This window comes from Beta vulgaris, chromosome 9 (genome assembly GCF_026745355.1).
Source record: "Beta vulgaris subsp. vulgaris cultivar EL10 chromosome 9, EL10.2, whole genome shotgun sequence".
Taxonomy (NCBI): Eukaryota; Viridiplantae; Streptophyta; class Magnoliopsida; order Caryophyllales; family Amaranthaceae; genus Beta; species Beta vulgaris.
In genome coordinates this window covers 38402331-38474419 of record NC_079210.1, presented here as the reverse complement: position 1 = coordinate 38474419, position 72089 = coordinate 38402331, and the positions used below count along the sequence as shown (strand labels likewise).

The window sequence follows — 72089 nt, the reverse complement described above, 5'->3', positions numbered from 1 at the left end:
TCACATGTTCAATTTTACACTTGATACAGAAAATTATGAATTTTATAAGCCAGTACAAGAATAAAAGTGCAATCTGGAAAATGAAATAAAGTGATCAACTCAAGTTTCATAAAATAATATTTTCTTTTGTTACGAAAATGTTAATGAAAAGTCATTAAATTTCAAGTTTCTCTTACAATGACTCATTTTGATTAAATAAATAAAAATTAATAAAAATCATCATAAAAAAATTAAATTAAAGAAGTTAATTAATATTTAACTTTCAGAAGTTTACAAATAAACATGAATTCCAAAGCCCATTCAAGGAGATAAAGATCAAGGAGTATCATGGTGAAGATCAAGATTTTTAAAGATCATAGAATTTATATATTTTATTGTAATAATAGTTTCGTTGTAAATAGTTATTACATCACTCAATTAATGAAAATTATGGAAATATTTATTCAAAATTTTCATAAATAATTCCACAATTCTTTTTGAATATCAACCAATGTTACAAATGTTGCATGTTGGGCCCAATATATCATAGTATATGAACCAAATGACCCAATCTCATTTAAGAAGGAAAAATTGCAAATCTAGCTAAGTTAAATTGTATGATAATCTATCTTATATTTTTAAAATTGTTCTCCATAATCTTCAAATGGATCATTTATATAATTTGATGTAATTAGAAAGGTAACTATGACATCCTAATTGATTTTTAGGTTGTTTCACGTGTCTCGCTTTAAATGGCCAAATTCTGATTAGCCAAACACAATCTCCAAATTCCATCTCAAAATAATCATTTCATTAAAAATGACTTCATAATATTCAATTAAGAATATTTCCAATCATCCAAAAACCTTCAATTAGGAAGCAAAATCTCTTCTTTTAGAAAACGCCTCTTGTGAAAAATCCTAAGTTTAGTCATTAATTAAGGTGATTATTTCAACTCACATTCAATCCCTAATTAAGGTGATTACTTTCATGATATTTAATTACTAATTAACGTGGTTATCTTAATTCTGGATTAATCACTAATTAGGGTGATTATCTTAACCTTTCATCATATTTAATCACTAATTAGGTTAATTATCTTAAACCTTGAATAATCACTAATTAGGGTGATTATTTCCTAACCTTCATTTTGATCACTAATTGAGGTGATTATCTTTCCTTCCTTTATTCACTAATTGAGGTGATTATCTTAATCCTTCATTTTAATCACTAATTAGGGTGATTATATAAATCTCATTTCAATCACTAATTGGAGTGATTACCTCATTTTCAATAGATTTGTTTAATTCTAGAGGTGAGTTATTATAATCTGTTTTCTTTCCTTCCCTAATGGAATTGGCCATTTAGGGTGAGACATAGATCAAACTACGATGGTTCTGATCCATGAGTGGATTCCAATACCGCAATGATTGGTATGTAGTGCAACTTTGGTGCTCAAACCTACCATGTACAAATGATATATTGGTCCTAAATAAAAATGGTTGATGTGTATATGTGTATGATAACATAATTTTCTTTCTTTTGAATAGTCATGATTACTTTAAATTGGAAAATAACACATTTAGTAAGAGCCCGTTCTTTAGAACGGAAGAGGGGACGAGTTCCAGACACTCACACCTCTTAACCTAAACCCCCAACCCTATCTCATGGTATGAAAGATCAATTTTCAAAAAGCCTTATCCATATGAAGTCATCATCATTTTAAATGATATTTCTTAAAATTGATTTTAAAATGATTTATTAAATAAATATGTCCCTATTAAGATATTAATAAGGTGTTGACTTTAAAGTTTTCTAAAACTCATAGTACAATGAGAGACTTTTTTAAGATTCAGACCGTTAATTAAGATAATAAAAAATCGGATACAACAGGCTGGTGACTCCACTGGGGATATGTACCTCCACTTGAGGTATAAGAGGTTTAAACCTGAGCAATGCGTTATTTTCCATTCCATAGGTATATATAATAAAGAAAAAGTTAATCATGTCTATTTGCAATTCAGTATTTGTATATAGCATGCTTATGTGAAAATTACGACTAGCTTGGTAGTTTATCGAAACATCCACTGGGAATATGTACCTTCACTTGAGGTATAAGAGGTTTAAACCTGAGCAATGCATTATTTTCCATTCCATAGGTATATATAAAAAAAAAAGTTAATCATAGCTATTTGCAATTCAATATTTGTATATAGCATGCTTATGTGAAAATTATGACAGCTTGGTAGTTTATTGATACATACACGTGCACTCTTTTTAAACATTTTCTTATTAGGTCTAATACCTCTGTCTATTGGCAAGGGTTAGAATTTTAGAATGACAAATTAATGAATTAAGGGAGTAAAACCTGCATTCGGGAGCTATTGCGACCTACTCTCTCAGGAGCGTCCACCCTCGATGGACACAATAGAAGTGACTCGAGGCCACTTTAACATAATATTTCCTTAAATAAATCACACTTTACTTGACTTCTAGGACACAAGGATCAATGCACAAATGACCTTTATTTATTTTAGTTATTGCATAATGTAATTTTTTTTCAAAAATTTCTCAGGTCATTTTTAGTCGGTCAATATTTCAGTAATCATTACCTGTAGCTAATTGTTGCGAAAATGATTATTGAAATACTAAGAGGATTCTTGTTTATTTATCATAAGTGTCTTGAAAAAAAAAAGTGTGCTCTCCCATTTTTTAAAAACTCGCATTTACTTCACAATTTTTTTTTCATTCAAAGGGGTATGCTATATACAACAAAAAAGGCTAAATACAGCAAAAACATAATAAAAGACTAACCTACCCTTTGGAGGATCATCTATGACAAATGACTCCCTTTTTGGGGGTGATCTATGACAAATGACCCCCTTATATGGGGGTCATCTATGACAAATGACCCCCTTATAGGGGGATCATCTATGATAAATGAACTCATTCCCCATTGTAGTACAATTAATCGTAACTCAAAAAATATAAAATATGACCTACCAATTTTGAATAATATGACAATAATTTTGAAATTTAAACAATTGAGTACTCACGGAACTGCTGTTATTATTATTTATTAAAGCGATCTCCATCGTTGAAGCCCAATTATAATAATAAAAAAATGGGTGCAGCGACGAGAGAGTACTAACGTGGTAAAGGGAAAAGTGTTTGTGATGAGTGAAATTATATTCTCAAATTTGCCTTGGAGTGAGTAATAGTTGTTAATTTATATTATGAAATTTAACATATAGTAACCAATATAAAGGATAAGTTTCTTTACAGATCTCTAATGTGCAGCTTACAATCTGAACAGATAATTTAGTGTTTGTTAAGTCGAAGTATCTTGATCTCAACTAAAAAGATAAGAAGGAAAAACAAAATAAATCAATAACTTTTTTTTTCTAACTAGTTGCTGCACCCATTTTAAAACATGCACAAGAAATACAGAGGTAGAGACCTCTTTATCTCTCATAATGATTTGTCACTTTCAAGTACCAACCTACAACAAATAATGTAGAAGATTTTATTTTTTTGGCTTGTGTACACAAGTACTTATGAGAATGTATTTTGGCATTGATGCACCCCCGTGTACAAGATTTTTTTTTAATTAAAAAAAATTAAAATTAACCATGGTTAAGTTAGGCATAATTTTAGATGTTGTATTTAGCCTTTTTCTTTTGCTGTATATACCACTTATGCATTCAAATTGGTTTTTCGAAAACAAAATTGATTTTAAAAAAATAATGTTTTGAAAGTGTAGTCCGAAAAAAAAAATGAAAAGAGTCATAATCAAGTTTAATACGTGTCATGTGTAGGAATTATAATGTAATAAAAATTGTATAGCTTAAAACAGGAGAAGTCTAGTCTAAGAAAAACACTGTTTCAAATCAAAACGGATAATTATTTCAAAAAAAAGGGGGATATTCTTCCATTTCCAGCTAAAAACATATAGAAAGAAAAGTCATTGACTAACATTGTTAGTGTACGCATTTCTGCTGGTACTTCAAATTAGTCTAAACCTAAGAGGTGGAACATACATATTCAAATAGGAGAATACATGGCCTGACGCCTAACCGACCGAATTCGGAATAGTTGAGAATGAAGAACCCGAGTACTTCACATTATTCTAGTACTAAGAGGTGGAACAGTCATATTCAAATAGGAGAATACATGGCCTAACGCCTAGCCGATCGAATTTCGAAAAAGGTTGAGAAGAACTCGAATACTTCACATTATTCTAATACTTAGAGGTGGAACAATCATATTGAAACAAGAGAATACATGGCTTGTCGTCCAGCAGACTGAATTCTGAAAAAGTTTGAGGAGTACCTGAACCAGTTAATTGCTTTTATATTGTATTTTGTAGGTAGAGCTACGTGCGGCTTGATCCCCAAAAAAAACAAAAAAAAATAAATCGAAGTTGTAATACACCTATTTTAGCTTTCTTTACTATGTAATGTGCTAAAAGGGGTACATAGGCAACTCATTTTCTGAGTGCAGCTACAAAAAAATATTTTATGTAAAATTTCATTTTCATTATATCATAACTACGTTGGGCCTCATTCTCCAAAAAAAAAAGAAATGGTCACAAGAAAGATTTCTTCCCTAAATCCAAATCTATCTATGGAGATACGTAAGCAACCTTCGGGTTCGGCCCTTTTTGCATGTGATATTTTTGCCTTTATGGTTTCAATGCTTAAAAGCGATCAATACATATGGATCACCACAAATAAAGAAGAAGAATATCCAGGGCATTATAATTTGCCAAAATGAGGACAAATACCTTATTATATCAATTTTGTCTTATTTATTTCTATAGCAGTAGGAAATGGAAAGATATCATCAAATTGATTTTGGAAAATGTGTATCTTATCCCAAAAAATACAACTCTGAAAAAAGCAATCTAGAATAAAAAGTCTATGTCTAAAAAAGAAGAAGTCAAAGAAAGTCAATGAAAAGTCTAAAACAAAATAATTGGAAATTCGGGTTAAAAATCTTCTAAAATATTTCTTTCATCCCCTGTGGAATAAAAAAAGAAAAAGAAAAAGGAAAGAAATAAAATCTCTGGATACATCATGATGCTAATTTTCATTTCATTTTACAAGAACTCTGCCTGAGCCTGCTCAGGATCTAGGTTGATTCATTGAAATTCTGAGCATAGTGAATGTTTTATGTCAGTGATATTATCATCCTTGTCTACACTAGCTGTATTCTCTGCTACCCGTCTCAGCACTATGTATGAAATTCCAAACAATGAGCACCGACATAACATTACCCCTCCACCTTATCCAATGGTTGAGCTTTGAGGACTTGTCCAGGCCATGCTCGACCGACAGGATAAAATTGAACAAATTGTGTTGGGAATAATGCGCCAAAGCACCCAGATGCCTTCTCCTCCTCCCCCGGAGTCAGAAGTAGCTTCACCTTTTCATCTTGAGCCCATGAACAATGAAAGAGAAAATCTCATTAAGCTTGAAGAAGAGATATTTAACCTCAAAGGAGTCTTGAAAGGTATGACTAAGGCTGAACCATGGATGGACATTCATGGACTAGAACTTTTCCCAAAGGCATGATTCCTCATGGTTTCAAGATGCCTAACCTGACAAAGTTTGATGGGACTAGTAGCGCCACCAATTTCCTGAAAATGTATGTGGGTGCAATGATTCCCTAGGGACAGGAAGAGTCTTTGATGGCCCAACTCTTTCAACAATATTTAGATGGTGCGGCAACATATTGGTTCCTCTATCTGGAGAACACAAAGAAATCCACTTTGGCTGATATAGTCAGAGAGTTCGCAAAACAGTCTTAAGTATAATGAAGAAATTGATGTTACTAGAAGGGATATGGAGACCACCTCCTAAAACCTTAATGAGACAGTTTCTTCATTCATCACTCGGTGGAGAAACAAAGCTTCCAAAATGATGAGTAGGCCTGGTGAATAGGAACAACTAACAATGGTTATGAAAGAATCTGCTTCCTCTATATCAGAAGCATATGGCATACCAATATTTCTCAACCTCCAAAGCTTTGATTGCTACGGGATCTCTAGTAAAAGATGTTATGAAAAGGGGAGACATCAAGAAGGATGAACCTACTGGTGGCGCTACTTATGATGCAAAGTTTGAAAATAACAAAAGAGCCCCAAACAATGATTCAACAGCTCCTAAATAACTAACGTGATCCATGTCATTGGCACATATTCTGCATTCCAGTAGCGACCCCAAAGGAACTTCACTCCTTTGAAAATGACTTAGTCCCCGGCTCTCTCCAAGCTAAAAAAGGCCAATCTCATTTAACCCTTGAATTCGCGCCCGCCTCCTAATAATCCTTACCCTGGTTATGACATAAACCAAAATTGTGAGCATCCCCAAAGCCCAAGTCATAACACTGAGAGTTGCACGGCTCTAAAGCATCAGATTCAAAATCTTGTGGATGATGGAAATCTCTCCTTAGGATCCACTTCCGCTAAACCAAACAATTCTCAACCCAACATCATAAAAACCCCCCTTCCTAATCATAAACTTTTATTTGCGATTAATGTCATCTCTTTTATGATAGATGGATGAGACCCAATCCAGCAAATCCGCAAGATAATCCCTTAGATGTATGAAATGCCAATAGCCGCAGGTTACCAGTGCATGATTTACGATTATTCCACTCAAGAAAAGGTCAAAATGATGCCATGCAAAGATTCATTCTCTAACATGTGTGTAACCTTCGATTGTGACGGTGCGTTCTTCATCTTGGACTCCGATGCCGATGAAGATGCCTATTAAGTCTTGACAATTGTAGAGAAAAACACTGGAGGACATTTCACTACTCCAAATACATATCGGCACCCTGTTTGCCTTGATGATCTTAATGATGAGTGTTAGTCTTGGACGAACACTTAAGCAACTACAAGAGGGGGGGTGAATTGTAGTTGGAGAGATTTTCAAACTTTTTGCGGAAATAAAAGAATGAATAAGTAATAAGAAATAAGAAAGAAAGTATTGCATGAATTAAGAAGAACTAGGAACACGGAGAAAACTTCCTAGACCCAATAGGAAGAAAAACCTTGACCACGAGTGATTTTGACTCAATTCTCTTTAATCACTTTTAGGCCAAAAGACTCTCTTTTGTACAACCTAAACTCGGACCAACTCTGTTCCTCTAGGAACTGGTTCCCAATCAGCCTGTTCCCCCTGAACAGTTGACTTCTCCCTTGACTTCACTCGAAGTCTTTTCTCTTTCTCTCTTCTCTTTCTCTTTCTCTTTTTCTCTCAAAATGATTACAGACTTAGATTCTCTCAACCAAATCTATAATACATCAATGTCTAAGAAGAAGAAAAACCGAGTAAACTTTCACTAAGAATATTACATAAAATACTGAAAGTCTTACTAAAAGATCCGTTACAAACAACTATTTGTAGAGACCTATCTACTCGAATTCTTCTCCACGATCTTCTCCAATATTTCTCCATGTTCTTCTCCATGAACACACGTAGCCTTAGCCACTTCTCCATTTTGTCCGTTGTAACTTTTCCGTTGGCAGTTGGTTTAGTTGGGCTTCCACGATCTTCTCCACGATCTCAACCACTTCTCCATGAACACACGCCTCACAAATAGCTAGGTTGTTGTGGTTCCTAAATTCTAGGAACTACCTCAACGTTCACTTTGTTGGCGCGCTTGCTTAGGTTAATGTTTGGCGGCTCCTTGTTTCTAGGAAGACAACAATGCTGCGCATACATTTAACTAAACAAAATATTATGGAATCTTCATATATTTCATTTGTTACAACCATAATATAAATCGGATAACACAAATAAATTATAAATAATTTTAAACTTGATTAAACACTTAATCAAATCTTCATAAAGTATTTACCATTTTCTTTGTGAAACCTAAAGATAATTAAACGAATTAAAACTAGACAAATAAAATAAACAAAAAACAAACTAGAAAAATAGAACTAAGACATAAACGAGTTACTTCTAACAAGGAAACTAAAAACCGAATTAAACTAATAATATGTAAACTTTAATTATATGTCATTATCAAAATAGTGAAATAACAATGAGGAATACATGGATATATCTCATTTAACTACAGCAGGTCGCCATTGTAAATTATCGTATTTGGAGGATGAAAATCCTTTGGAGGAATTGAGAAGAAAAGAAAAGGGCAAGGAGCCAATGACAGAGGATAGTAACAATGAAGATGATGCTATCAAGCGCATGAAAGAAGTAAATGCTAATGTTTCTATCTGGAAATTGTTAATGAATTCCCAGCTTCATAGGGCAACTGCGCTAAAGCATCTCAATGAAGCCTCGGTAAGCTCTTCCATAACACTTGATCAAATGGTGAGGCTCATTCACTGTGTAGATCGAACTCTCATGTTACCAGACCACGATCTCCATGACAATATCAACCACAACAATTCGTTGCACATCACTATATGCTGCAATGGATGGAGATACCTAAGGTATTGATCGACAACAATTCTGCAATCAATGTTTTCCCTCTGTGTGTGCTAACAAGACTCGGTTATTCAAAAGAAGATATGGTGCCATCCAACCAGGTGGTCAGAGCATATGATAATGCCAATAGAGAAGTAATAGGTTTAATTAGCCTCCTCATTCAATTTGGTCCCATGGCAAGGAAGGTGGAATTCATGATCATTGACATTCAAGCATGTTTCAACCTCTTATTAGGAAGGCCGTGACTGCAAGAAAATAGAGCAATAGCCTCTACTCTACGTCATCATAAGGTAAACCTTCTCACTAATTAGGGTGATGTGACTATTACTGGTGATCCAAAAATTGTGACCATCTCCAACACTGGGAAGTCTGTACTATATTTGAACGAAGTAAATGGCACTAGGTTGGATGGTTACACTATCCACTGTATTCTAGCAGGGACTGGAAATTCATGAGCAAGTGAGATCCCAGCAGCAACACTAGATATAAGTGCTGAAGGAACAGAGCCAGAGTATGGTGAGGATGACGAGGAAGAAATGGGAGCTCCAAGAATTGACACTCATGATATGTCAACTAAAGCACCGCAGGAATCCTGTGTCGGCAATCCTCAAGATGTCAAAGAAGAGATATAGGACTAATGATTTTAACCCGGACTTTAATGTAGTATGTCCTATTCGAGAAGTTCACACTGAATCATTGATTCTCTTTCCAGGATATCAACACGAGGATCATTATCATGAGTTACCACAATTTCGGAAATTTGACGGGAATGGTGATGCTTTTGTCCACATAGTTGAATTTGTGAATGCCTTGCACCCATGGGGCATACCCGAGGAAGATTACCCCATGCTATTTTACAAGAGTTTAGAAGGACCATCTTTAGACTGATACTACTCTTTGGATTATGTGGATAGAGTTAGTTGGGAAAATGCTAGCCAAGCCATTGTTAATTAGGCTCTCAAGCAAAAACAGACTGATGTCAAGAAGCTTAAGCTAGTCACTTTACGTCAGAGCGCCTTAAAAACTTTCTCGCACTTTTGTTCGAGATGCACTCATATTCGCACATAGCTTCGTTTTCCTACAACTGATTGAGAGTTCATGCTCATATTGATTCGGGAACCTGAACGATTTCTATTATCGTCACATGGTTACTATCAAGTACACCTCCCTCAGCCACATGGAACAACATGGCTTCGACATCGATGTTCTGAAATTGCAAGAAAAATGACCTCGAGAAGATCTTGAAACTCCAAACACAAATCCACGGGTATATGCTAAGATAGATGAACCATTGAGTATGGCATATGATCGTCTTTGAAACCAAGGTATAATTCAAGCCTTAGCGTATGTGCACTATTTACCCCTCCCTGGAACAGACATGAGCAACCTCTGCGCTTATTGTCGCCCATTTGGGCACGAAACTGACCGATGCCATGATCTTTACTACAAAATTCAAAACCTAGTTGATTGAGGCATCATTAGTCCAACCTATAAGGAAGTCCCCGCAAGGAAAATGTCAGCATACCCTCAACCGCAATCACAATTGGATATTTTCCGCATACTAGTCGAGCAAGGTCGGATTCGTCCACATCCTAGACGCCCAGGGGCAAGTTCTATAGGGTTAGATCTCCACAAGTAGTGCCATTATCATCAATTGCATGGGCACAACACAAACGAATGTCATGCTCTCAACTATTGCAACAAGCAGATCACCAACATAACTCTCGTATACCACAAAAATCCTTAATTGTCTCATGCCTATCAGATGACAGAAAGAAAAAAATTGGGTAAACGTCTTGTAGGGGTTAGCCCATAAAAAAAACAAAAAAATTCTTTCAATTATTAGTAGCAGAGAACTACGTGCAGCTTGAATCCCCATTATCACCTACACTTGCATTGTGAGATCACTCCATCTATGTAACACCTAGGTACGTAGGTAGCTCAATTGCAATATGAGTGCAGCTGCTTTATTAAATAAAAAAACTTTAAATCTGGTGAACTACGCTGAGTTTGATTCCCTATAATTGCACCTAGAGCCATAGGGATATGTAGGTAACCTTCAGGTTCGACTCAAATGAACTAACCATTGTATTTCAAGCAATGTGATCCCAATTCAAGGTGCCAGTCATCATAGAAACAATTTCAAAATACTGAATTTAGATATCAATAGGGATACATGCCCTAATTTCTATATTCTTCGTCTTTGTTCAGATACTAAAGCAGGCAATGGAAGAATGATAAAAACATGCATTGTGTTATTAACCCTAATGTCAGTAAAATCATTTTAGAGAGTAAAAACATAAAACACTATTAGAATAAATGCTTATTGCTGCGGTCAAAAAGTGGCCTATTGCGGCGGTTTTGGGCGCGCAGCAATTAAGGCAGCAGCAATAAGTATTAATTATATTGCTGCGGTTTTAAACCGCAACAATATTTGAACATATTGCTGCGGTTTCTAGGGTAGAAACCGCAGTAATATATTTATTTTATATCAGATTTACAAAGCATATTGCTGTGGTTTCTATGGAAAACCGCAGCAATATATTGTATTTAATAATAAAAAATAGACATATTGCTGCAGTTTTGGTCAAAAACCGCAGCACTAGGTCATAGTACAGCTAAAAGATTTTTTTTTGTATTTCGTAATCAAATTTGAAATATTAAAACTAAGCCATTAATCCATCCACTATCTACCCAATTCACAGACAAAAAGAAAGATGAAATGAGTCGATAACTTATAATCCATAAAAATAACTTAAAGATGAAAAAACAGACTATGATATTATATAAACTAACAAAAAAATTCTAAATCTGGTAAAAACAGACTATGAAAATTACATAGCAAGTCGTCCATACAGGTAACAATAGAAAAGACTATGAAATTACATAGCGATTCCATAACAACAAAATTACATAGCAATAACAGAAATAAGAGAGGAATTAAAAAATATACAGAAGTATATGAAAAACGAAATTACACAAAAATAAAATCGAACTATCTCTCTGTCTTCCAATTAGTATTTCACTTCTTGCAATTTCCTACCTATACAAAACAAAGATATACATAAAGTTAATCATCCATTACTTTAAGCAAACAATCGAGGAAAAAAATCGTTAAAAAGCAAGACTTAGGCTCAGTAGTATCTTGAAGCTCAAGCCAATGAAAATCTTTAGAAATTTGGTAACTTAGAAAGGTAAAAGAACAAAAGAAACTCACCAAACAGAAAACTCAAACCACGTGTTCGACGTTTTGCCTCAATGGAAAAATTCGAAAAAATTAAAATTTGAGTTCGACCCAGGTGAGTTCAGAGCAGATCAAAAGACACAAAATCCCAAAAAAAAGCAAGATTTATCAACTCAATTTCAGAAAAGGGGGACTCTTTACTCTCTAGGGTTTATTAGATAATCTCTATTCTATTAGGCAACACATGGGGGACACCAAAAAATAGAAAAAGGAAAAACAGAAAAAAAAAAAATAACTAATTGTTTCATTTGAATGAAAAAAAGGTGGGAAAGTAGGACATTTAAAATATCAATTTTTTGATAAAATAAAATGTAAAGACAATTATTCTACCCAATTAAATTTATTTTCTACTCCATTTGTTATCACAGGTTATTGCACGCATTGCGTGCATGTAAGACTAGTAGTTAATAAAGGGATCGTTTACCAAAGAAAAGAAGTCGTCGGAGGTGGCGAATGGGCGTCGCTTGCGGTTGAGAGCATCTTTATCGCGTCGGCTTTGTCGCGTCGCTACGTTCGAAAGTTTACGCGGGTCGACGGGAGGCAAAGGTTGACGATGAAGAGATGAAGAGAGGCGAAGCTAAGTTGACGACGAAGAGAGACGAAGAGAGACGGGTTGAGAGGCTGAGAGAGAGAAGTGCGTGAGGTTAGAAAAGAGAGGGTTGAGACTTAAGAGGCTGCTGTGAGGTTGAGACTTGAGAGGGGGAATGTGAGGAAAAAACCCTAATTTTTGTTTTTTATAATTTTTTTACTTATATTGTTGCGGTTTCTGACAAAAACCGCAACAATATATTAAAATATAATTTTTCAATATTATTTTAACATATTGTTGTGGTTTTTGACAAAAACCGCAACAATATTTCTGGTCAAATATTCAATTTTTTTGAATTTTTCTTTTGGTGATACCATATTGCTGCGATTTTATGTAGAAACCGCAGCAATATCTTTATTTTATATTTTATGTTTTTTTTACGTGATATATTGTTGCGTATGGGTAAAACCGCAACAATATCAGCGCAGCAAATAGCATTTATTCTACTAGTGAAAAAAACAAAAAAAAGCTGTAAAGGTGGACCATTCCAGTCAAAGTATGGCAAAATCGTCCTCAAAACTTTCTTTATTCTGCAATACGTTTTACAATATGTGGCTTTATTTTCTTTTATTTTAATAAGTCGACCAAGAAGAAGAATTTTTTCCCTTCTCTAAAGATGACCAATTGCCATAAAAAAAAAAAGCCTCAGCCATATCCACAAATGCGGTCAAAGAGCCTGTAGAATTTTCCATGCAACCTTTGTCCAAAGGACTTCAAATCATGATGAAGATGGGTTATACTCAAGGAACTGGATTAGGGCGTGATAGTAGGGGATAAAGCAACCGATCCCAATAATAGACAAGCAAAACCGATATGGATTAGGATATGAAATGGGCAGAACTTTTTACAACATCAGAGAGTCTTCTCTTACCCTCAACGACTAGTTCATCCTGCAAGGGGATACCGAGCTGTACTACGAATTTCCAGAACCTTGGCTTCGCAGGAGGGAACAAAAAAATTTATCGGGATTGAAGATTTTCTTCAATGAAGCTAGGAATCTGGACATAATCAAAAATCTGGGTTGTCTGGGATAAGGAATGAAAAGGAGAATGACTAGGTGGATAATCTGGAACCTGGGGTCTTTATAAAATAATTCACTTTCGAGTTTTGAAGAAGGGGATTTTGATATAGTATCTTTGATGATAGCTTATGACGAAAGCGTTGAACATAAGTGGAGTATTAAGTGTCAGGCAAAAGATGGGCCTTTAGAATGTAAAATGTTTTTAGGAAACCACCTTCCACAACCATCTCATGAAACTACCTTTTCACCCCTTTCAAATGGTTATCATACCGATAACTCATCTTCTAGCCAATCTACCCTGCATACGCAGTCAAAAGATTCTGATACTGAGAAAATTGAATGCGAACCTTTACCTAAGTACATTTGCACACAATACACTATGTCTATCTTACCTTCACTCTTCTTGATATAACTTATGTTTGTTTATTCATGCATGATCCACGGGAACCTCATTACAATGCATTGAAACGCATCCTGCCATACATTCAGGGCACCACTGACCATGGATTACAGTTATATCCTACTTCTCACTTGCGTTTGATCACTTACTAATGCATATTGGGGTGGTTGTCCAGATATTTGTCGTTCTACTTCAGGTTATTATTGTTTTCTTGGTGACAATTTAATTTCCTGACAGTCTAGTGATAACCCACCTTAATTATCTAGATCTAGTGCAGAGGCAGAGTATTGAGGCGTCGCCAATGTTGTTGCTGAAGCCTCTTGGTTGCCTAATCTTCTTTTAGAGTTACATTGTCCCCTTCGACACACAAACATTGTTTATTGTGATAATGTAAGTGCTATTTATCTTTCTCGTAATTCCTTACAACACCGACACACCAAACATGTTGAGATGGATATTCATTTTGTTCTGAAAAAGTTTGTCATTGGTCAAGTACGCATTTTACATGTCCCTACTTGGTATAAGTTTGCTGACATATTCACAAAAGCTATCACGACAATTATTTTTGGAATTCAAGTCTAGTCTTAGCGTTCGCCCTCCACAGATGGAATATGGTGTGTCTTCTTCTGTCTATGTGATCCAATCTCATCATCACTGCCAAATAAGAGGGAAACCTACCATATTGACAAGCTTTAGCGTTGAAGATAAATCTTAAAATCTGTCAGATATATTAAGGTCTTTTAATATCTAATCTTATATATATTACCGTTTAGGATTTTATAAGTCAATAGTCATTACGGATCTTCTAATTATCACATTAAGAACTCATCAGACAAGTTGGAGTCTATTGACCATACTTGTTACATTTGTAAAATCTCACAAGTCATCAAGGTTAGGATTTTTCAGAATACAAGAGAGTGTGGTGGAAGGAGGAGGTAAGAGATGTGGAAAAATAATAAAAAGAAGATTAGATATTGCAATAGTTAAAGATGTTAATGTATATATAAAATTAGGAAGTCTTGTGTAAATCAGCTTTACAGTAACATTGTATGACCAACAAAGGGTGGTCTTATATGTGAGAAAGGTAACTTTTATTTAAGGGTTCACCTTCTATCTTAAAAGGGTCACGTACGTAGTAAACCTATTCAGGTAAAATGTGACTCTGGTCTTCTCATGGTAAAATAGTTCTACATAAGAGTTTGTAATATAAGAGTGATGAGTAATGGGATTATGACAAGTGTTCTCATCGATTTGTTGTAAATATCGACACTGATATTTATTTTAGTAAGATTGTTATAAATCTACCTTAGAGGGACCATGATATTAAGTTGCAATTAAAGTCTACCTTATACTCAATTTCTCAAGTATCAGCTATGAAAAAACAAACGAAGGGTTGTATGTAGAAAATAATAATAAAACAAGGTTTACTTTTTTTTCGCAGATAATTATTTACACATATTGCAAATAAGTAAACAAAAAAACTTTCTTAAGGGAGGAAATATATTTACGCAATTATTTGTTTTCATTCAATCTAAAGGTATTTTTAGTATGATACATGCATGTCAGCATGTAATATCAAGAGTAACATAAAGAAGCTGAAATATTTCTAACCGTAGATGATATGCCAACTTATACTTACGGAAAAAAATATGAAAGAACTACTCTAGTTAATCTTATACGTAAGAGAAAAAATTCAACATCACTCTGGTAAATATTTTTTACCCTTATATTTGTATGAATTATACTTTATAGAGTAGACATATACTTAAAATTTTTCGAGTTTCCAAAGAGTAGATACCCAACAAAATTAATGTTAAAATTTTCCGAATAAGTAGGAGTGTGGTGGAGTGAAATTGGTCATTATGATGTATGGTGTTGAAAGACGTTAATGTACTTATAAAATTAGGGCATCTTATGTAAGTCCGCTTTATATTAGTGTAAGACCACGTCACTGTTTAAAAAGGATGGCTTTATATGTTATAAACGTCACTTTTCGAGTTAAAGGGATCACCTTAATTTGAGGGTTCACCTTTTAGCTTAGAGTGCGTCTTGGGTGTAGCATTTACACCTTAACTTATTGTGTAATAAAGTCTCATACGTACATAATAACACATAATGGCATAAACTCCAACACAAAGGACATGGATTATACAAAACAAGAAAATAAACTAAAAACTGAAAATAAAAGGAGAAAAATGGATTAGCATGGATAAAATCATCCATGACAACCCCTAACCGATGAAGAAGGGGTAGAGGAGGCTAGGGTTTTTCACTTTCTAGGATGCCAACTTGTAGTTCATGTTTTTTGTTATCATCGATGGAAGCATTCTTTTTTATCAACAAACTAGAAATTTCCAATGCTCCGAATTAGTTATGACTTTTTTTTTTTTACCGGATAAGTAAGCTAGTTTATTCATCTAAACTCAAATATGAGATTACAAGGTTTTAAGCATCTAAAGGCATTTCCTCTACACACTCTCATCTCAAGAAAATTGCGACTTAAATGGGCAAGTTTATGAGCTACCTTGTTCTTATTTCTTCCAATATAATAAAAAGAAATAAAAGTACAATTTCTAGCTAACATCAATATATCCGCAACAATATTTCTGAAGCTGGAACTCTCAATTGATCTCTTCTTCAAGTGGTTTATCAACTTGATACAATCGCTCCCCAAAACTACACCTTACAAACCTGCTTTTAAGCCAATTGAGAGGGAAGGTCGTGCGGCTACAGCCTCCGCAATGTCTATTTCGTAGCCACCATCAATCAGCAAACAGGTAGCACCCATAACATCTCCATAGGAATCACACATTACACCACCATAACCCACCTTCCCATCCTCAAAGACAGCAGCGTCGGAGTTTACCTTGTATATACCCATTTCATGTGGCATCCATCACACCTTATCTTTACTTCCTTCTTTGCGTTGTGTCAATTACACTCTTGAACTCGCACAAAGACCTAATTGCTCTTGTTACCATCTCGTCCAGTATGACTCGCTTTTGGTTGAAGACCCATGCATTACGCCTCAACCAAACGCCCGAAAGTATGCTCCAGAATATAGCCCAACAATGCTCCTCTAATATTATGTTTAGAAATATTTGCGCACCAATCCTTAAAGGAGGCCCCATAACCATCCTCGATGTTCACCCGCAAAGGTAATTGACGCCACATTCTCTTCGCATATGTCATATTTTTGGCATATGACATTTGCGAGTTCTACCAACACGTGTTAGCACAGAAAGAGGCCTAGTTTCCCCTTACAAAAACTTTCATGCATCAGCTCATTCAAATGAAAAACAAACTCCGTGTTCTTAGATACCGAAAGTTTGGTAGCGAAGGTACCCAACGATATCCTCCCATATGTCAATAGTATTACTCGCACCAACTACTTTCTTTAAACCCCTTTGAAGCAGCCCCCGAGCTGACAATATTGATCTCACTAGTAGAATAAATTCTTATTGTTGCGGTCAAAAAGTGGCATATTGCTGCGGTTTTGGGCGCGCGGCAATTAAGGGGGCAGCAATAGGTAATAATTATATTGCTGCGGTTTTAAATTGCAGCAATATCTGCATATGTTGCTGCGGTTTTTAGGCCAAACTGTAGCAATATAATTATTTGTTATCAATTTAAAAGAGAATATTGCTGCGGTTTTGGCTAGAAACCGCAACAACATCTTGACCTATTGCTGCGGTTGTTGCCCAAAACCGCAGCAATAGGTCCTGATATAGGGATTTTTTTTTTTTGCATTTCGAAATTAATTTTGAAAGATTAAAACCATGCAATTAACCCATACACTATCCACCAAATTTACAGACAAACTGAAGATAAAATGACATAGATCTCATTAATATATACCCCTCAAAAAAAAAAAAATCTCATTAATATATAAAAAACAACTATTACAACTTATTAATTACAAAAATTATAATAAAAACAAAAAAATAAGCAACTGAAATTCAGAATTCTAAATCTAAAAATAAAATAAAACGACACATATTAAAATGTCAGTTAAACTTTAAACGCATAATACCACCTTTTTGAGAAACAGTAAAACTAAAAATCAAATACTAGATCTAAAAAAAAAAAAAAATCAACAATCCTAATATTGCTTATTGTCGTTGGTGTATGTGGTTGATGATAATTTGATGTGTGCGAGATCTGGTAAACGGCCGCTGTCAGCTCTAATGCGAACCACGTCGACGGCCGACGGAGAATTTTGGTAAACGACTGACGAAGAAACGACGACGAATTGAGAACAGTGAACGTGAGGGTGAAGGTGAACTGAGAGAGAACGCAGCAAAATCATCCGCCAAATGAAAATAGATCAGAATAAATTGCAAAATAAATTGAAAGAAATAAGTTGACCTTGATTTCGAATTTCTCAAGATTGAAGGTGAAAGCAAGAATGAAGAAACCACGTCGACCTTGAAATTGTCGAGGAGTCGTTAGTTGTCTTATGACGACACAAGAACGAAGGTGAAAGCAAGAACGAATGTGAGAGGGGGAAAGATGGTGAGAGGAAACGGTGGTGGATCTGAAGTGAGAGGAAGGAGAGGGTGAGAAATGAAACGCCAGAGGAAGTGAGAGGAAGGAGAGAGTGAGAAATGAAACGGTCGAGGAAGTGAGAGGAAGTGAAAGTGAAGTGAGAGGGTGAGAAATGAGAAACGCGTTTTATTAAACCCTAATTACCATAGTGATGCGGTTTTTAGAAGGAACCGCAACAATATATTAAAATAATAATTTTTGAAATTATTTTAATACATTGTTGCGGTCCTACGTGGAAACCGCAACAATATTTGCCGTTCAGGGCCCTACATTATTTTTAAAAAGTGTCCGTTAGACAATATTGCTGCAGTTTTGGGCGGGAACCGCAGCAATATTGTCAATTTCTATTTTTTCTTTTCTTTTTGCGTGTTATATTGCTGTGTATAGGTAAAACCGCAGCAATATCACCGCAGCAAATAACATTTATTCTACTAGTGTCTCCACGTAAAACTGGCCATGGAGCTCACATTTACATCCAAAAAGGAGGAGTGTAGGAAATACTTATTTTTCAATGTCTTGGCCATCAAAGAATCAAGATATTTGATGACCCGCCACGCTTGTTTAGCAAGGAGTGCCTTATTAACAGTAGGGAGGTTTCTCATGCCCAAGCCACCATTCTTTTTTTGACTCATACAACTTGTGCCATGCTATCTACACCATCTTCCTTTCTTCCTTCTTTTGTCCCCAAAAAAAGTTCCTGTACATGCTCTCCCCTTCATTCAATATTCTCATAGGTATCAAGAAATATTGCATTACATAAGTAGGGATAGCTTGTGCAATTGCTTTAATCAACACCTCTCTTCCAACATGAGATAAAAAGCCTTCATTACACCCTTTAAGCTTCTTTAGAAGTCGATCCTGAATATGTTTGAAAACTATTTTCTTGGATCCACTCACACCTGTTGGTAGGCCAAGATATTTACCATGTTTCTCAACTGCCTTAAAAGTTAACTTCCTCTGAAGCAATTCTTGGTTTTCTTGTTCGATATTTCGGCTAAAGGAAATCTCAAATTTCTCCATATTCAGTTTTTGCCCTGAAGCAACTTCATATATTGAAAGACTCTCCATTACCTTCTCTACTTCCTCATTAGTTGCCCTTGTAAATAATAAACTGTCATCTGCAAAGAACAAATGCGATATCGCATCTACCTTCTTACCAATTTTTAAGCCATGAATTTTCTTTCTTTGCTTCCGCATCTCTCAGCAAAGTACAAAGCCCTTATGCACATCATATGATAAACAGAAATGGAGAGAGAGGGTCTCCTTGTATGATCCCTCGAGAAGGAGTGAAAGATTTTGTTGGTTGCCTATTGAGTAAATTAGTTATGACTTGTTAGTTATGGTTTTTATATAGAAATTCTGAAATTGATGTCAAGTTCATAATAAGTTTCTTCCTATTTCTGTTTGTGATCTAAATATGCACTACGATGATATGAGTTAAAGGCTTTTGCAGGAGGAGTGCCACAAGACGGATGTGCTTACCATGTCACAGCCTCATAGATGTATGGTATCATGTCACAGCTTGAAGAGGGGCAACATGTGGTGAATTACATGCATTGCCCACGTAATTTTTTTTATAACAATAGTACATATATATAATGTATTACTCATCGTTCCTTTTCCTATGAATGTTTTCTTATCTATTATTGTCAAAATTTCTATTTGTCACAGTAACTGTTGTTGGGTCATATAGGTTGTTAGCATAGAAAAAGGTCTAGTTTTCCCTTACAAAAACTCTCCTGCACCAGCTCATTCAAATGGAAAACAAACTCCGTGTTCTTATGAAAGAATGATTTCAGATAACATAAGTACGAATTTCACTAAGAAATCGATCCAGACAAACGTTGCAGAAAAATCATTAGGAAAATTCACATGTAAATCTTTTGAGCCATTTAGCCTTTCACAACTGAAAAGGCCTATAATAAACAAAGATCAAGCAGAACTCAGAGTTCCAATGTTTATGCATCCGCATTTGATTTTAGATTCTAGTAATAACCACTCTAGTTCAACTAAAGACAGATTATTGGTTGGTGCAAGTTGCACATGTGTATTACAAACAACAACTAGTGCAAAGGAAGTAAAAAAAAGTCATGTCTACTGATCTAGAATTAGAGCTCAATGTTAGAGGTTTCAACAGCGATAGACTAGAGGTGCATTAAGCAGTTCAAGTACATGATAAAAAGCTAATTAGTATTCCTGAAGGTAGTCAAGGACATGACAGAAACTCAACTAGAGATGAACAGTCTGAATCGTCAGATATTGTGGTAAATGAAACCGACATCAACAGAGTTCGAGGCCATATGGATATGTCGAGGCAAGTAAAGAAAGTAAACGAAGGTGTTGATCATACGAAAGATGTTCATCAAAGAACTATTGATGATGGAAATCAGCTTGAAGAGAGTCGATTTTGTACGAGTCTGGTGAATCTTGAAGATAGGAATGAAGATCGCTCACACACCTCTGTAAGGATTGTGCATCGGGTGCTGTCATGTCATGGGATGCTATTGTTAAGATGATTGGTCAGAAATATTTTTGGCTAGCAAGGAAAATAATCATTCACTAAGTTTACATTCCTAACATTCTATAAAGATGCATCGATTAAATGTTATATATAATTGTTTCGATATGGAATAAGTGGTAGGGTCTGAACCGATATCCTCTGCGTATGTAAGCCGGTTTAATGTCCTGCAAAATAGAACATGTAAACTAACCTCGGGGGTTGATCCGAGGAACGCCCCTCCAATGCCTAAGTGAGTAAAGGGTAAACCGGAAGCTCTGAAGTGGAGTATAATAATGATTGTGAACGTACCTTATGACTCAAATCAACGTGGTATTTATAGGGGTCGGTAGGAGTCCTTGTTAGAAAGGGACTCTACTCCTATTGGTTGGATACAATTCTATCCTCTTCTAATACTTATCTTTAGGCCCATAGGCGCATTAGACAGTAACTGGATCAAGCCCAGGCCCATATGAGAATGGCCTAGGGAGAAGTACCGTTAAGGTATCTTGATAAAATCGGTATGATAAAGTCAACAGTGCTTTAATTAATGCATTGACCATGACGATTCTTATCGGTCTATGAGGACTGGTATGGAACTTAGTCAGCCCCCAAGCCGATATGTCTGGTAAAGATGTACCCTGCTTATCGATGCTAAGCCATCAATGATATATATAATATGAATTCGCACGGGAATATTAATCGTCACCTTAGAATGCCAATTATTGCATCAATGCGCGTGAATGGTTCAAAGCCATTATGAGCAACTGCTTCACAGCTGTTTCCGTGTTTCATAACACGTGGCGTGATCAAGGTTGGGAAGACGAAGAGTCGCCTAATCCAAGCCGTGAGTTTTCCTATAAATAGTTGTGGGGTGACTTCCGCTCCTCATTTCACATTGCTCTTCATTTGCTCTCAATCTCATAACGAGCTTTCTCTCTCTAGACTGATCTTCCTTTTCTTGACAAACTTGATTGCATCTTCCTTTCCGGCTTTCGCGTACAATCGAAACTCAGCTTATATTTTCTTCAACATCTTGCTTCCAGGTATTTCTTCAAAATATCTTGCAATCTTTCATACCGTCTTGAATTATAATCATGTCTCCAAATTATGATTCACAAAATATCTCTGGAAGCCCTTCCTCCATGACATATAGTGACTTTAATTCTGATAGTACTTCATCTAGTCATGTAACCTCTCTAAATTCACCGATAGTAGATATCATTAGTGAGCGTAGGACCAAGAATCGTCATGAATGTAGTACATCTGGTAGAATTAACGAGGAGCCGGCATTGCGCACCTCTCCTCTTGGCTCAGTAGTGGCGCATGGAAACTCCGTAAGGGTGCCAATCTACAGCCAATATGGAACTATGGTGGGATTTGCCGAGCACTCACCACTGCTGTCCCCCCCAACCGATCCCTCGTCTTCTAGGTCAGTAGGGACAGTAGAGGAAGGTGAGGCTACAATAGAGCCGTCAAGGGTAGAAGAGAAGATACCGTCCATAGATTTGGACGAGGTAGAGAGTGTAGTGCGGGCCCTCATGTCTGATGGGGAGTCGACTACTATAGAGGTATATCCTACTTCTCACTTGCGTTTGATCACTTACTGATGCATATTGGGGTGGTTGTCCATGTAATTGTCATTCTACTTTGGGTTATTATTGTTTTCTTGGCGACAGTTTAATTTCCTGATAGTCTAGGCGACAATCCACCTTAATTATCTAGATCTAGTTCAGAGGTAGAGTATCGAGGCGTCGCCAATGTTGTTGCCTAAGCCTCTTGGTTGCGTATACTTCTTTTGGAGTTACATTGTCACCTTCGACACGCAACCCTTATTTATTGTGATAATGTCAGTACTATTTATCGTTCTCGTAATTTCGTACAACACCGACACACCAAACATGTGGAGTTGGATTTCATTCTGTTCAGAAAAGGTTGGCATTGGTCAAGTACGCATTTTATATGTCCCTACTTGGTATAAGTTTGCTGACATATTCACAAAAGGGCTACCACGACAATTATTTTGGAATTCAAGTTCAGTCTTAGCGTTCGGGGATGGCAATTGGGCGGGGCGGGTGCGGAGATGTTACCTCCACACCCGCACGCGCATAAAATTCCAATCCTCATCCCCGCCCCACCACCCATTGCGGGGGAAAATTTCAGACCCATCCCCGCCCCACCACGCGCATAGGTACCCGCACCCGCTTCATACCCGTGTCGAAACCACTTCATCCCTACCCCCACCACCCGCATGGGTATCCGCACCCGGTTCGTACCTATGTCATACCCATATATTTATATTTTGCAAGATAAAATTATTAATAATATAAGTATATAAATAGAATTTTAATCATATATGTAGGGCGGGCGGGGTTGTGGTGGACATACCATAAAATCCATACCCGCTTCACCACCCATTGCGGGTAGGATTTTAATCCCCATCCCCGCCCCAGGCCATTGCCGCCAAACCTAGACCCATCCTCGCCTCACTTGGGCGGGGATGGGGCGGGTCTCCTACTTGACCCACCCCACTATCATCCCTAGTGTTCGCCCTCCTGCCACTACATGCGATTAAAACAACCCTAAGGGCTGCGTTTTTAGTGAAGGGCTGCGTTTTTAAACCGCAGCCCTTCACAACGAAGGGCTGCGGCTGAGGCCCAAAAACTGCGGTTTTGGGCCTTAAATGCAACCCTTCTTTGTACAAAGGGCTGCAGTTTTGGGCCTCAAACACAACCTTTCTTTGTACAAAGGGCTACGATTTTGACCATAACCGCAGCCCTTTTGACCCTAAAACAATAAAAAAAAAAAAAATTTGCCTGCTAAAAATTACGAGTTTTAGAGTTTCGTGATACAATAATATCTGCTAATCTTGCACAAACAAAGATTACAGCTGGAAGAATAATGAAAATTAATCTGAATCCAAGCTCATATATACATGGGACAATTGACGAACGGAAAAAGTGCTGAAATAAAAAAATAAAAAAAACGAACGGAAATAGAAAAAAAAGGGAACAACGATAAAAAAAAATGAACAAAAATGAAAAAAAAATGAAAAAAATGAACAAAAATTGAAAAAAATAAACGAAAATAAACAAAAAAAAAAGCGAAAATAAAAAAGAGAAAAATTATAGATCTGAAGTTACTGTCAACGAACGAACGACGGAGTTCGACCAACGAACAAAAGACAATCATGCTTGTTGTTGCTGTCGTTGCTTAAGCGGAGTTCGACTAACAGAGAAGGAACGACGGACGAGGAAGGACACAGCAAGGCGGCACAGGTCAACGAAATTCCGACGTCGGAGGGTGAAACTTTGATAACGACGAACGACGAACGGAGAAGGAACGAACGACGAACGGAGGTTTTTGTTTGTTTAAGAGAGAGATAAAAGACGAATTGAAAAGAACTAAAATCTCCACCAAAGAGCGTTGAAGCTAGATTGGAAAGACGAATTGAATTAAGATTGAGCCGTGAAGATTCGTGAAGATTGAGCCGTGAAGATCCGTGAGGTATTTTTAGGTTAGAATTTGAAGAGAAGAGGAGAGAGAGAGAGAGAAAAAATGGGCCAGCAGAGGAGTAAAGGAGGGTGAGAGAGAAGAGAGAAGGAAGGAAGTGATAGAGGGAGAGGAGAATGAGCCCGCTTAATATGGTAAGCCCGCGCTTAATTCTTTTCAAAATTGCTTTTAAAAAAAGCTAATAAGGGTTGCGTTTTTTAAAACACCGCAGCCCTTCACTAAAAGGGCTGTGGTTTTCTTTAAAAACGTAGCCCTTCCAGCGCAACCCTTCCTTTTTTTTTCCTAGTGCTTAGTTCTCAGCATAGTACGTGTCCAGTAGTTTTAGTGGTTTATAACTTGCCTCCTTGGTTGTGCATGAAACGCAAGTACATCATGTTATTGCTTCTTATATCGGAGCCGACACAACCTGAAAATGACATAGGTCTATATCTCCAACCGCTTGTTGAAGATTTACAGAAGACGTGGAACGAAAGAGTGTTAGTATTTGATGTGTATGCTAATGAGATGTTCACTCTGCATGCCATGCTTTTGTGTACTATGAACGATTATCTAGCTTATGGGAACTTATATGGGTATAAGACTAGAAGAAAACAACCGTGCCCAATTTGTGTAGATGACATGAAGTCTACACACCTTAAGTGCTGCAAACAAGTCTATATGCGTACACAAAGGCTCCTCAGACGCGATCATCCCTATCAGTTTAAGAAGAAGGCATTCGATGGGACGATTGAAGAGGAAGTTGCTGGTAGACCATTAACTGGTACTGAAGTTCATAATCTGGTTAACGGCATTGAAATAATCTTTGGTAAACATGCGAGTGAGGTCGATGGACCTACAAGATTATGGAAAAAGGAGTCGATTTTTTAAAAACTCCCATATTGGAAAGCTCTACAGGTCAGATATTGTTTGGATATTATGCACATAGAAAAGAACGTTTGTCAATCTATTCTTGTGACATTTATGAATATTCCGGACAAGACAAAAGATATTAAGGCGTCACGACTTTACTTGGAAAAACACGGGCTTCGACCAGATTTGTGGGCTCAGAAAAGGGACGGAAGGAAGAAGACAGTAGTGGAGGAAATGGTTGATCAGGAAACTCTGGAAAAAAACATAAGGTGGAGGATTCGGAGAAGAATTATTTGCCACCGGCTTGCTACACGATGTTGAGAAAAGAGAAACGGATTTTTTGTAAGTCGTTTTATGGAATTAAGGCTCCAACTGGCTACTCATCGACTATGAAGCAATTTGTTACCTTAAATGGTGAGTTAAAGTTATCGAGTATGAAATCTCACAATTGTCATGTCATGATGCAAGTATTTTTACCGATTGCAATTCGTGGGATACTTCCAAAGCATGTGAGGCACATAATCACAGAACTTTGTTCATTTTTCCATACAATATGCAGCGAAATCCTAGATTCGTCGACTTTCGATTCCTTGCAGGCCGAAATCTATGCAAATTTGAGATGTTTTTTTCCCCGCATTCTTCGACATTATGGTCCATCTGATTGTCCATTTAGTTCGAGAAATTAAGTTGTGTGGTACAGTGTTTTTGCGGTGGTGCTATATGGGTACGTACTTTGAAGGATAAAGTTCGAAAATCGTATGCAACTAGATGGTAGTATAATTCAAGTGGGTGAAGAAGTCAACAATTTTTGGCTGAGTATTTTGCTAGTGTTAATCCTGTTGGGAAACCGACATCTCGCCATGAGGGTAACCTTGAGGGTAAGAGTACAATTGGTTCTAAATTGATCTCACCTTCTATACAGAAGCGTACAAACACTCACTTATTTGCATCACATATCAACTATCTATCCTTATTTAGATGAACATATGAACACTAGTAGAATAAATGCTATTTGCTGCGGTTAAAAAGTGGCATATTGCGGCGGATTTGGGCGCGCAGCAATTAAGGGGGCAGCAATAGGTAATAATTATATTGCTGCGGTTTTAAACCGCAGCAATAGGTCAAGTTATTGCTGCGGTTTCTACCCGAAACCGCAACGATATGTATTTTTTTAATATTAAAAATATTGGTCTATTGTTGCGGTTTCTTCACAAAACCGCAGCAATAGACCCAAGGTAGGTAAAATAATTTTTTTTTTTTTTCATTCTGGACGTAAATTTATTATAGTTATAAGACAATTATAATATAAATATAGTTACAACAATCCACTATTACAAATCTGAGAAAAATAAAGTAAAAAAATGAAAAAACTGAAATGAAAAGACAAAAAGACAAATTAAAACTAAAAGATCAGAAACTAAAAAAATTAATAAACTGAAATGTAAGCTGAAAATAAAATGCACAAATTAAAAAATAACAAAAACTTAGAAACGCTAACATTGTATTTTCTCTGAATATGTATGTTTTTGTTGCAGAGTTGCAAAACGCTGGTGAAAGCTTATGAAATGAATCCATTGTTGCATTTCCCAGTTTATACCTTCTTACTCAACTGCTGCTGGCATATGTTGTCTATAGAACCAGCAGACGCTAGCTTTATCAACAAGCCGTGGAGATTCTCCATGGTTGATAAAAATTCAAAAGAACTAGCATTTAGCAGACAAGAAGTTTCCAGGACCAGCCTCGAGGTGCTTGTGTATTGATTCTTAACAAATAAATATAAAAAAATTCAAAAAAAAACTAAAATATCAACCATCCAAGTCGTCAAAAATTTAACTATAAAATTTAACTACAAAAAAAATAAAAAATAAAGAAAACAAAATAAATCTAAATCGCCGGCCACCATCCGCATATCGTCGTTGTCGTCGGCCACCATTCGCACATCATGATTGCCGGCCACCATCCGCACAACGTCGTTGTCGCCGGCCACCAACAGAAACTTTGTCGCACGTGCAGTTCGAATAAATCGTTGCGTGCGAACACAATAAATCGCTGCGAAGAGTTGTGAACTGCAGTTCGAAGAAAAGTGTTAGCAACCCTGGAAAAGGAATAAAGACATTGACTCAAATGCGTAATAGGACGTTCATTGATTAGTTTCATAAACGAGTAGTGAATGATTTGAATGAAAGTATTTCTGAAACTGTCAAGTGATTAGCACTTCACTACTAGAAAAAGGACGATTTGCGTCCCCCCATTTGCGTCGCACAGGCACGGACACGACGCACAGTTCGGATTTGCGCCGAATTTGGGGAGCTGTGCGACGCAAATCACAACAATATCTCCAGCAGGTGCGCGTTATGTGCGTCGCACCCTCCTCTCATGTGACGCACATTGCTAATTTGCGTCGCATGAGAGGAGGGTGCGACGCACAACATGGGTACAATGTGCGTCGGATTATCGTGTGTGTGCGACGCATATTGGAATTTAATAAATTTGGGCTATGATTTGCGTCGTATGGGCCATACCACACGACGCAAATCATGGGTTACCCATATTTAAAAGAGGCGCATTTTAGGGTTTAGCTTACAACCCATTTCAGCCGTTTTCCGAACCCTCTCTCCTTCATCTCTCTCACTCTCATTCAAACCTCCTTCGCATCTCTCCTTCTGCTATCTCTCCTTCTGCTATCTCTCATTTTCTCACCTTCATCTGTCATCTCTCTTTCGCATCTCTCTCGTTGGCGAATTCAGCGGCTTCGCATCTCTCTCGTTGGCGAATTCGGCGGCTTCGCATCTCTCTCGTTGGAGAATTCGGCGGCTCTGGGATCTCTTTCGCTTCTCTCATTGGCGAATTCGGCTGTTTTGCGGCGAACCTCCGTCGAGTGCGACGATCGATACTCGACCTCCGGCGAGTGCAACGAAATCTGATGTTTGCGGTTTACAAATCTCCAGTGGTAAGTTACCATTGGTTACTAATTTTGAATTTTTGATTCAATTTCTATCAATTTTAGAGTTTAATTCATTTGAGTCGAACTTGCAGTTGATTCTCAGGTTATCAAAAGGATTGAAGATGAAGATCTGAACTTTATTTTGTTTTTTTTTTCAATTCTGTAATTTTATTTTTTGAAGTTATGTAATTTCTGTAATCGTTCATTCATTATTTTTTTTGAAGATCTTAATTTCTTGTACTCATAATGAGAAATGTATTATAAAAAGATCTGAATTTTCTTTTACTCATAATGAGAAATGTATCTCTTTGGATATGGTAATAAGAATTTGTCTTGTTTTGTTTTGTTCGTCGCTCATTTCAGTTTTTTTAATTGTTGACCTGCCTTTTGTGTGCGTCGCACTTTGTGTCTTTGCACTTTCTGTTCTTGCCTGATTTGCGTCGCACATAGCTGATGGTGCGACGCAGATGCCTGATTTGCATCGCACCCTGTGCTATGTGCGACGCAAATTCCCTTCTATCTAGGTCTGGGAAAGCCATTTGCGTCGCACCATATATAACGTGCGACGCAAATAGTTAAAGATCTGCGTCGTTTCTGTATACGACGCAGATCAGTGATAGGTCATTTGCGTCGAAACCTGTGCCGTCGGACCCAAGTCCGATGCAAATAGGGGTCTCAGGTCCGACGCAAATCGACATTTCTCTACTAGTGCTTGGTCCTCGTATCCGCACCCGGTTCGTACCTATGTCATACCCATATATTTATATTTTGCAAGATAAAATTATTAATAATATAAGTATATAAATAGAATTTTAATCATATATGTAGGGCGGGCGGGGTTGTGGTGGACATACCATAAAATCCATACCCGCTCCACCACCCATTGCGGGTAGGATTTTAATCCCCATCCCCGCCCCAGGCCATTCCCGCCAAACCTAGACCCATCCTCGCCTCACTTGGGCGGGGATGGGGCGGGTCTCCTACTTGACCCACCCCACTATCATCCCTAGTGTTCGCCCTCCTGCCACTATATGCGATTAAAACAACCCTAAGGACTGCGTTTTTAGTGAAGGGCTGCGTTTTTAAACTGCAGCCCTTCACAACGAAGGGCTGCGGCTGAGGCCCAAAAACTGCGGTTTTGGGCCTTAAATGCAACCCTTCTTTGTACAAAGGGCTACAGTTTTGGGCCTCAAACACAACCTTTCTTTGTACAAAGGGCTGCGATTTTGACCATAACCGCAGCCCTTTTGACCCTAAAACAATAAAAAAAAAAATTTTCTGCCTGCTAAAAATTATGAGTTTTAGAGTTTCGTGATACAATAATATCTGCTAATCTTGCACAAACAAAGATTACAGCTGGAAGAATAATGAAAACTATTCTGAATCCAAGCTCATATATACATGGGACAATTGACGAACGGAAAAAGTGCTGAAATGAAAAAAAAAAACGAACGGAAATAGAAAAAAAAGGGAACGACGATAAAAAAAAATGAACAAAAATGAAAAAAAAATGAAAAAAAATGAACAAAAAATGAAAAAAAATAAACGAAAATGAACAAAAAAAAAAGCGAAAATAAAAAAGAGAAAAATTATTGATCTGAAGTTACTCTCAACGAACGAACGACGGAGTTCGACCAACGAACAAAAGACAATCATGCTTGTTGTTGCTGTCGTTGCTTAAGCGGAGTTCGACTAACAGAGAAGGAACGACGGACGAGGAACGGCACGGCAAGGCAGCACAGGTCAACGAAATTACGACGTCGGAGGGTGAAACTTTGATAACGACGAATGACGAACGGAGAAGGAACGAACGACGAACGGAGGTTTTTGTTTGTTTAAGAGAGAGATAAAAGACGAATTGAAAAGAACTAAAATCTCCACCGAAGAGCGTTGAAGCTAGATTGAAAAGACGAATTGAATTAAGATTGAGCCGTGAAGATCCGTGAGGTATTTTTAGGTTAGAATTTGAAGAGAAGAGGAGAGAGAGAGAGAGAAAAAAAATGGGCCAGCAGAGGAGTGAAGGAGGGTGAGAGAGAAGAGAGAAGGAAGGAAGTGATAGAGGGAGAGGAGAATGAGCCCGCTTAATATGGTAAGCCCGCGCTTAATTCTTTTCAAAATTGTTTTTAAAAAAAGCTAATAAGGGTTGCGTTTTTTAAAACACCGCAGCCCTTCACTAAAAGGGCTGTGGTTTTCTTTAAAAACGCAGCCCTTCCAGCGCAACCCTTCCAGCGCAACCCTTCCTTTTTTTTCCCTAGTGCTTAGTTCTCAGCATAGTACGTGTCCAGTAGTTTTAGTGGTTTATAACTTGCCTCCTTGGTTGTGCATGAAACGCAAGTACATCATGTTATTGCTTCTTATATCGGGCCACACAACCTGAAAGACATAGGTTATATCTCAACCGCTTGTTGAAGATTTACAGAAGAGTGGAACGAAGGAGTGTTAGTATTTGATGGTATGCTAATGAGATGTTCACTCTGCGTCCATGCTTTTTGTACTATGAACGATTATCCAGCTTATGGGAACTTATATGGGTATAAGACTAAAGGAAAACAACCTGCCCATTTGTTAGATGACATGAAATCTACACACCTTAAGGCTGCAAACATGTTATATGCGCACACAAGGCTCCTCAGACGCGACATCCCTATCGGTTTAAGAAGAAGGCATTCGATGGGACGGTTGAAGAAGAAGTTGCTGTAGACCATTAACTGGTACTGAAGTTTATAATCTGGTAAGGCATTGAAAATATCTTTGGTAAACATGCAGTGAGGTTGATGACCTACAAGATTATGGAAAAAGGAGTCCATTTTTTAAAAACTCCCATATTGGAAAGCTCTAAGGTCAGAATTGTTTGGATATCATGCACATAGAAAGAAGTTTGTCAATCTATTCTTGTGACACTTATGAATATTCCGGACAAGACAAAAGATTTAAGGCGTCACGACTTTACTTGGAAAAACAGGGACTTCGACCAGATTTGTGGGCTCAGAAAAGGGACGGAAGGAAGAAGACAGTAGTGGAGGAAATGGTTGATCAGGAAACTCTGGAAAAAAAAATAAGGTGGAGGATTCGGAGAAGAATTATTTGCCACCGCTTGCTACACGATGTTGAGAAAAGAGAACGGATTTTTTGTAAGTCGATTTATGGAATTAAGGTCCAACTGGCTACTCATCGACTATGAAGGCATTTGTTACCTTAAATGGTGAGTTGAAGTTATCGAGTATGAAATCTCACATTGTCATGTCATGATGCAAGTATTTTACCGATTGCAATTCGTGGGATACTTCCAAAGCATGTGAGGCACATAATCACAGAACTTGTTCATTTTTCCATACAATATGCAGCGAAATCCTAGATTCGTCGACTTTCGATTCCTTGCAGGCCGAAATCTATGCAAATTTGAGATGTTTTTTTCCCCGCATTCTTCGACATTATGGTCCATCTGATTGTCCATTTAGTTCGAGAAATTAAGTTGTGTGGTACAGTGTTTTTGCGGTGGTGTTATATGGGTACGTACTTTGAAGGATAAAGTTCGAAAATCGTATGCAACTAGATGGTAGTATAATTCAAGTGGGTGAAGAAGTCAACAATTTTTTGGCTGAGTATTTTGCTAGTGTTAATCCTGTTGGGAAACCGACATCTCGCCATGAGGGTAACCTTGAGGGTAAGAGTACAATTGGTTCTAAATTGATCTCACCTTCTATACAGAAGCGTACAAACACTCACTTATTTGCATCACATATCAACTATCTATCCTTATTTAGATGAACATATGAACACTAGTAGAATAAATGCTATTTGCTGCGGTTATAAAGTGGCATATTGTGGCGGATTTGGGCGCGCAGCAATTAAGGGGGCAGCAATAGGTAATAATTATATTGCTGCGGTTTTAAACCGCAGCAATAGGTCAAGTTATTGCTGCGGTTTCTACCCGAAACCGCAGCGATATATATTTTTTTAATATTAAAAATATTGGTCTATTGTTGCGGTTTCTTCACAAAACCGCAGCAATAGACCCAAGGTAGGTAAAATAATTTTTTTTTTTTCATTTCTCTGGACGTAAATTTTTTATAGTTATAAGACAACTATAATATAAATATAGTTACAACAATCCACTATTACAAATCTGAGAAAAATAAAGTAAAAAAATGAAAAAACTGAAATGAAAAGACAAAAAGACAAATTAAAACTAAAAGATCAGAAACTAAAAAAATTAATAAACTGAAATGTAAGCTGAAAATAAAATACACAAATTAAAAAATAACAAAAACTTAGAAATGCTAACATTGTATTTTCTCTGAATATGTTTGTTTTTGTTGCAGAGTTGCAAAACGCTGGTGAAAGCTTATGAAATGAATCCATTGTTGCATTTCCCAGTTTATACTCTTTCAATACCACTGCTGCTGGCATATGTTGTCTATAGAACCAGCAGACGCTAGCTTTATCAACAAGCCGTGGAGATTCTCCATGGTTGATAAAAATTCAAAAGAACTAGCATTTAGCAGACAAGAAGTTTTCCAGGACCAGCCTCGAGGTGCTTGTGTATTGATTCTTAACAAATAAATATAAAAAAATTCAAAAAAAAACTAAAATATCAACCATCCAAGTCGTCAAAAATTTAACTATAAAATTTAACTACAAAAAAAATAAAAAATAAAGAAAACAAAATAAATCTAAATCGCCGGCCACCATCCGCATATCGTCGTTGTCGCCGGCCACCATTCGCACATCATGATTGCCGGCCACCATCCGCACAACGTCGTTGTCGGCGGCTTCGCATCTCTCTCGTTGGAGAATTCGGCGGCTCTGGGATCTCTTTCGCTTCTCTCATTGGCGAATTCGGTTGTTTTGCGGCGAACCTCCGTCGAGTGCGACGATCGATACTAGACCTCCGGCGAGTGCAACGAAATCTGATGTTTGCGGTTTACAAATCTCTAGTGGTAAGTTACCATTGGTTACTAATTTTGAATTTTTGATTCAATTTCTATCAATTTTAGAGTTTAATTCATTTGAGTCGAACTTGCAGTTGATTCTCAGGTTATCAAAAGGATTGAATATGAAGATCTGAACTTTATTTTGTTTTTTTTTTTCAATTCTGTAATTTTATTTTTTGAAGTTCTGTAATTTCTGTAATCGTTCATTCTTTATTTTTTTTGAAGATCTTAATTTCTTGTACTCATAATGAGAAATGTATTATAAAAAGATCTGAATGTTCTTTTACTCATAATGAGAAATGTATCTCTTTGGATATGGTAATAAGAATTTGTCTTGTTTTGTTTTGTTCGTCGCTCATTTCAGTTTTTTTAATTGTTGACCTGCCTTTTGTGTGCGTCGCACTTTGTGTCTTTGCACTTTCTGTTCTTGCCTGATTTGCGTCGCACATGGCTGATGGTGCGACGCAGATGCCTGATTTGCGTCGCACCCTGTGCTATGTGCGACGCAAATTCCCCTTCTATCTAGGTCTGGGAAAGCCATTTGCGTCGCACCATATATAACGTGCGACGCAAATAGTTAAAGATCTGCGTCGTTTCTGTATACGACGCAGATCAGTGATAGGTCATTTGCGTCGAGACCTGTGCCGTCGGACCCAAGTCCGACGCAAATAGGGGTCTCAGGTCCGACGCAAATCGACATTTCTCTACTAATGCTTGGTCCTCGTAAAGTTGTAGGCTCTTATGAGGGTTATAATATTAATGGGTATACGTTTTGGACTGAACGTCAAGATTTGAAGTCGACATCGCAATAAAATAGTGGTGTTTCACTTGTGGCGTCATCTACATAATATGCAAGCTTGAAGGATATAGTTGCATGTACTTGCTAACAACAATTATTATGGGCGAATTGAAGAAATATGGGAGTTGGACTACTGTATTTTTCATATTTTCCTTTTTGTGTTGCAAGTGGTTTGATGATAATCGATGTTGCGTAAAAAAAGATAATCCTTGCGGATTCACTCTTGTGGACCTTGGTCGTCTACGTGAAACACATGAGCCATTTGTACTTGCATCACAAGTTAAGCAAGTATTTTATGTAATTGATCCTCCTAATATAAGTGGTCAACTGTTGTACCTGGCAAAAGGAGTATCATCGGCATTGGTGATGTTGATGATGAGGAATAGTATGATGCATTGAGGACATCCCAACTTTTACCTATCTTGAAAAAATAGAATGGAAGATGATGTGAATATGTCGGAGAACTATATGCGTGTAGATTACACAGAAGGGATATATGTTGTTGAAGATCCTAAGAAACGGCGGAAGGTCAATAAATCATGAGACATATACTCAGGTATGTCTAATTTGTCCACTTCGTAACTAATATGATGATTTTTTCTGCTTATTTCTCTTATCTAATTTGAATTTCGGGAACGAAAAGGTCATTTTAGGCCTAAATGGCAAGGGGGGAGTGTAGTTGGGGTGGTGGTGGTTGTGGAACTATTGTTAATGTGGAGAGTGAGGTCACATGGAATTGGAATGTCCATCTGGTGCTCTCCACATTTATAACAGTTTCCATGACTACCACCTAATGGGCATTCCCTTGCCATGTGACTTGACTCTCCACATTGGCCTCAGTTCCCACCACCTCTGCCATTACTACCATATGGGCATTCTCTTGCCATGTGACCTCACTCTCCACATTTGTAACTAGTGTGTAGATTTTTAGGCTTCCATTTGTTGTTGGTCGAATTTCGAGAACGAAAAGGTTATTTTGCACCTATTTTCGCACTTTCGCGTCCAATACGTACTTCTCGAGAAATTTAATCCCATATTCTTTTTGAACAAGATAATATGAGGTATAATATAACTAGTGTGTATATTTTTAGGATTAATTTTGTTGTTGGTTGATTTCGAGAACAAAAAGGTCATTGTAGGCCTACATGGCAAGGGGGAAGTGTAGTGGGGTGGCGGTGGTTGTAGAAGTGTTTCAAATGTCGAGAGTGAGGTCACATGGAATTGGAATGCCCATCTAGTGCTCTCCGCATTTATAACAGTTTGCACGACCACCGCCGCTACCATCTAAAGGGCATCCCCTTACCATGTGACCTAACTCTCCACATTGACCTCAGTTCTAACCACCTCCGCCGCAACCACCAGATGGACTTTGCCTTGCCAATGACCTCACTCTCCACATTTGTAACCAGTGTGTAGATTTTTAAGCTTCTATTTGTTGTTGTCGAATTTTGAGAACGTAGATGTGATTTTAGGCCTATTTTGGTCGATTTGCGTCAAATTTGTACTTCTCGCGTCATTTAACCCCAAATTATTTTTGACCATGATAATATGAGGTATAGGTTAACTATTTGTAGATTTTTAGGTTTACATTAGTTGTTGGTCGAATTTCGAGAGCATAAATGTGATTTTGGTCCTATTTTGGTGGATTCGCGTCCAATTTATACTTCTCGTGTCATTTAACCGCAAATTATTTCGGAACATGATAATATGAGTATAATGTAACTAATGTATAGATTTTTAGTTTTGCATTAGTTGTTGGTCGAATTTCAGGAACATACCGATTCGCGTCCAATTTTGTACTTCTCGAGTTATTTAACACCAAATTCTTTTTGAAAATGATAATATGAGGTATAATATAACAAGTGTACTGTGTAGATATTTAGGCTTGCATTTGTTGTTGGTCGAAATTTCGGGAACGTAAATGTGATTTTAGGCCTATTTTGGTCAATTCACGTCCAATTTGTACTTCTCAAGTCATTTAGTCCCAAATTCTTTTTGAACATGATAATATAAGTAGAATATAACTAGTGAGTAAATTTTTAGGCTTGTGTTTGTTGTTGGTCGAATTTCGAGAACGTAAATGTGATTTTAGGCCTATTTTTACCATTTTGCGTCATTTTTTAATATTGTGTATTTGTGCATAAATTTTCATGTAAGTGAAATCAGGAAATATAAAGGCTGAAAAAAAGAGGGAAAAAGAGGGGGACGGGTGTGTAGGGAGGGGGGAGGGGTGGGAAGTGGAGGGTGGAGGGTGGAGGGGAGCGGGGAGGGTGGGTTTGTGCACGCAGAGGCGGATCTAGTAAAGGGCCTGGGTGGCCCACCTCCCCCCCCCCCCAAAAAAAAAGAGTTTATGTTTTGGGCTTTTCCGCCCAGTTTTGTTTAACAATTAAAATTTAATGCCCGCATAAATAATACTCCCTCTGTTTTTTATCTTTCTCACTTTTATGTACGCATCTATCAATGCACATCTTTGAACTTAAATATATTTCATTATATATGAGTTAAAATTATAAAGATTGAATATTAATAGTGTCAAGATTCTAAATAAGAATGATAAAAAAACACAAGGAGTACATACTTAAGGAAGTGGCTTCATGGTAGTGGAAAGTGCTAGTCTTTATTCCACGACAAGTACTCTATGACCTGAGTTCAAATCTGCCTTCTTGTCTTTTTTTTTTTTTTTTAATGGGTTCATTAATTACCTTGTTATTTCTTTTCTCATTTTTACATTTATTTCTTCTTCCAGTTTTTTTTTTTCTTGTTTTTAAAATTATCCATCTATCTTCTTATGTCTTTTGGTCAACTTAGAAAATATCGTTTTGATTTCTTAGGTTTATCTTTAGAGTATAAGGAATCACTTAAATATTTTTATATAAAGAAGATCCAACTTTAATCATTATTTAGTTTCAAAATCCATTCTTAAGTCCTCATAATTATAAAAATTCAATATTTTGGAAACTTCTTCTGTTTTATAATACTGTTATAAGTCTCCCACTTTCTCTTTCTATCTTCTTGAAAGCTCCTCACTTTATCTATATGTAGCAAGTATTATGAAACGGAGAAAATAGTAGTGTAGCGTTATTAATATTGAGCTTCATGATGTCAAATATAGAATGTTATCGCCAATATTTGCGATAAATGATTGATGATTCAGTGTGGTAGACGTATTGCAGACTACTTATTAGTTTATGTGAGTTAGTAATTGATCTGTTATACTGGTGAAACCCCCCAAACCAAAAAGTCCGGATCCGCCTCTACACTCGAGCAACGTTTTGTATGGAAAACAATTAGCAAATGCTAGTAGATTGAGTATTAATAGTTTCCTCGTTTTTTTCAAATTGCAAAAAACTAGGTTCACACACTGATTAAAAGACGAGAGAGGTGCGAAGAGAAAAATAGTTAATTGGCACACAACTAAATTTTCATTATTTTATACGCGGTTTGCGTGCAATTATAACGTCAATTTCACTTAAAAGAAGTGTTGCAAGTATATGTTATCTAACCGACAAGCCATCATATCAATGACGTTTATTTAATCCGATCAAAAAACATATTAATGAACTTATCACAAGCTTTCACATTACAAAATAAAAGATAATTTAAGAGATAATCTAAAAAATAACATGATAATTTCTTTTTGCAATACACCCATAGATCGCAACTTGTCCCCCTATCTTTCTCAAAATGCATACTGTTGTGCATGTACATGTTATGTTTTGATGATGAAAATTAATATAATATGTTATAGTATGAAAGTGTGTAACAGTTGCAACAGATGCATGAAAAAAGGAATTAATAAATGAAGACTTTGAGGAAAAGAAGAATCAAGAATGAAGTCCAAGTTTATATGTTCCTTAGTATAGTTACTTTGTGTACAAATGTAATATGCTTGAACTAGGTGACATGCTATGTGCTAAATATAGAAATATAAAATTAGTGTAATTATTATTTTCTTAGAGTTAAGGAAATAAATAATTATATTAATATTATATGTCTATGTAAAAAGGAAATTAGTTTTCGAAATAAAACAAAAGGGTTAAATAAAAAAACGTGTATTATAAAAGATTTTCATAAAAATGTATTTTATAGTAAAAGATTTTCATAAAACCGAGTTTTACTAAAACGTCTTTTACAAAAATTCAGATTTTATAAAATAGATTTTGGAAAATACTTTTTGATAAAAACATAATTTGAGATGAAAATAAAATCTACTATGGAAAACTTATCTTTTTGAGATTAAAGATAAAGATGAAAAAAGATAAAGTTTGTTTTTCTAAAAAGAGAGTTTTATCCCTTAAACTAAGGATTAAAAGATGAAGATATCTTTGATGGATGGTCGTCCAAACCATGTACTATAAAAGGGTTTTATAATTCGCTTTTGAATCTCAGGTTTTCAGAGAAAAAAATCGGAGATATTAAGAGCTGAAAACAGTTTCCTACGGCACTGAGTATAGCACTATTTGAGTCAGTTTCAAGTAACTATTATACGATTGTAATTGTCCTCGAAATTGCTTGACTAAGAAGCACACATAATTGAGGATTGTTTTCTTTATGTAATTTCACCATTATAAAGAGTGTCAACACTTAGAGTTAAGTGTTGGGGATCGCTACTAGGGTTAGTAATGAGAGAATTCTTATTGTATCAAGAGGTTGATATTTTAGGAGTTAAAGAAATAAAAGAGTTTTGTTTCCTGTGGACGTAGATCTCAGAGGTGAGATTGAACCACGTTATATCTTGAGTTTGAGTATTGATTTAATATAGTTTTTAGTTTAATGTTCGCAAAAACTCAAATCAGCGATTTACGAGTGTTTGGCATAGTGCCAGGCACAGTGCTATAACAGAGATTTTGCGAAAATCGATTAGATTTCGTCACTCAATTCAACACCCCCCCTTTCTTGAGTGTCACCTTGTGTTCCAACACATACTATATATGGTGTCATGTAAGTTTTTAGTGATATAACAATTATATATGACTCTTCTGTTACTCATATAATTAAGAATATGTTTTGTCATCATTTTGTGATCTGACATTGCTTTGAAAAAAATTCTATTACCAGTAAAATTGAGAATATTTTTTTTAAAGAGGTTTTAATCTTTTAACTAATTCCCAATATACAAGTCATTATCAAATCACCATGTTAAGCTACAACTTTTATTTGGAACAAAAAAAATGAAAAATTGACAGAAATAATCCCAACTATGACCGGTTCGCTCAAAATAATCCGAACTTTGGGTTATTCTAGAATAATCCAAACTATTTGGGGTACCTTCCCAAAATAATCCAAACTTTATTTTTCTTGCCTTAAATGATCCCTTTTGGGTTTATTATATATAGGATAATTAAAAGTTTGGATTATTTTGAGAACATACTCCCATTAGTTTGGATTATTCTAGAATAACCCATAGTTGTTATTTTGAACAAAACGGTGATAGTTTGGATTATTCTTGTCAATTTTTCCCAAAAAAAATCAATTGTCAACCACAAAAAATATGCAGTATATCTTTTCCTTGCATTGTCAAATAAGCTGGCTCATCGCCGCCAAATAAGTACTTCCTCTGTTTCTTTTTAATGGTTGCACTTTTTGACACGATTCACAACTTTTTGTTTGACTATCATTTATAGTTAATGTGTAAGGAAAAATATAGTCATGTTAGATGTTGTTCTCGATATGTACTTTAAGAATATCAAATATTTGTAATCTTTATAAATGCAAATTTAAGGATATTAGTGTACGTTGGCAAGCGTGAAAAGATAAAGTTTAAATATGCTATGAAACAAGGGAAACACTTCTTCCATTTCAATATATTTGAAACATTTTGACCGTTATACTATTCATACAATATTCTATTTGTCGGTATTTTGTTAGTTCTAGATAAGAAAAAAATATAATCATATAAGATCTTGCTGACATCTAGTTTCAAACTATCAAATTTAATAATTTTTACTTATTGGAAATTACGCATTAAGAAGCATCCTCAAATAAATGTTTCAAGTAATATAAAACAAAGAAAGTATATATGACAACCATTAGTTTATAAGTAATCATTTATTCACTCACAATTTCAGTGCACACACTTCTCAAAACAAAACCAGTTTACAAAACAGGACTCACGATCGATGAGCAAATTACACAGCCAAACTTCAAGCATCAAAAGAGAAAATTACTCAAGGACACAGTGGATTTCGACCAGGGCCACCAAACAAGAAACACTGTCCCAGGTTAGGGTCTAACTCTGGTATGAGTTGTACATTGTAACACAAAGGCTTAGTTGCTAATACACCTAGAATTGACAGGCCTGGAATCTGGAGCGTGTTCGAATCATCCACGTACTGAAGCGAACATACTACGCTAGCTTTGTTCGTCCTTACATCAGGAAACAATCCGTTACCCATATCAGTTTGTGTGTGTGCACCCTCGCCGACTGAATCATAGACTGTACCACCCCATTGTAACATTTCAGCTCCTTCTGGTAAGCCAGGGAATAGGGAGGCAGGCCAGTATCCTATTGGATTGTCCTCAAAACTTACCCACCAATTTCTAGTTTTTCGATCCTGGATTATCATAAGTATTATTAGCAAATAAAATATAATATGAGATGATGGAACTATGGAAGTATTAACAACATAGTACTATAGTATATAAGTGCAATACCTGATGAATAGTTGTCTTTATTGCATAATAAGTGTGATCACCTAAGGTTGAAACTCCGTTTATCAAGCTACCGAGGGCATATATGTTGTTGACTTGCACAAATCCGTTACAATCTAAGTCCCAGCAGCTCGTATTGTCAGTCTGTTCAGTTTTGGTAAATTATTCAGTGTTACTTCTCAAGGGAAACTAAGATAAAGTGCATTATCATGAGCTTAAATCTCGTGTTTCGCGATTTGAATGTGAAAGATATCGTATGAATATACAGGAGTTTTATAAAGAGAATTAATTTGTAATACCGTGAAGTATATGAAGAGCCTTGGTCTGAGGTCATTATATCGCTCGGGAAAGACCTGCACATATATTTATATATTCAGGATATGTATAATCGCATATAGTAAATAATGGTTAATATTATTAAAATATTATAATTGACACGAATAATTTCAACTTTCTAAAATCTTCGAAACTTTCAACTTTAACAAAGCGTTTTCTGTAGCACAGGCCACACGGAAAGAATACCGTGTGGCTGCGCGCGTCACAACTCACAAGCCATCCCCATCCTCCATCCTCCTTCCTCCCTCATCCCTCCTCTTTCCTCAAATCTTCGATTTCTTCAGCATCATCATCATCATCGCAAAACTCAACATCAACAACGACGTCATCCATGACGGTACATACTCCCCGACAACCCTTTTTTCCGAGAAGTATATATTAGCCCATTTTCTCTCTCCTCGGATACCACCATTAACATCCAAGAAGGAGATTGCGTCGAATTTAACATCAAATTATGGGGTCAAATTCCCCACATTCTCGAAGCCATTGATGTCGAACATTCCCCACATTCTTTCGAAGTCATCCATGGCGGTACATACTCCCCGACAACCCTTTTTCCCAGAAGTATATAGTAGCCCATTTTCTCTCTCCTCGGATACCACCATTAACATCCAAGAGGGAGATTGCGTCGAATTTAACATCAAATTATGGGGGTCAAATTCCCCACATTCTTTCGAAGCCATTGATGTCGAACATTACCCACATTCTTTTGAAGCCATTCTTTCGACTTCAGAAAGTACAGAGGAGGAAGAGGGGGAGAGAGAGGGGGAAAAGAGAATAGAAAGAGGGGGGAAAGTAACCTCTTATAGTGACAAAATACAACCCTTAGTTTTAGTAAAATTAACTTCTTATAATTATAAAAAGTAACCCCTATTCACTGTAGAAGTAACCCTTTATGATTACAAAAGTAACCTCTTATAATTACAAAAAGTAACCTCTATTTATTGTAGAAGTAACCCCTTATAATTAAAAAGTAACCCCTAATTTCAATAAAAGTAGCCCATTATATTACAAAAAAGTAACCTACACTTCCAGTAAAAGTAACCCCTAGTTATAGTAAAAGTAACCCCCTTACAGTTACAAAAAGTAACCTATACTTTCAGTAAAAGTAACCCCTAGTTATAGCAAAAGTAACCCCCTTACAATTACAAAAGTAACATATATTTTCAGTAAAAGTAACCCCTAGTTATAACAAAAGTAACCTATACTATTAGTAAAAGTAACCCCTATTTATCAATGTGTTAATGGTAAAATTCTAGAAGAAATAAGAGGAGAGAGAAAATAGGGGAAATAAGAGGCGAGAGAAAATGAGGCAAAAAAATATGAGAGAGACATCAAAGAGAAAAAAAAGAAAGAGTAAGAAAAAAAATGAGAGAAGGGGGGGGGGCGTGAAAGAAGGGGAGGAGGGTAGTGAAAGGAAGGGGGGTGGCCATAACATTAGTTGAAGGTGTGGCCCGCCTCATATAAAAGTTTGTGCAACTTTAAATAACCACTACAAAAAAAAAGCTCATATAGCGACGGAATTTTGGCGACTGATATATTTCCGTTTCTAATTTAGAGACGGAATATGGACAATCCGTCTCTAAATTTATTTAGAGACGGATTTTTAAGTCCATCTCTGAATTCGAGACGGATTTTTAAATCCGTTTCTAAATTTAGGGACGGATTATCAATATCCGTCCCTAAATTAGAGACGAATTTTAAAAATCCGTCTCTAATTTAGGGACGGATATTTTAAATCCGTGTCTAAATTTAAATATGAATATTTTATTGCACTTATTTAATTTAGAGAAGGATTTTGAAAATCCGTCTCTAATTTAGGGACGGATTTTTAAAATCTGTCTCTAAATTTAGGGACGGGTTCTAAAAATCCGTCTCTAAATTAAAATATGAATATTTTATTGCGCTTCATTAATTTAGGGACGGATTTTAAAAATACGTCTCTAAGTTAGAGACAGATTATAAAAATCCATCTCTAAGTTAGAGACGGATTTAAAAATCCGTCTCTAAATTTAAATATAAATATTTCATTGCACTTTTTTAATTTAGAGACTAGATTTTTAAAATACGTCTCTAATTTAGGTACGGATTTTAAAAATCCGTCTCTAAATTTAAATATGATTATTTTATTGCACATCTTTAATTTAGGGACTGATTTTGAAAATCCGTCTCTACATTAAGGACGGATTTAAAAATCCGTCTCTAAATTAGGGACGGATTTAAAAATCCGTCTTTAAATTAGGGACGGATTTAAAAATCCGTCTCTAAATTAGGGATGGATTTTTGAATCCGGCTCAAATATTTGTTCTACATATTACGTAGAGAAGTATACAAGTTGTATTTGGTGTAGTTGGTTGGTGCTTCTTCTTGTTTCTTTGAGGTCACAAGTTCGATTCCTACGAACAGCGATTCTTGCAACTGTGGATTATTCTTATCCTTTCCCTTGTAGAGCTGAACAGGGTTTACTTGAGGGATATTCCAAAATGGTAATGAGATCAACTTGAACTAGGTAGGTAATAATAGGTGATTAAATATAATCATGATAATATTAGGAATTATCTTGCTGTTAATTTCGTTTATATATTTTTTAAATTTTCAGCGAATTTAGAGATGGATTTTAAGCTTAGAGACGGAGTTTGGAAATCCGTCTCTAAGATTTTGCAAATCCGCCTCTAAACTTTAGAGACGGATTTTCAAAATCCGTCGCTAACTCGAATTAGCAACGAGGCGGGTTTTAGAGAGGGACAATATCCGTCTCTAAATCCGTCTCTAAGCCCATATAGCGACGGATTTGACCTATTTAGGGACGAATTTTGTCCGTCTCTAAATGAACTTTTTTTTGAAGTGAACTATCTTCAAAGACTCCCAATTAGTTTTGGGTCCTTTTCGAAGTTATTCGAACTATTATATTCCTTGCCTTTTGTAACATAAGTACAATTTAAGCCTGTATAAAAGAAATTTGACCGATTAAATATTTTAGGACCTCCTAAATTTGAGATCATTCCAGAATAATAAAAAAGGGTGATTTTTACTGAATTGATGAAATTTGGAATTATTCATGTCAATTTATTATTGTTTTTATTTCAAGACAGCGGAAAAGCTGAATAATTTGATATACTCACAATCCAACCAGCCATTAGAAGAGATGCTGAAGTTAGCTGGACAAGCATTGTGGATTCACTATAATCATCTTGCCTAGACACGGCAGGATCCCAAACACTTATCGATGCACTGCCTCCATAAAATCGGGTACCAGTGGCCGGGAAAGCTCGTACCGTGGCAAGCTACATATATTTCACATTTCAGTAACATCATATCAGCAATGTATAACAAATAGTATCTTATATTAGATAGCTCGTGTGTGGTAACTTGCCTCAAAGTGTGGGCCTTGAATCGTATTATTAGACTGTTTTTTTATTTTATGAGACTGTCCTTGAAGTCGCCTTCTCCAGATTGGAACAGTTCCTTTAGAGCATAAACCGCTCTTCTGCCAAGGTTGCACGAACTCATTTGGTGAGGCGTCGTTTTGGTTCATGTTTTGGGGAGATGAACTAGGTTCCATCTGTCACAATTTTATCACATGTAATTACAAAGACAGCTCAAGAAAATTGAAATAAAGATCATAATTTCAAATCTCGATTTTCGTTCACATGAACTCATCAAGTAACCCCCTCGGCCCTCAGGTACAAAATACTTTTATTAACTTGAATTGAACTTGTATGTAAATCCTTTTCGACTTATATGGACTTAAGAGAGCATGAAAATTGCAAATAGCCCCCAAGATAGTATTTATTTTCATCATTTTTAGAATTTTGTAACATGTTAGTAAGGGCTCTTCACAAAACCTGTATCTTGTGATCTTTCAGAAGAAGATTATCAAAAGCTGGCTGCTTGTACATATCAACACAATCAACCAAATATCCATCGTCGCCCTGTTTAAAGTACAATAAAAGCATGCTACAATCAGTAATTTTCAACTTACATATGCGTGACTTAAGTTTTTGAAGAAACATACAATCAGTTTAATATATACGACCAGGCAATACCTTAATAGTTTTGACAGTTCCTCTGGGAGGAGCTAAAACATAGTCTGGCTTTATAGGTTCGATAGATCCGCTGACAGGAGGTGATTTTAGCATTAGTGCACCAACTAAAAGAAGTTGCAGCACATGATGTAGTTTGTGAAAACTGAAGTAGTGCTGGTTAGCCATAATGAGAATGTATTGGTGATTGACAATTGAATAGCCTTCTCAAGATATGCTGAGAAGTGCTGTTTATAAAAGCAGGGAGCTGTGGTTTATAATAACCTAAAAATGAACAAAATAGCATGCATCATGCAAGATCAATGTAGGTTTATCTTGGTTTTTTATTCGGATTACGACCATATCTATATATCACTCCCTCGATCACCACCCTCGAAGCTAATATTACTTTAGGACATGGAATTTAGGACATGGAAATTAAGATTAAATAAAGCTGTCAACCCTTTTCTGATGGTTAACTCTAAACATGGACAGGGGAGTATTTTCGCACCGGCCACCGGGAGAACCATATTGGGAGGAGAAGATCAGAAGAAGATGAAAATTATTAAGTTAATATAAAATGTATTGGTTCAAGGAGATGATAGTATGATACTAGATACACTAAAAAGTCTTTGACGTCGCCGATCTCCAACAAAAATATATATATATATATCTAAGATCATATCTGATTTAAATTATTGATAATTTTCACCTACGATAGCAACTTAGACATTCAAACAAATTTAGAAAGTGTATGGGTGTTACCCAAGTTTGCTAGCGGACAATAACTGATGGCCGGGAGCAAACCAAGATGACGTGGGCTCACAAAAGGGGAGACCTCATTTTCCACTTTCGGGCCGAGATTGCCGTCGCGGTCACATCATATCCCTCACGGACATTCATCTCTTGCCGGACATCTCCCAAAGTGTCCGACATCGTTTTCGATACCGAAACATAAAGATATTTTTTGGTTATTCTATGGTATATGAATATGACTATATGTGTGGCGTTTTTTTTTTCTTGAAATGATTCTTTTATTTTAAGTATTCGAACTTTTACAATGTATTTCAACCATATTCTCGCCATTAATCTAACCATATTTATGAAATTCTAGTGCAGAGACTTTTTTTTTTTGTCTCCATCTTGCATATGTTCAGTTTACTTTTGGAATATTTCTTTTTACTTGTAAACTCCATTCTTTCATAAGAGGTCCCAATTATGGAAAATCCACAAAGGGTACGAACTATCAACCCAATCTTTCAAAAACGGTCCCATTGACCGGCTCATCTGCTGTTGTAGGTAAAACTTTATTCTTTTTATTTCTCTTTTATTCATTTTGAGGTTTTAATAAATCTTTTTCTTTTATTTTTTTCACTTCTTATTTCTCTTTATTTCACCCAACATCACCCCTCATCTTCTTTCTCCTCCATGCCATCAACCATCATCATCGGCATCATCTGATCTCGTCCCTCCATCCACCAATTCAACGACCCATCTTGTATTCAGCACCACCCAACATCATCCATCATCATTCGTCGCTGCGTCTAATAACTGCCCCCCCCATCGCCACCCTAATCACTGCCCATCACCACTTTTCTCTCTCATCTACTACCTCTAACATCACCCTCTTTCTCGCACTGAAAACTGTCACAACCCACAAAATCGAGGTTTTGGGTTTTGGAGCTAGGTGTGGGTTTGGGAAGTCGGGGGTGTCGGGCTTTAGGTGGATGGGCAAGGTGGTGTTTTGGGGGTGGTCTATGGTATATGACTATATGTGTACTGTGTGGTTTTTTTTTTTTTTTTTGAAATGATTCTTTAATTTTAAATATTATTCCGAACTTTTACAATGTTTTCAACCATACACTCGATCAGTGGTGGAGCCAGGATCTCAAAATCGGGGGGTCATAAAAAAGACAAAGGATATTCAATATTGAAAATTTGACAACGCAAAGATATATTCTTTGATATTTATTGTCATACATTCTAAATTAAGAAAAAACTACATAAATAGAAATAAAAAAATTACAAGTGCTTTCGACAAGTCTTCGTTTTTTGGAAACGATCAATAATATCATCATCAAAAACTTGAAGAAACACTTCTTTCTCAAGAAAAGTGATCAAACAATCGTTTAAAAGTTGATCACCCATGCTATTTCGCAACTTACGTTTTATGTAAGTCATTCTCGAAAACACTCCTTCCACACTTACCGTAGCAACCGGAAGAATCAACATCAACTTGATGAGCAAAACTACAAGTGGATAAGCTTAATTCCTATTTGTTTCAATAAACTTCATTGACAGGGAAGAAAGATCATTGACATCTTGGAATTCACCATTATCATCTCGCATATCTTCCATGAATATATCAAGTTAACAATAAAGAGTATCAAATCATTAGTTGTCAATTCGGAAGGATAAAGAGTGGCAAGTTTAAGTACCTTTTCCTTGTTAAAAGAAGAGAATCCATCTTTGGGACATAAGCAAGCTATGCATTTAAGCAACTCAATCCATATTAACCTCATTAGAATGGTTGTTAAGTTCTTGAAGTTGTAGATCAATTACTCCTATAACACTTCCACCGAAAATGATGAAGATATGTCGCTTCTTTAACAAAAGTCTTGATCTTCCTTGAGGAATGTAATTATCCTCCATTTGGGAACAACAGGCATGTTTATTGCAAAATAGGTAACCTTACTCAAATGAATCTCCCACCACCATCCCTCATTTTTTGCAATACTTTTTAGTCAAAGAAACAAGTCTCATGGATTAACAATGTCTTGATCTTTTCTTTTAAAGCATTACACAAGTCATTAGTGTACCAAATATGTAGACATTAATGTGCCATAAAAACAAAACAAACGATTCTAGAAGAGCACAACACCTTGACTTTTGTTTATCATCCGCATTTAACCATTTTTCCAATCATCAAAGTAATCAACAATTGTAGGAAACAAGTTCATGACATTTTTTAGAGTTTTTTAATGATAACCTACACGAGTGCCGGGTCTTTTCAAACCAAGTTCTTGATTTAACCCCGACCCCGTTTCAAGTTCACCCATTTCTAAGGATCGAGCAACATTTTGAGCTTGGATGTCTCGGATCATTTCTCTTCTTTTACAAGAATTTCCAACCACATTGAACAAGGTTCTAAATGTTTCAAAAAGCCACCACACTAATTATTCTTTTTAGCAACCGCAACAAGAGTTAATTGAAGGTGATGAGCAAAACAATGAACATAGTATGCATTTGGAGTATCATCCAAAATAAAAAGTCTTGATGCCATTTATCTCACCCTTCATGTTACTAGCCTTATCATAACCTTACCCTCGAATCTTAGAAGGACTTAGTGAATGATCAAAAAGCAATGATATAATTGTACTTCTAAGAGACAAAGTAGTTTTATCCCCAATATGAATAAGTTCAAGAAATCGCTCTACTACATTTCCCGTTTTCTTTTCAACATGACACAAACAAAGAGCTAGTTGTTCCTTTTGGGATACATCACTAGATTTATAGGCCAAGATAGCAAATTAATCATCACCAATTTTCTCTATAATCTGCTTAGTTATTTCTTTGGCACAATAATTTATTATATCTTTTTGAATCATGGGAGATGTCAATTGACAACTTTCAGGAGCATTTTCAAAATTGACTTTTGAAACAACTACATTATGTGAATTTAACTATATCAAAATCTCAATGAAAGTTCCCCTTTTAAGAGATCCTTCGTCCTACCTATGTCCACGAAATGCCAACCCTTGCCGCAATAGATAAGAAAAATAAGAAACCAAAGCTCTCAAGCGAGTTTGTACTAACTTTTAATCACATCACTTACATCATCAAAAGTTTCAATGATTGATTTTTTTTCTTATCTTTTAAATTCATATATTTCTCATAAGCTAGATTGTGAGCAAATTTTTACACCTCCAACACGTATCTTAAACCTTTCCAATTTATTCTATGACCTTAATCCTCCATCTACAAATGCATCTCCTCCCACATTAACTTCAATATCATTCTTAAACAAGAACAAACAAAACAAAATGTTACATCTTTCTCGATACTATATTCAAGCCAATCCCATTTATCAAACCAAGAAGCAATAAATCAACGCGGGCGCGGCCCACCAAGATCTCTTTGAGGGAAGTTATGAGTTTTTGGTTGACAAGGTTTTTTAAGGATATATGTTCTCCTAATCGCATTACATTGATTTAAAGGATAATCCATTATGTTGTTCTTTTTCCCGGGTCATGAGGAAGAAGTTCAACATCATAAACCAACTCTTCATTCTCTAATGGCACATTATACGTATTTGAACCACCCAAATTCATACCATTTTCGTTGATTTAAGGAGAATCATAAGATGGAGACGCACTAGCATTAAATGATGAAGTACCACTATCTATCGGTGGCGTTAAAGAACATAAATTATCTTGAGATTTTAGTTTCTTGAATATAAATTTTCGAAGATTGGATCGCCTTTGATTTTTTTGATCTAGGTGTATCACTCATCGTTTCATATATTCATTATTTAATACTTACCACATATGAACTAACTATTAAACCATATGAAAATCAATCAATAAATTACCATCATAAAGAAACTAAATCATCATAGAAATTATAAATTCATTAACACAACCTAATTTATACAAATTCACATTTCGCAAATTCAACATTCACAAAAAAACATAACAACAATCTGGCAAAGTGCATCAATCACATAAATCACTCATGTATGCAAATTATACAATTAATATCAAACAAATAAGATTTTAAATATACAAGTTAGGAATTAGGAAATAAATAATGTAAAAAAATTTAAATTTAAACTCTTTCAATACCTAATAGCTGGTCGGAGGAGCGATGCTGGTGTGCGGTTCGGTGGTCTGTGGTCGCCTAGTCGACGTGCGTCAACATGCAGGTGTGCGGCCCGGTGGTCAACTGACTCCGACGTCTAAACTTGTGAACGTGAAGACTGAAGCAGTGAAGCTTGAACTAGGCAATTAAAAAAAATTGTAGCGTGAGTCCGTGAGATAGGTGTATTGGGAAAGGAAGGAGGGAGAAAGTAATAGGTTTTAAAAATTAAATGATTTTTAATTATTGATTTAATTAAAAATCTGATGAGAATTGGGAGTTGAGACCACTTCAATTAATAAAAATAAACTAAGTGTGCAAGTGGACCAAAAGTAGTAGACAACTAGACTGACAAGAATACAGGCTGCTAGAACCTATTCATCTTTAATAGGGTGACTTGTTTCGCTGATTTAATATTCTTTTCTTTTTTAGAAAATTCCTTAGGTACTCCTGAGATTTGGTGTAATTTTCAAATTACCCCCCACATTTGAGAAATTCCACAGATACCCTTGACGTTTATGTTTGGGCTCAAGATACCCTTACTATGAACGGAACCCTAACGCCGTCAGGTTTTCCTTCTCTCTCTCCCTGATTTTCTCTCTCCTCTCATTCTGCCACCTACTGCCAAACCCCTCCTCCCTCACTCCGGTGCCGGCGACACTACCCCCTCCCTTACCCATTCCTGATTCCCTTACCCTCAATGTTGGTGCCAGCCAGAATAACAGATTAGCAGCCTAGGGTGGTTTCGAGGGGGGGTTAAAGGGTTTGGCGGGTGGCCGTATCTGGGTGGGGAACGGGAGGGGGTCGACTCAAGATGGGAGACACAGAAGGGGTGTCGTTCCCGATAGGGGGAAAGGGGAGAGGGTGTGGTGTCGGGGTAGGTGGGGTGGGGGAATCGAGAATGAGGAAAAGGAGGGCTAGGGTGGGGGAAAGGGAGAGGGTGGGGTCGCCAGGAAGTGTTGCTGTTCTGGCCGGCGAAGGGAAGAGGGTGGGTTCGCTGGGGATGCTGCTGGTCTGGCCGGCGAAGTGAAGAGAGTAGGGTCACTGGTGCCGAAGTGGGTGGTGGTCGCCGGCTGTTGGCCTCCGGCTGGAGGAGGGGGGTTGACAGTGGGTGGGGGAATGGGAGGAGAGAGAAAATTGGGGAGAGAGAGATGGAAAACCTAACGGTGTAAGGGTTCTGTCCATAATAAGGGTATTTTGAGCTGAAACACAAACCTCAAGGGTATATGAGGAATTCCCCAAATGTGGGGGTAATTTGGGAATTACGTCAAACTTCAGGGGTACCTGAGGAATTTTCCCTTTCTTTTTTTTTTACGAAAAATCCTTAATTTTTTTTTAAAAATCCGAGAGGCCACGTGACCCCACATGACCCATATTAGCTCTGCCACTACCATAGGAGTACTGAGAGTTTCTTTCCTGTAAAGAAAGGATTGAGATAAGGGGACCCCATGTCTTCCTTGCTCTTTGTGATATGTATGGACTACTTAACTAGAGTCATGCATTATAATGGAGCAATACAAGAGTTTAAGTTCATGAAGGGTTGTGCCTCTCTGCACTTAAATCATCTTTGCCTTGTAGACAATCTGATGTTATTCTGCAAAGGAGATGTTAAGTCAGTTTATCTTCTCTTCCAAGGCTTGGAACTTTTTCTAAAACATCAAGCTTGCAAGAAAATCATGCCAAATCAGTCATATACTGCAGTGGCATGAATGATGTTGATGCAAACAGAATAATGCAATTCTCTAGTTTTACTAAAGAGCAACTTATTTTTAGGTACCTAGGGGGTACCAATCAGCAATAAAAATATATATCTGTTGCAGATTGTGAAGTCTTGGTGGAAAAAATGGTGCTTAGAATCAAGTCTTGGAGTACTAGAAACCTGTCCTTTACATGTAGGGCTAAATTAATCAACTCAGTACTGATGAGTGTTCAGAGCTACTAGGCCCAAATTTTTGTCATCCTTCCTTTTGTTATCAAGGAAATCAATGCCATCAGTAGACATTTCCTTTAGAGTGGTCAGGCAAATAGGATTAAAAATGGTTATATAAAGTGGGATTAGGTTTGTTCTCCTAAGAAGATGGAAGGAATTGGTTTTAGAGATATTGCCAAATGGAATTTAACTGTTGTTGGTAAATTAGTTTGGCATAGTGGCATAAAAAACATGACTTATGGGTTAAATCAATTCATTCCATTTATATTAAGGATCAGAATTGGTGGAGCTTTCATAAAATGCCAGTTGGATTGTAAAGGAAATTTTTAAAGTGAAGCATGTATTGAGTATGGTTAATATGCAGACATGGCAGCAAGATACAAAGTACTCGATCAATAGAGTCTACAAGCTTCTCATTACATAGGTAGATGAAATGAACTGGGTGCATGGGGTTTGGCACAGAATGGCATTACCTAAACACAGAGTCATTTCTTGGTTAGGTGTTCAGAGTAGATTGCAGACCAAAGAGAAATTATTCAAACATGGTATCATCCCTGATAGAATTTGTTGTATTTGTGCTTCTACATATGAAACATATTCCTATCTTTTCTTTGAGTGTACATACAGCGAGGCGAGTCGTGGTACAAATTTTGGAATTGATAGGGGTTACTTATAGGCGGAGAACTATCCCTCAATAACTTATGTGGATCATAAGATGTTTTAAAGGATCTAAGAGAAGAAAGGGGGTCTTGATTACTTCTATATATATATAAGTTGTTGCTTAACATGCTTGGATAGTGAGAAATACAACTTATTAGCAGCAGCAAGTAAATAGTATACATAATGTTGGAGTTAAGGCTTGGAAAAGCCTTGGCTCATTTTCTTGTTTGTCCCACATTGCTTGTGGGAGGGAATTTCTTCATGTTTATATACTTCCTCCCTCCTTCCATCTATTGAGTTGTGACTAGAGATGCTTTTGTGGTTGGATGATATGTTTGGTTTGGGCTTGCTATCACACGCGCGCCGCCCGCCCGGGCCAGGGCCATGGGCCATGGGCTTTGGGGAATAAACTTAACTTAACTAAAGTTTTGGACCCGGGAGCTATGCGTGTGTGGCTGCTGGAATTTTGTAACGTTTTGACCGTTACATTATTCATGGCAATCCCTAATTATCCGCCCAATTAATTATGTCTTGATTGTTGCCCGTTTTTGGCCTGATTTTTCCCTATAAAATCAGTGCCTTCTGTTCAGTCAGACACACACACAAACACTCTTCTCTATTCCTGGGTTTTCGTGCTATTCTCTAAAGCTCAGTTTGCTAGTGGTGGCATTCTTAGCTGCTGTGTAAACCTTGGGGAGCATTCCGGCCAAGATCGATAACCACCATTGTCGGGCCGTAATTGCTTTCAAGTCAGTGATCTCCTATCACGGCACAGCCTTGAAAGTCATCTTTTTCTGCCTTTGCGAAACTCTTATTCGAACACATAATACTGCGAATAGCATTCAACATATAGTGAGACATAGAGTTTTATATTGTATACCTCGAAAATGTAGTGCAGTAGTAGAATGTGAATAGAAAACTTGTATGAGTAAGCTATTGGATTACTGATGTCTTTTTTCCTAGGTTGATATAAGTCTTTGGCTTATCTAGGATGGGTTAGTATGGTTTTTGGTGATTTCACTATACTGACTACCAAAAAAAAACTGTCACTAAAATGGGTTTCGGTTATTGACAGGTGTAAAAAGTAACTTTCACGAGTTGAATTCAATTTTCAGGTAACTTAAAGTCACGTGAGGGAAACGTGTTCACTTTTCATAACAACATCAAACAAATAGAATTTAAGAACCTAACAAACATGAACGATCATCATAACAACATCAAAACTACAAAGAACGTGCCAAACCCAACATCACCACAACAACATCATCACAGTAACAACAAACCCAACATAGCAACAACATCATCACATCAACAATAAACCAAATATACACCAAAATTTGCTCCAACTATTCATCCAATTTCACCAAAAAGAAAAACTTCAACATTTTGAAAAATTACTTCAACCGTACACCAAGAATTGCAAGAACAATAAACCCAAAAAAAATGAGAGAAGGTTCTCCTAACCCAATCTGGAAAGTGCGATTTCAACGCCAGCAACCATTACTCGCAACAATAAGCTAGATTTCATCCATAATGGAAAAAACAACGAGAAATCAAGAAAAGTGCCAGAATTGCACCGACGAGATTACGAGAAAAAAAACCATCGGAAATTCAGGAAGCTTGTGCTGACCCTTTGTAAGATGGGGAAAGAGTTCCTCCCAACATTTTTCACAATTATGGTTCATCTACTAATTCATTTAGTGGATGAGGTTAAACTCGATGGAACTGTTCATTACAGGTGGATGTATCCTATTGAAAGGTCATTATTTCTAATTTCAAATTTTCTTTTAATTTGTTAATTTTTTTATATAAAAATCCATCGTCAAATCTTCTCTTATCTATTTCATACTCACAATCTTCATATATATTAAGGTACTTGGCCTTTTTGAAATCTCATGTTAGCAATAAAGCACAACCTGAAGGGTCTATAGCCGAAGGATTCCTTTTATGGGAGACAATTACATTTTGCTCGAGATATTTAGAAAGTGTTGAGACCATGTTCAACAAACCGAAAAGAAATGATGACGGGGTTCCACACATCAATAACTATCTATACAACTCAAGTTGTCGCGTAATTGGAAAGAGAGAAAATGTTCGTCTTGATGACAAAAGTTTAAAGCAAGCACATCGCTATGTTTTACTTCATTCGGATGAGATGAAATAAGTGTTTGAGTAAGTACCATTATTGGTTATCTAGTGAATGTATTAATTATAACTTTAACAATAATTTTTTTTTTCAAATTCTTAAGTGATTTCCTCCAAGTAAAGCGGCAAGAGCATCGAGTGGGCGAAATTGCGGCGAATGAATATATTGAAAATCAATGGAGACTTAATGAATTCTCCGATTGGTTGCAAAACCAGGTTATATGCTTTAAAATTTCGGGTTGCCTTAATTATTTTATATATCAATCAAAGTTTAACTAAATATTTTACCTGGAATTATAGATCCATAACCTAGATGATATCACAGTAGAAGGAAAGCTGAGAAAAGCATTGGCCGGTGGTTCAAGCAATCGCGGTAAAACGATGAAAAGCGTCATTATTAATGGATATAAATTTGATACCGTGGATCGTGAACGATTTCGGAAGACACAAAATTCTGGAGTGATGGTTGAAGCCGATGGCCAAGAGTATTATGGAAAACTGAAAGAAATTTTCGAACTTGATTACTATGATTCATTTAGGGTTGTAATGTTTCGTTGTGACTGGGTTGACATTCGTAGGGGTTTTAAAACATACCCAAGTGGCAGAGTTACTGTCAACTTCTCGAAGTTGATGCACACTGGTCGAAATTTGCATGATGATCCATTTGTTTTCTCTTCTCAAGCAAAACAAGTTTTTTATGTCGAGGATGAGATACAAAAAAGATGGTTGCACGTAATTAAGACTAAGCCCAGGGACTTGTTTGATATACCCGAGAATGACGAGATTCTAGAATAGAAGGGTTTTGGGTTTTTAGAATTTTATCATTGTTCATTTGTGGATTTATGTTTTGATTTTGGATTCGAGTTCTTAACTTTTATTTAATGGTACTACTTTGTCTACTCCACATTTATCTTTCTTATTATTCCTCTGTTTGCATTTCCCTCTTTATTTCACTCTATATCTACTTAAAAATTATGTAAATGAATGTGATATGTTGTGGATTATTTTGATTGGGTGAAAGCTTTGCTGAGGATATTGATTATTGATGTCGTATTGTATCGATTTATAGTATAAGCCACTTAATTAGGCTTTGTTGTTAATTTTTTGGTTAATTGCTTCATGCTCTGTTGTTCAGATTGGAGATTATTGTTGTTTTTCTGTGTTTTAAGTTAGCATGTTAATTAAAGGAACTAAGATTGGATTAAAAAAAATTAAGTTCTTGCTATCATTATGGGAAAACAAAACCATATTATTATAGGCTTATAGCATAGCTACTATGATGAGAACTCTTTAAACTGTTCTTCGGATAAGTTGGTCGAGGGAAATAGAAATTTTCATATGATACTTCATATAATGAGTTTGTTTGAGTTTTTGACGTTGACACCTTTGATCTTTTAAAGAACCTCTTCTTTTTCCTAGTAAAGCATGTGTACATCATGTATAAACAAGTAATAATGCTTTAAATAGCAGTTTGAGATTGTTGTACTGTCAACTCTCTATCTCTTATACATGGCCTCAGGTCTGAGTTTCTTAATGTAGGCCAATTGATCTGTTGGCCTTCAGTTTATTAGCTGGATTAAGGAGAGACCCTCTTCCCCTTGAGCATAGGCTTTAATTGATCTTTAAGTTACCATTATTATATGATATATTCCCATACTGTTGACCGAATTGTTTGGCTTCTATTATCGCTTTATTTTCGTTTCCCAGTTGGTGGTAGTTCATTACTTCAGACTTTAGAGACCATTGTGTTGATTATGCATTATAAAGATACTTGTGGTGTTGGATTGGATATTTACATCTGTCTTGTTCTCTGGATGAATCAAATTTCCCCTAATCTAATCAGTTTCTTTTTCTTCCAACATTTCAGACACTGGTAAGGTTGATTTGGTAATGAATGTGGTTGAGCGTGTGAGTGGAGGTTTCTCGGCTGGTGGTGGAATTTCGAGTGGGTAAGAAAAGATGATGTGATAATGTTATATACAGTCTCCAAAATGATGGTTTTAAAGCTATGTATAGTTTATTCTGAGGCACTATGGTTGCATATGCATTTACAGGATAACAAGTGGCCCTTTGTCAGGTCTAATTGGAAGGTACTATTCTGTTGCTTAGAATTTTTATTCTTTTAATTGATAAAATACATATTTCCTCACATTTAGGCTTACATGCTATAATGATCCTAGAGTACTTCCTAATACTTTTTAATCTTATTCAGACTCTAGAAAAGAAATTACGTATGCCCTGTACATAACCAAAAAGTGCATAATTCATATGATAGAGAAAATAATTTGCTCTACTGTTTAAACTATTTAGAATTTCCAGTTACTTTGGGGGATCCGAAACACTTTACACACCTTATTAGATGTAGTAATGTACCAATGTGTCTGTGTAGATGTCTACAACGTTATTTAAGTCTCTAAATATAGCATCGACACTATTCTTTTCACATTTGAAAATCACTTTCAAGTTTCATTAAGTTCACGTAAAGCCTTTGTGAAACTATTAAAGGTTCACCTAAAGCTGAAAGTGCAATTATTACTAACAAACTTGTAGTCGAATTAGTTTTCTGACATGGTGCTGGAGAAACAAAAACTGGATCTGCTGTGCTAAAATCTTTGGATTCCCTGTAGCCAATAGCTAATAATTTCAAGCTTCAAATTCAATGCATCATACAGGCCGATGCTAGCCTTATCTTTTCCTATCGTCATAATCTGAAGCTATGATAATAATGTAGATGTAAATTGTAATTTTGCTTCATTTTAAATATTATAGTAGTTTTCAGAAGGGCTTGATCATTATTGTTTTTTGTCTTGCAAGGATATATTATAACTTATCGAGGGAAGAGAACGAGGGACGTACATGCAGATGACCAGTCCAGTTCATTGTCTTCGCAGTCACCAGGTGCTGCTGCTGCACACAGCTGTCCTTCGACCGAAAATGCATCACAACCAAACAAAAAACAAATCCTTCAATCACAGCCATATGAGGTTCCTTCTAATGTTAAATTTGGACCATTTTACCCACCAAGTGCCATCACAACAAAGGTTATGTCTCCATGTTTGAATACAGAAAGTGCAACAACTAGCAAACCATTAGCTATATGGAAAAACCCACCTTGTATTACATCAAAACCAATCAAAATCCCTCATCTTTCTTCTGGTCATATCTCACCTCTTGGTTCATCTACTATTACATCAAAACCGCTCAAAATCCCTCATCCTTCTTCTAGTCATATCCCACCACTCAACCCTTCTACTAATACATCCAAACCGCTCAAAATCCCTCATCCTTCTTCTACTCATACCCACCATCAAGCCTTCTACTATCACATCCAAACCGCTCAAAATCCTCCTCCTTCTTCTACTCATACCCACCACTCAACCCTTCAACTAATACATCCAAACCGCTCAAAATCCCTCCTCCTTCTTCTACTCTTACCCCACCACTCAAGCCTTCTAATATCACATCCAAACCGCTCAAAATCCCTCATCCTTCTTCTATCATATCCCCACTCTCAACCTTCTACTAATACATCCAAACCGCTCAAAATCCCTCCTCCTTCTTCTACTCATACCCACCACTCAAGCCTTCTATTATCACATCAAAACCGCTCAAAATCCCTCATCCTTCTTCTGTCATATCCACCACTCACCCTTCTACTAATACATCAAAACCGCTCAAAATCCCTCATCCTTCTTCTGGTCATATCCCACCACTCAACCCTTCTACCAATACATCAAAATCGCTCAAAATCCCACATCCTTCTTCTGGTCATATTCGAGCATCTCTCAACCCATCTACTAGTACCCCGCGCTCAAAATCCCTTCTAATTCCTTTGATCCTATCCCACCTAGTAGGTCGCCTTCTAGTCATAACTCCCTACTATCTCACTCTTAACCCATCAGAATCCCGTAAGCCAACAAAGCAAAACGAGGGTGAAGAATCATTAATGAAGTCGAGAACATCAAAATCTGTACGGTCAACATCATATCCAGATTGGCCTTCAAATGTTCAATTTGATACGAAGGAAGAGGTTATGACAAAGGGTAATGTCTTCCTTGATGGTCTACTAGGATTTTAACTTATATTGGTATCTATTATATCTATTTATGCTATTCTAATATGTTTTTATGCAACGTCATCCCATTATTTGTCTCGCTCTATGCAGATGCAGAAGGTAACATCACATTGGTGAGTGGTCCTATTCCGACAATCAGTGTGTGGAGTAATGACGGCGTTAAATACTGTGTAGAATTCAACGATTTACCAACCTCTTAGGAAAGGTGGAGATATCTTGGTCAGATTCATTGGTAGCATTGCAAAGGTAAAGACCTACTGTCCAGTTGGAGAAGTGAATTGGCATAACGTCGATAAGAAGCTGAAAGCTATGTTGGTAGAGGAGGTCAAAGTAAGTATATATTTGATTCTTCTTCTTACTCATTTTCGCGCATTTATGTGTGTTAGGTTGGGATTTGGCTGGATTTTATCATGTTTGTGTCATTGTGTGTTTGAGTATGATGGAATTCGTTGGTGTTTTTACTAATTCGTCGGTTTAGCTTATAGTAGCACCGTTGGTACCGATCACAGCATCTGCGTATAACAATGGGACCTGCACCAACTCATGTTATATTTGCACCAACTGTTTATTTTTGAATGAAACAAATACATATAAGAGACAAGTTATATTTGCACCAACTGTTAATTTTTGAATGAAAGAATAACATTGAGAAATTGTTGGAGGGATGAAATACGACCAGCATGTCTCTAACTAAATACCAAAGAATTCAAGATTTTACTATACATTTAAACTTCACACTGGAAGCAACTCAGAAAACAAGCTGGAATTATTATTACTACTATTAAGCACAATGACATTTCCACTAGAATCAACATCCAGAATAACTGAATCACCTTCTTGAATTTCTCTTGCAAGCATCTTCTCAGCCATGCTATCCTCCAAAAGCCTCATGATAGCTCGCCTAAGCGGCCTCGCTCCATAACTTGGACTATAACCATCCTCAACTACTCTCTGTGTAAAACTCTCAGTCACTTGAATATTAATGCCCTTGGTTTCAAGCCGCCTGAAAACTTCCTTCAACATGATATCAGCAATCTCCTTGACTTCCAACTTTGTAAGCTTCCTAAACACAATCATATCATCTAACCTATTTAAAAACTCAGGCTTAAAGTATTGCTTAAGCTCCTCAATCACCAGGTTCTTTATTCTTTTGATTTGGGGATAAAAATCATGTTAGGGGAGCAATTTCTTTTGTCAATTTTGTTTGTTCTTACTTGATTTTTAGATCTTACGACTGGGTTGAAATTATGGTGTCAGTAGTACTTTTTAACTGGTTACATTTCGCTACGAATTACCCACAGCTAAAGATCAATTAATTAATATTAACCAAAATTATGGTCACCAGATAGATATTGTATTGATTTACCAAAGAAGTGAACCAATTACAATCACACTCATTCGAGAGGAATGTGAGCTCTCACTACAAAAAAAAAAAAACTACATATAGAGGCAATCTAAAATTGCATCTAAATATATATTTGTAGCCTCTAATGGTGATTAGAAGCAATTTTCTCGCTGCCTCTAATTAGTCCGTCGCTAATTATAGGTTGCCCCTAATGCCACCTTTTAGAGGCAGACAAGTTATGGTGCCGCTAAAGACACTTCTGTTTAGAGGCAACCATATGTCTGTCGCTAATTATTGGTTGCCCCTAATGCCACCTTTTTTAGGCACATAACTTATAGTGCTGCTAAAGCCACTTACATTTAGAGGCGACCATAAGCCAGTCGGTAATTATAGGTTGCCCCTAATGCCACCTTTTTGGGGCACACATGTTACATTGGTGGTAAGGCCATTTATATTTAGAGGCAACCATAAGTTCGTCTCTAATTTTAAGTTGCATCTAATGCAACCATAAGTTTGTCGCTAAAGGATGTTTTTAGATTAAACAACTAGAATTTCCACATTTTCAACAATTTTTTGGGATTTTTTAACGTTTATAAGCATCGAAATAAAAAATTATCGACTCCCTAAAGGAGCAGCGAACATTTAGCCACCAATAATTAACGACACTCATAGGCTTCGAAAATGTTGAGGCTTATTAGCATCATTGCAATTGAAGATGTCGCAATTTGAAAAAATTATAACAGTTACAAGCACATTCTTACATCAACAAGAAAAAATAACATTATAAATTAATAAAGGAAACTAGAAGTATAATCTTATTACTAACAATTTTGACGAATTGATACAAACATTCAGAAGAGCAAATAAAAAAAATAAAAAAAATGTAGAAATTCCATCTTCAACCGACATTCAACCTTCATTGAATCTTCAACATAAAACTTCAACTTGAACGCAATTCAATCTGCAAATTCAACCCAAAAAAAAGATCAATATGAACGCAATCCTAGGTTATTATGGTATAGAAAGAAGGTTACTTCCCTATATGAAAGCAAACACCACGCAAAAAACAACAATATCTTAGACTCGCTAAAAGAAAAAAAGCAAATAATGAACAGCAAAGTAACAGTTACCTACTATCGGGACCTTCCTAACAAAAGTAACTCAATTCACTGCATTGAGTAGTAAAACAGAGAACCCCTCAACAATAATGAAAAGACAGGGTGGTCCGAAAACGGGTACGGCTTGGATTCGGCAAAAAAACAAAGTAAATAAATATAATACATTTAATAAATAATACTGCCTTAAAAATATTTTTAGATATAATCTTTTTGCACAAAAAGCATTAAAATTAGGTAATAAGTTTTGCACCTTCTTAGAATAATAAAATATATAAGGGGTCAAAAAGAAAAAAGAGAAAAGAAAAAGAAAAAAGAAATATGTTAGCTGGATACCCATAAGTTATAACCTCTTTCCTAGATAAGTCAGACTATGAGAGAAAATAGAAGGTTGCAGAACTATAAGTACAGCTTTACTAGAAAAATAATCAAATATGTTGTACAGCTGTACTTTAATGAGTTAATGACTCATGCTTTACCACGGTACCACCCTTACTTTTCACCTTCTCCTTCAACTAAAAAAAAAAGTAAATCAGACAAAAAACTGAGGAAAGAACAATTCGAGCATGATCGGCGAGCACTTGGACTGACTGCTGGCGACGATCGGCGAGTCGATCGGCGACAAGGAGCAACGAAGAACTTTGAAGGAGTTTTCAGTTCAGGTGAGAGAGAATTTGAAATTCTCCAAAAACCCTTTGATCTGATTTTGCCCCATTAAGATTTCATAAATGGACTGGGTACGTTTCTCAAGCTCCAAAAACGTACCCATCCCGTACCCGTTTGCATACCACCCGTACCCAATTCTTGCCGCCGTACCCACCTTCCCAGATTCGTTTTGGGTACGAATCCCAGGCGAATCTGTCCCATACCCGGTACGGAAAATGGTGCCTGGGAGGCGTACCTATGCTCTTCATAGCAATCAGCTAAGCCAGAGTACAATTGAACCAGTCCTTATCTCTGCAACCGGATTTTTAGGCATTACAGAGCTAATTCTAACATATACATCGTGTTTAACATTCTGAACTGAAATATCAGGGCTGCAGACAGCAATCTGGTTCCACTTCGCTTAATTTCTTTAGCTCTAAATATGATATAGCATGGCTGTACTACAACATCGAATAACACTCTTCTTGAAACTACCTCTAGTAGGTTTACACAACTATCTAGAACAAGAATTAAGTGATTGGAAAACATAGTCAATCCACAACATATTAGCAGATAATATCCCCTCAGTTCCATAATTTTAGGGCATTTACTGTTTGGGGAGAAAACTAGGAATGATGTATTATATTGATAAAAGCATAAAGCAGAAAAATTAAGCAGGAAAGAGAAAATATATTAACAAAATTAAGGTAATTAGCACAACTACTAACACCCATCCCATTGACCAACCACCAGTAGCACCACCACCACCGTCTAAACACCACCGCCACCGCCGCCACCAATGTCTGAACACCATCGCCACCATTGAATAGTTAGAAACAGTTAAATAATCAGAAAACAGAAAATCAAACAATCACAACCAAAACTCTCATACAAATCCCAAGAAATCAAAAATCAAACAATAACCACCAAAACTTACATAAGATAAAATCGAAAAAAAAGAAAAACGAAATTTGTTAAAAACGAAAATGATCCCAGATCTTAAAAAACTGAAAATGTTATTTCTTAAAAACTGAAAATTAAGAAAATGTTGTTAAAAACGAAACTGATCCCAGATCTTAAAAAATGTTAGTTCTTAAAAACTGAAAATTAAGAAAGAGAAACTCAGAAAAAATCGAAAAACAAAAAAAACATGAATCAGATATGGAAATGAAATTAGAAACAAAAAAGCGAGAAAAATTCAACAAAAAAATTAGAACCAAAATTCGAACAGATAAGAAGAAAAACCCGAACAATCGAAGTAAAATATCGAAAAAAATCGCAGCAAAAATTTTGAAGAGAAAGATATGAACAAAAATTTGAACAACAAATCAGAATAAAAGATTGAGAAAAAATTCTGAACAAGAATCAGCCCAAAAATTCGAAACAACGAAAATCATAATAACATACCTTACATCGAAATTTATTCAAGATCCACAGACATAATCCAACGGTTCTTCCGAGATAGATAGTGAAGAAGAAATGAGAAGGAAATGAGGGGGAGAGAGAAAACCTAGGAGAGAGAGAGATGAAGAAATGAGAGTTAATTGAAAACCAGAATGAAAAATCAGAATGATATTTGGGCAGGGCTTTTAAGCTTTTGACGAAAATTTTCAAAATATTGACGGACGGGGCTTTAAACATTTTAATGAAAATTTGATAACTTCAAAAAATCAAATTAGATCTCATTAAATCCTTTAAAAATAATAAGTTTTAAAAATCATTATACTTTGACCAAAGAAGTCAACTTAAATATGTAATAGGGCACAAAGGAAGTACTACTATAATTTTGTTTGTCTTAAAAATTGTTTTAATTTAATTTTTAGCTTTGATGTCTTTGTTTCCTTGTTGATAGTACAAGAGTTTCCAATGAACTAGGGGCTGGACGACCACATTTAGCTTGATTAGCGGTATGCGTATCGACAATCATGGTCAGAATTAGAGCTATAATTAATTATTTTATTCAAAACTCAAATTATCTATATTTTTATTATGAAATTACTCGATAATTTAGATGGTATTAGATTATGGGAAAAAAACAACACAAATTTTTTTTTTTTTAACGCCCAACAATACAACTATCATCAGGGAGTCAGGGGCAAGAGATTCTGCCAAAATATATAAGCTTTAATGGTTGAAAAGGCATATCTATTTCTGTACCAAGTACTCCGTTGATCAACCTGTAACGTAAAGATATCTTTTACATTGCTGTAGATTTGGCCATATGGGTACAAGTCTAACTCTAAAAAGAAAAAGAAAAATTGAAAGAGGAAAACAATTGTTGCATTGCTTAAGCTTTTTTTAATCATCGACCACCTTTAAATTAAATCTAAGTTGAGGTCATTAAGCTTTATGCATTTGAAAACTGAAAATATATAATCGACGTAAATAAGTTAATAGTGGATTGGTTCAAGGTATATATCTATCTGAATCGATAAGTTAAATCAAGACAACAACACTCCATTTAAGTTAATCGTTAACAAGTTATATTCAATTTGAAACTAAGTATCTTAGTCAAATTGAAAGAAATTGATGTTACATTAGATGTATCAACATGTAAGGCGATAAACTATTTCAAGATAATAACATTAGTTTCTACTTAAGTTAATCATCTCTAAGTTGCATTCATTTCGGAACGAAAGCATCTAATTCAATTGCAACAAATGTGGAACAATGTATCTTAGCAGATCGGTTCAATATAACAATACTCCGTTTAAGTTAGTCGTCTCTAAGTTGAATTTATATTGAAACTCAAAACAACTACTTTGACAGTACCCTAAGTTTAATTCAGGATAATAACAATACCATACTTAAGTTCATCACTTTAAGTTAAATTCATCATGTAACCAAAAACATCTAATTCAGTTGCAACAGATGTAGAACATTGTAACTCAATAGATTAGTTCAACATAACAATGCCCCATTTAAGCTAATCATAACATATAAGGAGGTTTGTTAAATTCCTGTATCATTTTTGCACATTAACAATATTTTAATTGATTAAATCTTATTGCTTATTAACAAGATCTTGATATGAAGCCTATAAGTATCGATCAAGAAAACCTATGGCTTAAACCTCATTGATACAATAATACGTCAATATAAGTATACTGTTATACTATATTTCATGTAAATGACTCAATTATTAGCTATATAAGTAAATCTGCTAATTTTGTGATTTAGTTTCATTTTCTAAACTTGAGATTACATTATAATTTTTAAAAGCTTTATCGTTCCTAAATTCTTCATGTCTACCAATTAAACACTCAAACAAAGTAGTATTTATTTCATAACTAACTTGCCTTATATGATTATGATCAATTAGTTCAATTCAAGTCAATTAAGTTAGCTAGTTCCAGTAAATTCAAATAAGCTAAGCTCAACTTTAATTCATCTGGCAAAGCTAATAATGAAGTCATATTGTTAAACATATATATTTAAGTATAATTGACTTATTCGATTAACAAAGGCTATAATGTGTTTGTTTATTGAGATAAGACAAGGTGCTGTGATGTGGAAAATACTGCATGTTTTCCTAGTTTAAAGAAAGTGATATTTGATTACTTAATTGAATACGATATGCTGAAATCATATACTTTCTCCGTGACAAAATAGATTTACACTATGACTTTTACGTTTTTCGATGCAGTACTTTGACCATTGATAACTTTATTTGTTTATTCTTGTTTATTAGTAAAAATTATAAGAAGTTAATATCATGAAAGTATGCATTAAAACGAATCCAACAATACATCATATAATAGCAGTTGATTTTATCTATAATAAAAAAATACATAGTCAAATATAGTAGGTGAATAATGCAATTTCCAAAGTGTAACATTTATTTTGTTATGGATGAAGTAAAATTAGTTTAAGCAACTCGAAAGGCTAGATAAAATTGATATGAAATAAGAGTCACGAGTTTTTTGCATATTTCTATTTATAATGACAAAATGCCCAAATTTTGCAAGGTGAATATTTGATATACTTTAGAAAAAAAATTAAGTGGAAAATTAAATTTCGGCAACTAGCACTTAGACATTTTCTAATTTCATTTTGCCGCTACAATATTTCAGTATCCCGCTCTTCAACCAAGGGGTTTTCAGTTTTGATAGGGGTTTGTTCTATTTAAAGAGATAGAACTTTCTCTATCTCGTCACCGTTCTGGCCACCCTCGTCACCGTTCTGGCCACCGCAGCTGGGTCCCAAAGCCACCGCCAAGCTACTACCGGCACTACTACATTTTTTAACAAAGGCAGCAGTTGAAAAGAGTCTAATGCAACAACACTTTGTAAGCCGTTGTAATAGATTAATAAGCTATTGCAACGGTTCATTTGAGATCGTTGCAATAGCTTTAGCTCTTGCAACGGATCTTTAGTACCGTTACAGTAGGATACTCAATGTAACGACTACTTAAAATATGTACACAAATATTATATCAATTGCAATGGTATAGAAAATGTCGTTGCATTTGCATTATATAGTCTACCGTTGCAATAGTAACGTTTTATCACCAGTTAAGTAAAATATCATAGAAGCGCCACTAAATTTTCGTGAAATTCTAAAATTTCAGTTCCCCCCAAAAAACTTCAAACACCAAATTGTTAAAAACCCACTGTCCAGCGTCCGCCTTCCCACTCTCTCACTGGAACATAACCTATTTTCCCTTAGAGTCCTTCCCCTATCTGATTCATCTCTCATCTCTCGTTCTCAACCTCCATATTCTACATCTCCCTTGGGACTCTGTCAAATTCGCGTTGCCCAATTCAAATTTATGATGCCTAGTTGATGATTCTCGAGCGTTGATAAAGGTAAAATTCGAACTGGAGGTGCACTCATCTGTTTCTTATATAATTTTTCTTGTTTTCCTCTTTTTCTTCCTTATTCTTTTTCTTTTTCATATTGCACTGGTTTGATTTTGGATTTTATTAATTTTAGGCAGTGGGTGCTATTTATTTCATTCCCAATTTGAATTTCTGGTTTCTTTGATCAAAGCATAAGTTAAATATGGTGCTCTTGCTTTTGCAACCAAGATGTTTGATAAAATGCCTATGAGAAATTTGATTACTTGAAGTTACTTGATTTTGGTTTATGGTCAAAATGATATGATGGTTATGCCTTATGCTCTAAGTTCCCGAATACGAATAAAGGTGAAGAGGTAATTTGATGCTACGTTCCCGAATACGAATAATGGTAAAGAGGTCAAAATTGAGTTTATCATGATATCTGCATGATAAATTCAGAAGAGTTTATCATGAAATTATCTTAAGAAACAAACTATATAGTTTATAATCTGCTATACTAGATAATACTACCCACCTGATGAAACTTTTCTCTTTATCGTTCTTCCCATAATGAAATCTGTCAAAAGGTGTTAATTTTTTTCCCCATTACGATAAATGAATCCAGAGAACTCTTTATATGAGAAGATCAATCCAAAGCCAGTGACCAAGTACGATCTATATGCATATTTTTTCTGTTCTCTGAAATTATTATCTAAGGTTATAATAATTGAATTATTTATGTTTTATTCCATCGTAAATCCTCATGGGTTTTCTATCAAATTGCAATTATACTCCATTGTTCTTTAATTTCGTTCTTTTATATATATATCTTTCTTTGTGAATTTGACTCTGACTTCATATTTCAATTTTGTTTCAAGCTCTTTTGGTTGGATCTGTTTCAGGAGTGAATTGAAAAGTGATGGATTAGCTTAATTATAAGAGATTTCAGGTTATTTTCTCAAATAAGAAAAAAATATTCGTAGGTTAATTAGAGATTGGTTGTTTATGAATGCTTGAATTTCCATAATGCATTATTATCCATTTTACTTATTACAATGCTGAACCTGCTGTCTTTTGATGATGATGCACGCAGCAGCTGCAGTTTGCTAGAGGACCAGATTTCTATATTAAAATGATATAATTTATAGTTTCATCATTCATGGTTATTGTTCTGGTAGTTTTTTGACGTTAGCATGTCCCTAGTTCTAAAATAAGCTGCTCTAAATCTTAATGTGTTTATTCAGACAATGCTCTTTGCTACTTGTGTTGTATATTTTGTAGCTCCATTAGAAAAAATTTGCTCCTGTATAAACTACTAGCTTAGATTGTTTAGACAAATTTTGCTCCTGTATAACCTACTAGCTCAATTGGTAGAGCATTGCGCATTTGCACAAAGGTTGTAGGTTCAAATCCTACGTAGGTTGTTGTTTGATTTGTCTAATGAGTAAGGAGTACAACGACTCTTTATATGTTCTAATATTATACTCCCTCCGTCCTTTATTAGTTTACCCAATTTGACTTATAACATTATTCATCATTGTTACTTTAACCATCATTTGTGTTTTATATGTAAGGAAAAATATAATCAAGTGGGATCGTTTGATTCATCTCAATATGTAGTTTCGGAATATCAAATTTTTATAATTTTTACAAATATATAATTAGAGATATTATTACTCAAAGTTTTACATCGATAAATGTGAAAAGTCAAAACGGGTAAACTAATAAAGGACGGGGGTAGTATAATATAACCAACGACAATGGTGACGACTCGAACTCAGATTTTTTAGGTTTACTCTAGCTCGTTGCTCCTCGAAGACTCTCCACGACCTCTCATCCTCACTAGGTGCTCGTTGCTCGTCTCTCGTCGAAGACTCAACCACCATCTTCGTCGAAGAGTCAGACACCATGTTCGTCTCAACTTGAAATTGTTGTGTTTCATTTTGTTAGTTTAGTGTTCTGTAATATAATTCTATCTAAATAGTACCAACCTATAAATTGTTATAAAGAAAATAATACGTTATATATTTAGTAAAAGAGAAAATTAACATATTAAAAAGATTTTGTATATATAAAACATTGGTTCTGGGGCAAGTACATTCCTGATGAAGATTTACCACATGCTGCTTCTAGTCTTGAAATCAGCAAGAGTAAGATGCAAGGATTATAAATGGTTTTAGCTGAAAGTTGGTAGAAAAGATGCACAAATTTGTAGTATTTATTTCATTCGTTTAGTTCTTTCTATTACTTGTTTATGGAATTAATGGTTATGTTAAAGTTGGATTACCTTGTTTTTGTAGAATTAATGGTTATGTTATGGCGGGATTGCCAGTTTTATGAGAGCTTTTTTCCTCTAAGTGATAGTTAATTGTTTTAACATGGGAATGGTGTCCCCCTTTCCCTTATACAATTCAAGTGACACTAAAAAATATCTTTAGATGCAACAATAATCTATGTGATGCTGAAAAAAATGGCTATCGAGACAACTAAATTCATGTGACGTTAAATACATGGCTTTAGAGACAACTAACTATAGTTGATGCTGAAAAAATGGCTTTAGAGACAACTAAATTCATGTGACGCTAAATACATGGCTTTAGAGACAACTAACTACAGTTGATGCTGAAAAAAATGGCTTTAGAGACAACTAAAGTCATGTGACGCTAAATACATGGCTTTAGAGACAACTAACTACAGTTGATGCTAAAAAAAATGGCTTTAGAGACAATTAAATTCATGTGATGCTAAAAATATGAATTTAGAGACAACCAATATTCATGTGATGCTAAAAACATGGTTTTAGAGGCAACCAACATTCATCTGATGCTGAAATGTATCTTTAGAGGCACCAGAATATACTTGACACTAAAAACCATATAATTAGAGGCAACCATGTTTATGTGATGATAAAAGCGGGTTTTAGAGGCAAGTCGGCCAAATGATGTGCCTCTATAGCCATTTTTTTTGTAGTGTCTCCCAGTCTATCACCTTACACTTTTCTGAATACCTCCTTATCCTACTCTCTTTATTTATAGATCCTAGAGTAGATTCTAGAATGTCAGCTACATTCCCTCTAGACAGATATTTCTCTAACCAACTCCCTGAATTTCCGCACCCACTAGTGACAGTAACTAACCACCTGCCAGCTCACTCTACATTAAAGTATTCTTCCTCCTAGACCTCCTGGTGTAGGTGAACCTGATAGGTGGCCTGGCACGTGATGTAGCATTACCCCCTTCCCACACAGCCACCTTGTCCTCAAGGTGGAAAGAAGGAAACAAAGTGAAGAGAGAAGTGTAATCCTCCCATGTAGCCTCAAAATCAGGGAGAGCCTTCCATTTAATCAATACTTCAATGTCAGATTGTGGGGCAGAAGCACTGGGTCTCACGCCAAGAACGGCCTCTGGTACAGCTTCCATAACCAAATCAGCAGACATTTGAGGAGGGAGGGTGAGTGGAGTGATGCTGGTGCCTACTGCTGGCTTTAGAAGTGAAATATGAAACACATTATGGACCTTAGAGTGGGGGGGAAGTTGCAGCTTATAAGCCACTTTGCCAATCCGTTGTATGACTTTGTTAGGTCCATAATATCTGGGAGCAAGCTTCTCATTGATTCTTCTAGCCAGAGAGCCATGTCGGTATGGTTGAAGCTTTAAGTACACATAATCTCCAACCTGAAACTCCAATTTGCGACGGTGTGTATTCTCCTGAATCTAGACGTCCTAAAACCTATGAAAAAACAGATCCAAGCTAGGATATTATGGTGTTTAGTTTCTCAGATTTATAAGCACAAACTCAACACCTAGTTTACATCCAATTGAGTACAATATGTCTTATTGTTGCAACAGAATAAAGACCTACAAGCAATTTAAAATAGGACAAATCAAGTAGTAGCATATAAAACAAAATAGAATTATATGATTAATGCCATCTGTTCTTCTTATACTTGCTACTATACTGTTTTAATATTTAATTGTTCTTATTAATCATAAGCTCTTGCAAATCTTGAAATAACATACTTTGTGAGACTTGTATGATATATTAAGTTCGGGAATCCTGACAATGCCTTCATAATAGTTCTGTTGCTGCCTTCAAAATAACAGTACTTTTTTTTGTTCTCTTTCTTTGGATCTGCTTGTAAACGCCTAGGCTCACCCACGATACTATTTTCTTAAAGGAACGCTTTGTAATTCCTGATGGTCCTTAATACGAGAAACAAATCCTCAAGCGTGCTAACAGAAGTTGGAGGCATTTTAAACACGAGCTCAAGTCACATTACTACAAACCAGATGACAAGACTCTCGATGAGATGTGTAATTTGCAGCCACCATACGAAATTACTAGTAATCAATGGATAAAGTTGGTTAAGCACTGGCATTCAGAGCTAGGGAAAGTAAGTTACTTAATAATATTAATTTCTATGGAGTCATTAGTTTACAAATAGCATCATTCAAAAAAGCTGACAAGTGATGACATAATTAATTTTGTCTTATGGTAATTGGTTTGATTATTTTTGTATGTTGTATGTACCATATCATTCCAATCAAGTCTATAAATAGCCAAAACGGTATAACTTATTTCATACTCAGCAGAACACACAATCTTCTATTCTTCTATTCTATTCACTGTATGTACAATCTTATTTCATACATTGAACTCGTGAAGCTAATGATTGACATCTGATAAATCTTTGTTCTGTATTTTTGATAAATATTTTTTTTCTTTAATATGAGTGCAGAAATTGTCAGAAGCTGGGAAAGATGCACGAGCTTCCCTAAATCAACTTCACAGATGTGGCTCCAAGAGCTTCGCAAACAAGCAAGCTGATTATGTATGATTCATGAATATTAACATAAATATAAATATATATATATATATATATATATATATATATATATATATATATATATATATATATATATATATATATATATATATATATAGGAAAATCTTTTTGGAATATATATATAACTAATCTTGTAGAAATTTTCTATGATTGTTTTTACATTTAAAAAATTATTAGGAGGATGAGCATGGAGAAAAAATGAGTTTATTAACTCTTTGGAAAAAAGCTCATATTGGAAAGGATGGAAGCTTTCTACCAGACACACTCACAGAAGAATTTATGGTATAAGTACAGAATAAAATAAAATAATAAGCGTGCTTCCGTTTATTGTAAACTAATACTTCTTATATTTTATATCTTAATATTTGTGTAGGATGATACATATGCCAAGTTTGAATCATTTAAGCAAGCAAACCCTTCCAAGTCTGACTTAGAACTTGAAGATGAAGCTTTTGAGCACACCATGAATGATGGAGAGATTCCCAAACGTCCCGTAGGTTATGGACTTGGAGTTCGAAAGGGGGACATTTACGGGGTGCATGGTGTCCAGAAGAAGCAAGGGTGTGGAAGAGTTCAAAAGACGGTCGTGTTCATGGAGAATGATAAAGAAGAATTGTCCACTCTGAAGAAGGAAAATAGATTGTTGAACACCCAAGTCCAAGAGAACAAAGAAGAAGTGTCTGTTCTCAAGAAGGAAAATAGCTTGTTGAAAGCCAATGTTCAAGAGAACAACTCTCTGCTCAAAACTCTTGTTGGACAATTTTCTCAACTAGTAGGTAAAGTTCGTAAAGGAGAGGCTTCAATGGACCTTTTAGATTGTGCACAAGCAGTCTTGGAAGTGACAAACCAAAAGGTACCTTCCTATTTTCAAACTTTACCTAAATTCCCCTTCCTTATGAATG

The 72089-nt window shown here is 35.9% G+C and overlaps 3 protein-coding genes across 3 annotated transcripts; all 3 read right to left on the bottom strand.

The window, feature by feature from the left end:
• Positions 1-18894: 18894 nt before the first annotated feature.
• LOC125493648 (uncharacterized) lies at positions 18895-19440 on the bottom strand. The gene has a single exon (XM_048637128.1). The coding sequence runs from the start codon at positions 19438-19440 to the stop codon at positions 18895-18897; it is 546 nt and encodes a 181-aa protein (XP_048493085.1).
• Positions 19441-39946: 20506 nt separating this feature from the next.
• On the bottom strand, positions 39947-44905 carry LOC104903705 (hypothetical protein). Its single transcript, XM_048637127.1, has 6 exons — positions 44813-44905; positions 44612-44698; positions 44140-44328; positions 43889-44050; positions 40434-40574; positions 39947-40333 (listed from the first exon to the last, which is right to left on the bottom strand). The coding sequence occupies exons 1-6, from the start codon at positions 44903-44905 to the stop codon at positions 39947-39949; spliced, it is 1059 nt and encodes a 352-aa protein (XP_048493084.1).
• A 14215-nt stretch (positions 44906-59120) lies between these two features.
• Positions 59121-69778, bottom strand: LOC130590218 (chaperone protein ClpC, chloroplastic-like). The gene is made up of 2 exons (XM_057392255.1): positions 69540-69778; positions 59121-59602 (listed from the first exon to the last, which is right to left on the bottom strand). The coding sequence occupies exons 1-2, from the start codon at positions 69776-69778 to the stop codon at positions 59188-59190; spliced, it is 654 nt and encodes a 217-aa protein (XP_057248238.1). The 3' UTR covers positions 59121-59187.
• Positions 69779-72089: the final 2311 nt, after the last annotated feature.

Coding starts and splice junctions, on each gene's coding strand:
- LOC125493648 (XM_048637128.1), bottom strand. CDS start 19,440: ATGCGGAAGCAAAGAAAGAAAATTCATGGCTTAAAAATTGGTAAGAAG.
- LOC104903705 (XM_048637127.1), bottom strand. CDS start 44,905: ATGCTAAAATCACCTCCTGTCAGCGGATCTATCGAACCTATAAAGCCA. Junction 40,575..43,888: donor TTCTAATGGCTGGTTGGATT/GTGAGTATATCA, acceptor AAAACTGAACAG/ACTGACAATACGAGCTGCTG. Junction 40,334..40,433: donor TAAAGACAACTATTCATCAG/GTATTGCACTTA, acceptor ATGATAATCCAG/GATCGAAAAACTAGAAATTG.
- LOC130590218 (XM_057392255.1), bottom strand. CDS start 69,778: ATGTCTGCTGATTTGGTTATGGAAGCTGTACCAGAGGCCGTTCTTGGC. Junction 59,603..69,539: donor CGTGCCAGGCCACCTATCAG/GTTCACCTACAC, acceptor CCAAATCAAAAG/AATAAAGAACCTGGTGATTG.